The sequence below is a fragment of the Felis catus genome, chromosome A3 (genome assembly GCF_018350175.1).
Source record: "Felis catus isolate Fca126 chromosome A3, F.catus_Fca126_mat1.0, whole genome shotgun sequence".
Classification (NCBI taxonomy): domain Eukaryota; kingdom Metazoa; phylum Chordata; class Mammalia; order Carnivora; family Felidae; genus Felis; species Felis catus.
In genome coordinates, this window is record NC_058370.1 from 56644999 (window position 1) to 56717087 (window position 72089).

Below are 72089 nucleotides of genomic sequence, written 5' to 3' on the forward strand. Positions count from 1 at the left end.
ATGAGTGTGCCTAGCAGGGAGATGAGGAGATACTTCTGTCGGCTTTGTCTAGATTTGATCTACAAGGGGGGGAAAAATTGGAGGAAGACAGATGGGGAATTCTGTTTTATGGAGAATCTCCTGGTGTCACATAGTTTCAGTATGTTGAAATTCAGTATATTTGAAATTAACTATATTGGTGCTAGAAGGAGAAATGTGTATTAAGTTACCCTTTTAGCAAAGATTGGCCCAACCCACTCCACCGCATCAACTTACCCTCTAGTGCAGTGACCTTTTCTGTAACACTAATAGTACATCTCTCTCTCTCTTTTTTTTTTCCCCCATGGGACAATATCCTTTTGAGAACCTCAGATCTAACTAAATCTTCGTTGGAAAGAATAGAGAAGGATATGTCATTATGTAAAGTTTGAAAGTTTGGGCTAATGGTTTGGTATGTTTGAGTTATATAGCCTGGGATATAGCAGACATTGGCTAAACAACTCATGTCCATTGGCAAGCATTTTATGAATAGAAAGAGGACACACAAATCAAATGTAAGAGAGTTGAGGGAAAAAATGCTGCTTGATGTTGAAGTAAATGAACTTTGAGTAACGGAATCATTTCTTCGGTATGGAAAACCTCCAAAGACGGAAGAATGCCGGAAGCAACACCAAAGTTTACTTGCTCCAACAGGTTCACAGGTACATTCAACAGAAGTCTTTGGAGCGCCTGGGTGGCTCCGGGAGTTAAGCATCTGACTTCTGCTCAGGTCATGATCTCAGGGTTCGTGAGTTCAAGCCCCCACGCCGGGCTCTGTGCTCATAGCTCAGAGCCTGGAGCCTGCTTCGGATTCCGTGTCTCCCTCTCTCTCTTCCCCTCCCCTGCTCACGCTCTGCGTCTCCCTCAAAAATAAACAATAAAATACATTAAAAACCAAAACACAGACATCTTTGTGTGCTGGGCTCATGGTAAGCAATGAGATGATTCACTCCAGGTCCCAAACCCTCCGAACTATGACTGTAGTTCATTAACTGTCCACTATTGTGCCATGCGCTGCAGGGACGCCATACCCAACATCTAAGCCTCAGCATTGCTCTAGAGGCGGGTACAATTATGCGTAATTTATATGTGAGGGCAGTGAGGTTTAGAGAGCAGAAGTAACTTGCCCAGGCTCACAGTTAGTAAACTACTGCAGAACTGTGTCCAAGCTCATATTCCTTTCTATTACCACTCCTAGGGAAAGAGAGTAGTGGTGGTATTCCTTTCTAGGTCCTGCCGTCAGAAACCTGATGGGAGAAGAGGGACAAACCTGTCAAAGATAATGCAGACCCATGTGAAAATTGCTCTAGCCACAGAGAACCCGAGGACTTGAAGGCAAGAGCACAGTGCAGGAAGATATGAAGAGGAAGTTCAGACGGAGATCTGAATTTCCCAGAAACTTGGAGCAAGGGAGCGTTTTACACACCTAACAGCAAGTGTGGTGATGTTGATTTCTCTGAGATGCATACGTCGTTAGAAGCAAATGACTTACTTAAAAGTCAGACAATATCATGACTTTTGTTTATGTACTATCCCACCATTTAAAAAAATACTTCAGGACACCTGCGTGGCTTAGTCGGTTAAGCCTCTGACTCTTGATTTTGGCTCAGGTCATGATCTCACGCTTTGTGTGTTGGAGCCCCACATTGGGCTCTGTGCTGATGGTGCGGAACCTGCTTGGGATTCTCTTTCTCTCCTTCTCTCTGCATCTCGCCTCTTCTCTCAAAATAAATCAATTAATGACAAATTTAAAAATACTTCAAAATCACTATTGTTCATATAGGATAAACAGATATACATTTCAACATCCATTTCTTTTTCACTGTCCTATTGCTATCCCTCTTTCGGATATCCATAAAATTACAGATCGCTGAATTCTATTTTCCATATGGTTACATATAATTGCCCTTTTGTTAAGTTCGGAGAGCTCATTTCGTTAAATTCAAAATAGCTTATTTTTGTTGCTTTTATTTTATTAGAAATTTATTATTATTTCTCATTAATGGCAGCATAGTTTAAGGCAGTCTATCACTATTACAAGCTAAGGATTCACAGCTAATAAATTAAGTCTGTATAATCCGGGTTATATTAATGTAATTATTCATCTCACCCTATGAATAAACCAATTTCACTTCCAAAAATCAACATCTCTCAAGAAGTTCATGGTCACCATGCCTTTATCCCATTTCCATTCTTCTGGATGTATGTAATTGTGCTTTCATAGATGCAAACATCTGCACGTTCCATCTTCCTATACTACCCTTGACAGTGTTGAGTTCTTGATGTAAGCATAGGATTCTTTAATCATTAAGTTCAGCTCTCTGTTAAAGGATAACAAAGCGGAAGCAATTTCAGATTATGAGTGGGAAGCTCAGTGAATTTTCACAAAGTGGGAAGGCCATCCAGATAAAGAAAAAGACCACCACCTAAATTTGTTTTGTCATTTTTTTTAATTTTACGTGAAAGGAATCATGCAACGCATATTCTTTCATGTTTTCCTCAACCTTATAGCTTGCTTGCTTTGTTGTTTCTTATAAACATTTTATTATGAAAGCTTTCAAGCGTGTGCAAGAATAAATAAAAGAGTATAATGAACCCTCATGGTATCAGACCCAGCCATGAATATCGACAATTAGAATTCATTGTCAATCCAGTTTCTTCCATACCTCTTCTCATTTTCTCCTTTCTATATGATTTCAAAAAACTTCCAGACAATATTTTTTCCTTGCAAGCATATTTCTGCATAATGTTTTAAGGAAAGGGACTCTTTTAGAGCCTGACCACAATATGGTAATTAAACATGAAAGAATAATCATTATTTATTAATATTATATTTACTCAGGTATAAAATTTATAACTATTTTATAATAATTTTTTAAATAAATGTTTTATTTACATTTTATTTAGAGTGCAAGTGGGAGAGGGACAGAGACAGAGGGGGACAGAAGGTCTGAAGCGGGCTCTGTGCTGACAGCAGCGAGCCCTATGTGGGGCTTGAACTCACAAACCTCGTGATCATGACCTAAGCCCAAGTCAGACACTCAACTGACTCAGCGGCCCAGGTGCCCTTAAATGCCTTTTTTTTTTTTTAACAGACTGTATGTTTGCAACAAATTCTGTAAACCTTTCAATATCATGATTGGTATGAAGACATCAAGTCCTTTAATTTCATTCAGTTTCCATCTTTTCTCCTCCCCGGCAATTTAATTTTTGTAAAACTATATCATTTGCTCCTAGTGATTTCCACCATTTGGATTTTTGCCTATGGCTTCTCCATGATGTCATTATAGTTTCCATATTTCCCATAAATTGACTGTTGTGTCTAGAGGTTTAATCAGGACTCTTCCTTCTCTTTCCTTCTTTGCCCCTCTGCTCCCCTTCCTTTCCCATTTTAGGGATTATTTAATGGAAAGTGCTACGTGTCTCTATCGAGAGGCACATTATGTTGAATTCTCCCTGTTTGTGAAGCGAGCAACCATCATGATGAATGTGAAATTCCATTATTTTGTCAGGGATTGAAAACATTTATGTTCTAATTGTCATTTCTTATTTGGAACAATTCAGTGAATTGTATATACATTTAGTTTATGTATGTATGTATGTATGTATGTATGTATGTATGTATAATTTGATTTTATAATTTTTGTGGCTTTGGTATCATTATGAATTTTAATGACTTAAATATATTCAATATGTTTCAATTTATTGCAGTTATCTTTATTGATGTCCAAATTATCCCATTATTAGTAAGTGGGGACCTCTTCTATTTGACACACCCTTTCAGCATGACCCTTTGTCGTCTTTGTTAGTTCCCTTATTATCTGGTTTGATAAGCTGTTCAGACTTATTCTGTGTATTGCCACTATCTCTTCAAGGAACCCTGGAGATAGTATTAGAAGACCATGATTTGGGTGCTGGGGTGCTCATGGGCACTGAACTGATTTCTAGACATTTTTGGTGGACAAAGGAAAGATAGAAAGAAACATATAACAAGTTTATAATGGCACTTGCAAATGAAATTCAGGATTATAAACTCGGTTTTATTTAGCCTCCTCCATATTACAACTTTATCTTGTCCCTCCTCCCTGGTGGGCTCCCATTCTCAATGACCTTGGGAATAATAAAATCAGCATACCTTATGTTATGTATTTACTACATCATCTGTCATACACATAACAGTCTTATAATACCAATACGGACACTACCACTAACAATGTAAGTACAGAAAACAGCTTAAGATTTCTTTTTCATATTCTCCGTGCATATTACACTGGAGATATAAAGTTAATTATTATGTTTTAAAGTTTTTGTGAACGTAATTCCTGTCTGATAGTTATGACACCAGTCAAACGCACATTTATATTCATGGCTTCTTAATTTGTAAGGATTGCTTTTAGAATATACTTTTCTTTTACAATTGTATATTTAAAAGATTTCAAAGTCAAATCTTGTAAAATATGGTATATCAAAGAAATCCTCTAAGGACATTCCTATAAGAAGCTACTTTAGGGGCGCCTGGGTGGCTCAGTTGGTTAAGCGTCCGACTTTGGCTCAGGTCATGATCTCACGGTCCGTGAGTTCAAGCCCCGCGTCGGACTCTGTGCTGACAGCTCCGAGCCTGGAGTCTGTTTCAGATTCTGTGTCTCCCTCTCTCTCTGACCCTCCCCCATTCATGCTCTGTCTCTCTCTGTCTCAAAAATAAATAAACGTTAAAAAATTTTTGAAAAAGAAGCTACTTTAAAAATGTTTTTATTATGTGTTCTATTATTTTTTGAGAATATAATTGTACACCTATATCTCCTTATCATTTATCTATTTGTCTATCTATCTATGTATCTATCTATCATCTACCTACCCACCTACACACCTAGTTATTTCATTTCATAAATAATAACATTCTATATAAACTTTACCTTTATTTATACTGACTAAATAGCCTGGAGATTGCTCATTAATATATATAGTAATATTCATCATTGATTTTTACAACTTCCTAAAATCCATTGTGTGGATTCAATTGGTCCAGTTGGATTGGTGGACATTTGAGTTGTTTCCAGTCTTTTGCTCTGTTTCCTGCAATAAACGGCTTTATGCAATAGTCCTCTCGGATTTTTGCCAGGCTAATCTTTGGGTGGCATCCTAAAATTGGGATTTCAAAGTCAAAGGGAGATGCACTTTTTCTAGATATTTCCAAGCTCCTCTTCATGAGATTTGTTACATGCTTATACCTACTAGCAATGTATGAGAGCCTCATCAACAGAGGTTTTATCGATTTTTCTTTTCATTTCACCAACTGATAGGTGAGAAATGATTTCTAGGTATAGGTACTTCAGACTTGCAATATTTCTATCATCAGTGAGGTTAACCATCATTTCATAAAGTTAAGAGCAATTAGAATTTTTCTGTTGATGTTTTCATCTTTATTTTTGGAAATGTAATTAGAAACAAACCATTTTCACTAATACAAATATCTACATACACACACACATATATATAATATATATATTATATATATATAATATATGTGTGTGTGTATATATATATGTATCATATATACATGTATATATACATATATACACACATATACCTGTATGCACTGAGGAAATATATGTGAACATATACATATATATGTACATGCATGTGAATATGTATTTATTCACATATATTTTTCCAGTGTGTGTTCTTTTGTTTATGAGTTGTTTTATTTTTGTCATTCAAAAGTTCTTTTTTCTTTTTTTTTTACATATAATTTTTCTATCATTCTTTTTGGATTCTTTAGTCATGAATATAAAGATTCTTTTCTGTCAAATTATGGAAGAATTCAGCTACACTTTTCCTAGTAATCATAATCTTTAATTTTTGCATTTAATTCTCTGATTCATTTGGAATTTATTCTAGTTTAAGTAGAATAAAAAGTAGAATTGCTTCAATATAATCTTATATGCTTGCACATGTATATCCAGTTATTTCAAACCATATTAAAGGGTCGATGTTTTCACAACTGATTTAAAATGCTACCCTTAATATATACTAAACGTGTATGTATAGTTGGTACTCTTTCCTGATTTCCTCTCCGATTCCACTGGCCTGTCTTTCTAAACTTGTGTCCAAATTGTGCCATTTTAATTATAGGAAACTTAAGGTGTAGTTTAATATCTTATGGGGTTATCTCTCCCCTTTAATATAACATTTATTATTACTTTGCTAGCTGCAGAAAAAAAAACCATAGTAATTTTATTAAGATTATATTTAACGTGTATGCTAACTGCTAACTTAAGGGAAAGTAACATACCAATATCTTGGGTCTTCCTGTACAAGACTGTGATATGTTTTTCCATTTGTTCAGGTTATAATTTCTCCTTTTTCAGTAGCTCTCTTCCCTCAGCAAAATCATAGGTTTCTTTACGTAGGTATTAAATATCACTTCTTGAAATTACACATCAATACTTTCTTGTTTGATATAAAAATGAGACACCCTCCTTCCTTATATGTTTTATTTGGTTTCTGTTCATATTACTACTGATTATGTAATAACCATCAAACATATTTTTAAAAAACAGTTGGATTTTCCAGGTATGTAATCAAAACATCTTCAAATACGGATCACTTTACCACTTCTTTTCCAACATAAATGAACCTCAAAAATGTAACACTGAGCGTAACAACGCAGACACAAAAGAGGGCTTACTATGTGATTCCATTTTATAGAGTTTGAGACAGATGAAGCTAACCTTTGGTGTGAAAGTCACAAAGTTGGTTACCTTTGTTGTCTGTGGTGACTTAAGAGGGCCAAGGGAGGCCCCTGGGTGACTGGCAATGCTATGTTTCTTAATCTAGTTACCTCAGGCAAGGGTGTGCTGTATTTGTGAATAACTGAACTGTAAACGTACTGTTTTTGTGCCCTTCTGTGTATATGATAAGCTCTTCCATAAATTTTAAAAACAAATGTAATAAAATAGGATTTTAATCTGTCCTTAAAGAATAGATTCTAATTCTAATAGAATCTAATAGATTCTATTCTAACTCTTTAGGAAGAACCTACCACATCTCAGAAAAGCCAGCATGTTGCCTAAATGGGAAATGTCAGAATCTCTCCCATGAAGTCAAGAATAAGACAAGGTCGTCCATAATTTGCACTGTTTAATATTGCGGTGAAGTAAACTAGTAGATGTGCCCTTCTCATCATATTATATCAGGGACACATGGTACCGATATGATTTATCATGAGTGGCGTCAACCTTGATCACCAGTTAAGGAAGTATCTGCCTACTTTCTCCACTGCAACATTACTAGTTTTCTCAGATTATTAGTTTTCCACTCTGTTGTCATTCAAAGTGAGTCACTCAGTCCAGGCCTTGCTCAAGGAGACAGACATTAAATTCCATCTTTTGGTGGGAGCAGCTTCAATGAATTGTGGCTGTATATTAAAAAGACTAACCAAATGGTAAATGTAGGGGAGATACTTTAATACTCTGCAAGTATCCTATTTCCTTTAAAGTTTCCCCAACTGATTTCAGCATCGCCTGCTGTGGGTGTTCTAGAAGAAATTTTCCACTCAATGACATTTTATTTCTTTTTATGGTTATAATCCAGTATTATATTTAATATATTCTTCACATTTCCAGCCTTGATCATAGAGACATCTTTCAGGTTGGCTTCTGTGTCCTCTTGGCATGCCTTGATTTTTTTCTTTTTCTTAGCATTTCTTTATTTTCTGACACTACAAAACACTCCAGGATCATCTTGTGTCTTGTTTTTTTTTTTTTTTTTTTTTTTTTTTTTTCTATGTCCTGGCACCAGATTTAGCCCTTTCTCCAAAGAGCCCAGGTTTCTTTTACTGGAGATTATATAAAAAAAAACAAGATCTGGATATTGGGTGTATGCAATGCTACTGGGGGTATCGCTGTTTCTATGGCCTCTTAGGGATACAATTAGGAAGTATATGCATTTATACTCACTAGTATATACACACCTGTTTATAATTATTTCCACACATGCTCATTTCTACTCACTTATTAAAGGGCACATGAATTCATACTGAAATCTCTGAATCTAATTCAGAACCATGCATGCTCTATTCTAGCCTTCTTTTCTCATGGCTTGTAATTTCTTCCTCTGTTAGAGAGAAACCTGGATTTCCATCATTTACACATTATTGGCATATATCTTTTTACCCTTACTGTACCTGCGAAATAGTTTCTGAATTGCTAACCTACACCAAGGAGAAACAAATTTAGCAACTAGGTAGCAACGCTTGTGTGCAGTCCTTTTTGTTTTTAACTTATTATAACCATGAGTCAAAGCACTGTTTTCCAAAGTTGCTTAGTTCAACGTCTTTTTCCTCCACTCTCTGCCTTAGCATTGTCACACATTTGTAATACAGTTAGAACCATTTGTCACACTGCATTCAATCCTGGGATCCTCCAATATCCTGGGTACTATGCTTTTATCCGAACACAGTTAAATTTAGTCTTTGTTGTGTACATTCTGTGGGTTTTGATAAACCCATAATGTTAGGTCTCCGCCACAGGAACCGGTTCCTTCACCCTACATTTTTGGTTTAGTGGTTCCTTTATCATCATCTTAACTACATCTTCCAAACCCTGACAGACATTAATCTGTTTTGGGGGGTATTTTTTAATATTTTTTAAGTTTATTTATTTATTTATTTATTTATTTATCTATTTATATATTTAGAAAGAGCACAAGCAGGGGAGGGGCAGAGAGAGGGTTCCGCAATGTCAGCACAGAGCCCAATGAGGAGCTGAAACTCACAAACGGTGAGATCATGACCTGAGCTGAGATCAAGAGTCGGATGCTTAACCGACTGAGTCACCCAGAACCCTTGGCATTAATATTTTTTTTTCTATTCCTGCAGTGTTGTCTGTTTACAGAATGCCATAGTATGCGAGATGGACCATTGGGATTTATCTACTTTCACTTAGAAAAATGTGTTTAAATTACATCAAAGCTATTGTGTGATTCAGTCACTCCTTACTGTTGCTGAGGTGTGTTTGTGAACATTGTCGTATGATTGTGGATCATATATAAGTGTATGCTTATCTTTATGAGTGGCTGACAAATTGTTTTCACGGTGGCTGTGCAATTTTGCATTCACACTAGTAATAAATGAGCATTCCTGGTGCTCAGCATCTGTTATGGGTTGAACCTTGTTCCCTTCACAATTTGTATGTTGAAATTCTAACCCTCAGTCCCTAAGGATGCGATCTTACTTGGATATAGGGTCTTTTCAGAACCTTGAAAACAAGGTCACCAGGGTGGCCCCTGATTCAGTATGACTGGCATCTTAAAAAGAGGGGGAAATTCAGACACAGAAACACGGTGGGAAGATATTGTAGAGAGACACAGGGAGGAAATGACCATCTACAAGCTAAGGCAAGAGGCCTGAAACAGATTGTTTCCTCCCATCCCTCAACCTTACCAGCCAACCCCTTGATTCTTAACTTTTAGCCTCCAGCAGACAATACATTACTGTTGTTTAAGTGCCCCTCACTCGAGAAACTTTGTTACAGCAGTGCTAACAAACTAATACAGATTCCCTGCCAGCAGTGGATTGGCTCAGATTCATTTTTTTTTAACCATTGTTAAATGTGTAATAGTACCTCACTGAACTTTCAAATTGCATTTCCCTCGTGAATAATATTGAGCATCTTTTCGTATGTTTGCCTTATGCTTCTATATCTTCTTTGGTGAAGTAGCTGCTCTGATTCCCCCCCCCCCTTTTTAATGGGATCTTCCCCTTATTGTTGAGTTTAAATCTTCCTTGTGCATTGCAGTAGTAAGTCCTTTATCAGATACATGATTTGCAAGTATTTCTCCTAATTTCAGTCTATACAGTTTCTACTTAGCTATATTTCCAGATCAAAAGTCCTCTCTTCAGCTATATCTAATCTGCTCTTAAACACAACTGTTGAATCCTTAATTTCAGTTACTTTATGTTGAAGTCATACAGCCACCAGGAAAAGAATTTGGCTAACACACACAGACTGAGTTTACACACAGACTATTTTCCAGTTGTGCTTCCAGATGAAAACACAGCCCATCTGATGGTGTTTACAACCTGTGAGACCCTGAACAGGGGGTTCAGCTGAACTGTGTTTGGACTCCTGACCAATGGAAACTGAAAACAAAACAAAACAAAAGTGTGCTATTTTAAGCCATTGTGTGTGTGTGTGGTAGTTCGCTATTCCACAACAAAAATGCATAGAAACTCACTGGTTATTCTATTGATATTGTCATCTATGTTCTTGAATACTTAAATCAATTATTCTGAAGACTGTGTATAATGATCCTAATAGCTTGATTGCCTATTGGTATAGTTCATTGTCATGTATCTTAGAAAGCCCACAGACTTTTTAATGAATAACAGAAATCATGTATTAAAACCATGTATAAACTCTGGGTGAAATTTTATCCTCCAACAGACAATTAGAAAAGGAGAAAATCATCTTAATCCAATCAAGAGCTAAGCTATTTCAGGACTGGGTTTCCATTTTTGTAAGGACTCATTTATTTCCTCTTCACTCTTAGGTCTCATATTTCAGATATCTCCGTTGAAGATCTACAGTTTTTCAGAATCCCTCAAAGAGCTCTGTGCTTAATTTGTTTCTCCTCAGCCCTTTGAGACAACCAAAAGCTGTATTTAACTCCTCTATTTAACGGCTTCTGTTTTTATTCTTGGTCTCTCGTGGTTAGTGGCCATAGGGAGAGTACCTTGAATGATACAGCAGGTCAGAGTTTGAGGCTCATTTCTCTTTGACCCACTTCTCTAAGGTAATTCAATACCTCCCTCCTTCCCCTCCTCATACCCAAGTTCTGGCTGCCTTAATAGACCCAAATTGCAGATTTTCCCCCCTAAACCAGTGTGATTCCCAAAATACCAGGAAAAATTACATGCTTCTTAGAATTGCTTAGTGCTTGGCTTCTCAACTCTTCTCCTGTAGTGTTTTAAAAGTATCAAGTGATTTGAGTAAATAGATCTGTCGAATGTTAGCCTCACTTAAATAAGTTTCCTTTCTTCCTGGAATCTTGGCCCCTACATGTCTAACTGCCTTAGTAGTTTCCTGATTCCTTCCAACAGATTATTATTTTTTTGTATGTATCAGACTTTTCTAACTTTTCCTATATTTCAGCTGACTACAAGCTAGTCTGCCATTACCACAGATGGAAGTATTCCTCTATCTTTGCTGCTAAGAAGGATCCAGTTTGTAGTGTCTCACAGGAGCTGAATGTGGCTATCTTTGCCCTGCTTTCTTGTGCAATGACATCCTGTTGGTAACTTGAAGTCATCCTTAGCGAGAGCAACAGAGACATGGATGTTGGAAGACACTGTAAATGTAGGCGTTTTATTTTTCTAGCTGTTTCAAAAGCTGGTTTACCTACATCCCACATATGTGGTGTGCCGTTTCCAGTTTAAGAAAGCTTAGCAAATTGAATGTCCAATTATCTATAAATGGCTCACGAAATTTTGTGTGGAGAAGAATTTAGTATGAACATTAAAGATCTAATTTCCTGAGGTCACGTCTGGACATTATAATCTCGGAACTCTGGGACATGGCCCAGGAATCTCATTTTTGTGATTACTATCTTAGTGAATCTGTGCCATATGACTAACTATGAGAAGCACTGACCTAGGTCCCTTCAGTAGTCATGGAGAAAAAACCTTGCCACTTTCTAACTTTCTTTTTTCTTCTCCTCCTTTCTCCCCCTCTTCCTCCTCCTCCTCCTCCTCGTTCTTCTTCTTCTTCTTCTTCTTCTTCTTCTTCTTCTTCTTCTTCTTCTCTTTCTTTTTCTGGTTTGTTTCTAACTATCTTGATCATTGGTCTGTATACATGATTTTCTCAATCTACTTAACAAGGTAAATATTGCCTGGTGGTTTTCCCCTGCTTCAATTCCCTCTTTCTCCCTTTCTAATGGATCTGGCATTTCCAAAATGATTTGAGGAAGTAGTTTCCAAATGTGTACTTCTAAAGTATCCTAAGATCTTTCAAAGATATTTAAGGAACCAGTTCCCAGATTCTCAGCTGCAATATGTACTTTCCTAAAACTGATCTGCCTGAGAAGTTCCTTGGGCCACTCTGCTTCTCAATTTCTCCCCCACTTCCTCAGAATTCCTATCATTTATGTCTCCAGCGTGGAAAAGTATTTGAGATATCAGACAGAGGGACAATTTGAAATAGTCACATATGTATTATAATAATGAAAATCCTCAAAGTCCAAGGAACAAATGCTTTTGTAACTCAGGTTATTTCCAGTTCTTTGTTTTCAGTCAAACTCAAGAAATACTTCATCCAGCAAGATGATAGACTTCTGAAAGTAATTTTTGATGACAGATCACTGCGAGATTTTTGGCAAAGAGCATGGGGGAAGGTAAAGGAGTGCCATTGTCATGACAAAAATAATCACATTTTTATCTTTTAATTCACGGCAAGTTTTTGCAAAGCTTACAATAACAGAAATAGAAAGAATAAATAAATCAGGAATAGAATAGAGTTAAATTCTTTCTTGTTCATTCCAGCAAAAAGTAATATTTATCTTGGATTCAGTAAATTTCCAGGATATAAAATCAATGTGCAGAAATCTGTTGCATTTTTATACACTAAAACTGAGGCAGCAGAAAGAGAAATAGATTAAAAAATGTCATTTACAATTGCACAAAAAATAATAAGATACCTGGGAATAAACCTAACCAAAGAGGTGAAAGGCCTGTACTCTTAAAACTAAAAAACACTGATGAAACACATTGAAGATGACACAGAGATATGGAAAGACATCCCATGCTCAGGGATTGGAAGAATAGAGATATTGTTAAAATGTTTGTACTACCCAAAGCAATTTGCACATTTAGTGTAACATCTGTCAAAATGCCAACATTTTTCACAGACCTAGAACAAAAATCTTAAAATTTATATGGAAACACAAAAGACCATGAGTAGCCAAAGCAAGCTTGAGAAAGAAAAACAAAATGGTGGTATCGCAATTCCAGATGTCAAGTTATACTGCAAAGCTGTAGTAATCACAACAGTATGGTACTGACTCAAAATAGACACAATAGAAAACTCAGAAAGAAACCCACAATTATATTGTCCATTAATCTCTTTGACAAAGCAGGAAAGAATATCCAATGGGAGAAAGACAGTCTCTTCAACAAATGGTGTTGGGAAACCGGCACAGCGACATGGCAAAAGAATGAAACTGGACCACTTTCTTACACCGGACACAAAAAATAAACTGAAAGTGGATGGAGGACCTAAACATGAGACTTGAAACCACAGAAGTCCTAGAAGAGAGCATTTACAGTAATTTCTCTGATGTTGGTCATAGCAACATTTTTCGAGATATGTCTTCTGCCCAAGAAAAGGGAAATAAAAGCAAAAATAAGTTATTGGGACTATGCTTCTGCATTGCTAGGGAAACAACCAACAAAACTAAATCACAGCCTACTGAATGAGAGAAGATATTTGCAAATGATGTATCCGATAGAGGGTTAGTATCCAAATATATGAAGATCTAATACAACTCAATACCAAGAAAACAAATAATACAATTAAACATGGGCTGAAGTCATAAAAAGACATTTCTCCAAAGACGACATACAGATGGCCAGCCAACACACACACGAAAAGATGCTCATCATCACAGATCATCAGGAAATGAAACCAAAACTACAACAAGCTATTTATTGCCTCACACCTACCAGGATAGTAAAATCAACAACACAACAAAAGTTGGTGAGGATGCAGAGAAAGGGGAACCCTTTTTGCAGTATTGGTGGGAATGCAAACTGGTGCAGGTACTGTGGAAAATAGTATGGAGTTTCCTCAAAAGTTAAAGCTAGAACTAACCTATGATCCAATAGTTGCACTACTGGGTCTTTAGCCAAAATATACAAAAACACTAATTCAAAGGGATACGTGCATACTTATGTTTTTAGCAACATTATTTATGATAGCTAAATTGTCGAAGAAGCCCAAGTACTCATTGATAGATGAACAGATAAAGAAGACATGGTGTACATACAAAGAATGGAATATTATTCATCCATAAAAAATAATGAAATCTTGCCATTTGCAAAGACATGGATGGAGCTAGACAGTATCATGCTAAGCAAAATAAGACAGCCAGAGAAAGGTAAATATTATGTGATTTCCTGCCTATGTGGAATTTAAGAAACAGAGAAACAAACAAACCTGAGCAAAAGAAAGAGAGAAAGAGAGAGAGAGAAAGACACAGACTTTTAACCATAAGAACAAACTGATGGTTACCAGAGAGTAGGTAGGTGGGGGGCAAGGGTAATGTAAGTCTTGGGGATTAAGGAATACATGAGCATGGGGTAATGTATGAACTGCTGAATCACTATATTGTACACCTGAAACTAATATACACTGTATATGAATTATAATGGGATTAAAATACAATTCAAAAAGTAATATGTATCCATATCCCCATGAAATAATCTTTTAAAACTCCACCCATCTCATGAAAATATGCGTATGTTAAAATTTTATTTTTATAATCATTGATTTAAGATTAATATATTTTGATGTTAATGATATTCAATATAAATATAAGTCGATAATAGTATTTTAAAATATTTATTTATTTATTTATTTATTTATTTATTTATTTATTTATTTTGAGAGAGAGAGCGAGAGAGCAAGAGAGGGACATAGAGAGAGGGAGAGAAAGAATTCCAACCAGTCTTTGCACTGTCACCACAGACCTCGATGTGGGGCTCGAACTCACAAACTTCCAGACGATGACATGAGCCAAAACCAAAGGTTGGATGACTAAGCCATCCAGGGGTCCCTAAAATAATGTTTTTAGTACTTGGAGCCTATGGTCATCGGAAATTATATAAATTAATATTAAACTTTTGTTCATTTTTTTCTAGCAGAAAATGATGACAGAATGAAAAAATATTCCTTAGAATAAAATTTCTTAGAATATTTCTGAGAATAAATTCTTTTCTTACAATAAAATATTAGGATATAGGAGAGCAAACAAGAAAATGAAATTGCGAACTTAGAAGAAAAAGAAATAATTTAAAATTGCTGACTTTAAAAAATGTCGATCCTTTGTTTTTAAGTGATTTTATGATGTGAACGTTAAAGACTTTGGAAATACAAAAGATTACTGTAAATATTTTGTTTTTAAATATTAACATTTCATAATACTAAGAATTCTATTTTTTTAATTAGTTGTAGGTTTTCTTTTTTTTTTAATGGGAGAATTAAAGGATTAACGAATTTTCTCTCGCCTGAGTATTGGATTGCTCATTCATCTGTGATTCATGACCCAGCCTCCTGAATTCGCTACTCAGCTCACAGTCAAAATCTGTGATTCTCCTTGTCTTCCCTAAATCCTACCCCCTCCTCTCCGCATCCGAGGAGGTGGGGGGGGGGTATTCTGAACCTCATATTTCTCATTTTCTTAATTTTTTAAAACGTCGTTTTCTCTTCTTTTTTTTTAATGTTTGTGTATTTTGGGGAGAGAGAGAGAGAGAGTGAGCACGGGAGGGCCAGAGCACGGGAGGGTTCGAGGGGTGAAGGATCCAAAGCAGGCTCTGTGCTGACAGCAGAGAGCCCGACATGGGGCTCAAACTCACCACCCAGGAGATCATGAGCTGAGCTGGAGGAGGATGCTTAACCGACTGAGCCACCCCGGCGCCCCTAGTCTTATTGTCTACGTATATTTTTAGTTTGAAACAGCAATAATGTTCCTGTACCTACTTGGGATCCGCGGAGCACTCCAATCTCCGTGTTAGACTGTGGAAGGCAAGGTTGAGAGAAGAAAAAGAATAGTGTAGTTAGTGACCACTAGAGCACCAGAAAAGATGGCTTGAGTCCACCTCACCGTGTGTTGTTTTTGGTACTCGGGTCAATACGTTAAATGACCACCATTTTCCGTCCTGCAGCTTCAGTTGATTTTGTAGATAAAGTGTACTCACTTCTAAACCCGCTCTGCCCCCACCCACCAGTCTAGTCCATTGGCTGCTTTTGAACTCTGCTCACTCCCACTTCTGCTTCTCTCCCAAAGGCTCCCATTGTGTCTCCGGCACATGATATTATTATCCCTGATAGCACTGTGCCTAATTCTGTACCAAAGAGTCAATATCAACCACTTGCCCTTTAGCTATGGATAGAGAAAGATGCTTTCCTGAAAGACTGTGACTGCCTATAACAATGGTTCCAAAAGTCACAGTGGAGAGGTTTTGTGTCTCCAGCGTTCTGGAAAGACGTCCGGGGATGCTAAGAGCAGGTACCCAGAATCTCTGCTAAACCCTGGCCTTTCTGCCCCCATCATAGCACTTAGCACGTCCGTGTGTATGGGGACCAGACAATTAATCTTCCAAAACAGAACACTTTTGACAGTAAAAGGGAGGGAAACTGTTGATAATCTCTCCACCAGTAGAAAATGGTGAGAACCTGGGTGGTGGTCACCCTACCCGTGAGGCTTCCTGAGAAGATGGAGGAGACTAGGAACCTACCATCAGTCCCTCTAACCACATTCTAGCACTATTTTTCCCTTAAAAGGCAGAGAAAATCATTTAACTTCCTGCATCTCTCACTTCTAATAAATTGCCTCTCCACACAAGAGGGTTAATTTTATTTCTGTTATTTCTAAATGAGCAAATTGAAATTCTAAATGGGAAAACACAAATAACTATTTATATCACATAAATTCAAGTGGGGCATCAGGGTGGGGGTGTGGAGACTGGAGCAAGAAATGTTCTGCTGGCTAATTAGACGTCTTGGCCTCACAACACACACACAGAAGCTAGGTGTTAAGTAAGTAGGTGAGTCCGTTGATTCATTGCAGGGCAAAGTGCAAAATAAATATTGGGACCCCCTTGTTCAAACACAGGAAAAAAATATTAAAGACACTGAAAAACCAAGTTTTACTTTGTCTTTGGTCTCTTTCTCAACTTGTCACAGTGTTCTGTATTTATATTCTTCGCATCTGAGGGAGAATTCATTTCAGGTGCCACTCACCGTTCAAGAATGAACAAAAATGTTAGTTCCTAACTTGTTTTTCAGAAAAAAAAATTACATTTTCTTTTGACATTTATTGATTTAAAAAATGCATTAATGACGCATATCATTTGATGCATAGTTTCCACTGTTTTCTTTCTTTCTCCATCCCCTCCCCCCCATTTAGTAAAGTAACAGACAAGGACACTGATAAAATAGGTCTTTGATTATCATTTTGATTTGTTCTTCAGAAATTAATATGCAAAATAAAAGTTTGCATTATAAATCTGCCTATCAGAATTACAGAGGGTGGAGTTCACTAAGGGGCAGGAGTTTGCATCCATATCATGGTTATAAATAACCTCAGCAGAGAACGCCGTTATTTTAGTTCTGTGCATCTGACGGTATAAGATGAGGCCGGGACGACTGGGTGGCTCAGTTGGTTAAGCATTCAACTCTTGGTTTGTTTCACGGCTGGTGAGTTCGAGCCCCTGCATGGGGCTCTGTGCTGACAGGGCAGAGCTTGCTTAGAATTCTTTCTCGCTTCTCCCTGCCCTTCTCTCTCTCTCTCTCTCTCTCTCTCCAAATAAATAAATAAACTTAAAAAAAATGAGGTCAAGGGAAAGGAGGTAAGTAAACTGATCTTTGAAAACCAAAACCAGAAACAGATCATCCTGAGTTCTCTCTCTGTATCTCTGCTCTTGACTAGAAGTAAGTACATCTTTATGCTATAATTTCTATTTCCCAGAGCTGTAAAATCATGATAGCAGAAGTAGAAATATACAAAATTTATAATGTGGTGGTAATCTAGATGCATTCGTGGTCATACCTATATGAAAATACATATTTTGTGTGCGTCTCTGATTTTTATCCCTTTCCGTACCCCAATTCCCAATATGCCCATTGGACACAGTATGAGAACTGTTGCCTCATCTGAATTCTAGAAGGACAGCCAAGGTAGACAAAAGACTGTGAAATTTAAACTTTACACTGGAGAGACTCTTGAAATCATTTCCGGTTCGATACAGTAGAAAACAATGGACACATAGATAAACTTCAGAGCATGTTCCTGAGACGTTTGTGGAGAAAGTTTACTTAGGTTTACTTCGGCATCAAACAACTGACTGACTAGGTATATAAATCCATTTCAGAACGAAACAAAACTCATTCCTGAGTAACACACACTCTATCAGTAATCTTCCGACTTTAAGTATATGATCCACCCGAGAATCTTGTTCAAATGCAGGTTCTAATTCAGCTGGTCCTGGGCAGGGCCTGAGAATCTTCTTTTCTGATGAGGTCCCCATACTTGGTAACGCTGCTTGCTCTGGAACCATACGTGGGGCGGCAAGACCCTCAAAGGCACAACTGTAAGCATAATGTAAGGACAAGTATAGTCAGGTAGCTTCTTCAGAAATTCCAATCTAAGAAACACCTGGTATCTACTTTGCACAATATTTTGCTCCAAACTCGTTCTCAGCCACAGTGAGAAGGAAGCTCTTCTGTTTCTCATCAGCAGTTTTTCTGCAAAACCAAGCTTTTCCTTAAGGGAATGTTTTCTTTGGATATTGGTACAAGCAATATTAAATAATATAATAAAGATGACTTTGAAAGAAAATATAGAAGAGATGGAAAAAAGAAAACCCCACCTCCTATTAACTGTTTATTATTACCTTATTGCTCTACATTTAAAAATAAAAACTTGGGGCGCCTGGGTGGCGCAGTCGGTTAAGCGTCCGACTTCAGCCAGGTCATGATCTCGTGGTCCGTGGGTTAGAGCCCCGCGTCAGGCTCTGGGCTGATGGCTCAGAGCCTGGAGCCTGTTTCCGATTCTGTGTCTCCCCCTCTCTCTGCCCCTCCCCCGTTCATGCTCTGTCTCTCTCTGTCCCAAAAATAAATAAACGTTAAAAAAAATAAAAAATAAAAACTTGTATCCTTCTTTCTATGCCCCTCATTTTTGTTTGTTTGTTTGTCCATGTGCTTGTTTTTACAGATTTGCTTTCCCCATCTGCCTGGGTCTGGAAGAACTGAAACCCCCACCTGACAATCCCACCTGAAGTGTCCTTCAACAAACACAGAGAAAATCCTGGTCTTTTCCTGATCCCTCCAATGGATCTAAGATAAAAATCACTGACATTCCTTCAGATAATGTGATCCACTGATACACTCAATCCAAAGGGTGGAATGTGTGAAGGAACAGAAAAATTCCTTAGATCCACCCTGAATCACTACACCTGCTCAGAAAACTATATTCTCTCTCTCTCTTTTAATTTTTATTTATTTTTGAGAGAGAGAGAGAGAGAGAGAGAGAGAGAGAAAGCAGGGGAGAGACAGAGACAGAGGGAGACACAGAATGTGAAGCAGGCTCCAGGCTCTGAGCTGTCAGCACAGAGCCTGACGCAGGGCTCAAACTCACCAACCATGAAATCATGACCTGAGCCAAAGTCGGACTCTTAACCAACTGAGCCACTCAGGCGCCCCAGAAATCTATATTCTCCCCCCTTACCTCATTCAATAAAAAAGAAGACAAAAAGAAATGTCTTTGCAGCCCAGCAGCAAAACAAAAGAAGCTCCTTATTTCAGGATGAACATTAAAGAAGGAAGCAAACAAGTTTCACAAAGCGCTGTCACGCTAACCCATTCACATGGAAACACAGTGAACATGGAACCACAGTGAAGGAGCCAGGTCCGCCCAATGAAGCACTCTTCAGATCTCAACTTACAATCTTCTTTTTCAGAGATTTTCCTAACCCCCCCCAGCTCATATCATTTACACACTGTCATAGCTTCCTATAATTTTATTGGTATATTGGTGTCTACTCATGATTTGCTCCTTATTTAAATAATCAATGTTGGGTTTCCATTCTTTAAAAATGGTGACAGAGATCTTCACTGTTGAGGATCCCCCTTTAGAAGCTTCTCATTCTCCATGGAGGGTCTGTGAGAGGTGATATCAATAAGGAAAGCTTCCAGGCTCTATTTACAATACTTCTGTGACTCATCTGATACCCTGGCGGCCTCCTTTCCAATTCCACTTACAGATATGGTGAATAATTCTGGGAGGGCTTCCAATGGTTTTGTGCCATCAATGCTACACTGCACACATATCTCTTTCTGCCTTCTCCAGCTTGCTTTGACAGTTCCCTCTTGGTATTTCCACGTGTGCAATGAACTGCAAAGGAGTTCATGCCTGCGGGACAGTCTCAGCCAAGATGGGGCAGAGGTGGGAATCAACGGGCAAGTGCTGTCCCCTTACCTCCCACTGGACAATTCGGAGAAGATCCTATCATCAAACTTTTGTCTCAGCTATGCTCTCAGGGGACCATTGCTGAGCAATATTCTTTTCATGCTATTGAAAGCTGCTTCTTCAGCGTAGACTTAAGCCTGACTCTGGCCATAGCCTAGTACTATTTGTTTCCTTAAGAGTTTGGAAACCTGGGTGACCACTATTTTTATTTATTTATTTAATTATTTATTTATTTATTATTTAAAATTGTAGATTCATTTAAAACATAGTACAGAAAATTGAAATCCCTTGCATTGCATTTCTGGTTAAATATTTGACTTGTGAAGAGATTATTTTGGAACCTTGACAACTTATCCAGTAAAGAAAGGACGTTTAGTCCTTTTGTGTCTATTTATCAGGGAAATAATAATATGCTGCCGTGGTCATCTGATTATAGTGTTCTCTTCAGCCTTTTACAAATCTATTAGGATGTTGACATTTGGGTTGATTTTTCAGGTGGGAAGGACAACTTATTGATTTAATTAAAAGAGAAACTCTAATTCAACACAAGTTAAAAAATATATATATATAGCGTTTTGACCATGATAACCTACAGTTAATGCATTTCAAAGTACTTGTCATAGATGTATTTCAGACTGTGGGTGAATTGATTATTACTCTTACATATGACCAAATATTGTTTCACATATTTTTATTATTAATTGATGTGAGTGTGACAGTCTCAATCTTTTCTTTCAGAAATTTGATCAAATTGCTATACCACTCCCCTGAGCATTTGATGTAGCTCAGTTTTATTCTTTTTCCACTTCATGGAGGGATAATCATCCTCTTTATTGACACTTCAAAGAAATTTAAAAAAAAAAAAGAAATTTCAAAAATAATCTGTCAAAAAAAAAGTTAAAAAACCTAATAACATGCAAATGCCTAGGAATTCTGTACTGCATATAAATTGTCCCACTGATGCCCTTTGCTGTGACTACATATGATAATATGCATGTGATGTATGGACCCTTTATCATAAGCCTTCAGCATATGGTAAGTATGTGGGCAGGGAAAGTGAGTTCATTCTGATTCTCAACAGCTACCAAAGAACATACTAAAATAGAGACATTAGCTAATAATTCTAGGAAGAATAAATTATCTTTTCTAATACTTTAGTGCTTGTATCTAGCAAAATGCATTAAACACATTTGAATTAAACATCTTTCTAGTTTATTTAGTCCTAGTCTAAGTAACTCTAAAAGTGATCAACATTTCTTTTTTTTTTTAATTTTTTTTAATGTTTATTTATTTTTGAGAGAGACATAGACAGAGTATGAGCCGGGAAGGGGCAGAGAGAAAGGGAGACAGAATCTGGAGCAGGCTTCAGGCTCTGAGCTGTCAGCACGGAGCCTGATGCAGGGCTCGAACTCACCAACCGTGGTGAGATCATGACCTGAGCCGAAGTTGGACACTTAACCAACTGAGCCACCCAGGCGCCCCATGATCAACATTTCTAAATCTCATTGAAATCATCCCCACATCACAATATGGAAGGAAAGGAATTATGCAGATATCATCCAATTGCCCAAATAAATGAGCATCAGTAGGTGTAATTCAGATGTTTGGATGCTGTGAAAAGTAAAAAGAATGAAAACCAACCTCTTTTCCTTATGAAATTTACAGGTCATCCTGGGTGGTGTCAAAATGTAAACCAATGTACAGAGGGATTGGTTGGACTTGATTGGGAGTAGCTGGGCCTGTGGCACACTGGAGAGTATAATCCTCTCCCAAGAACAACAGAACTCTATTTTTTAACCCATCAAATTCAGCTAGCTTGCCACCATGAGACTGACCTTCCTCTGCATTGTCACTAGGACTCTATGAGAGCTGCGTTTGTTCAAGCTTCTGGAAATTCTATCCCACCCCATGGATCTACCACTACAAGGACAACAACAAAGCTATGTCTCCAGTTTTTACAGGGCTTTGGCAGCTAAAATCTTTTACATGACAAAAGATAAGTTACATTAAGCATTTGAATCAAATCCTCATATAACTGCTCCGGGTGAACAACACAGGACTATATTCTAAGCTGTGCTGTGTCTCTCAATCCATTCTTTATTTGGTAGTCTTGACAAGTTTTCTTTGGTGGATTTCATATTTCCAAATCTTTGCTTGGTTTGGTGAGGACACCTCTGTCTCCAGTTTCTAGTATGCCTGCCCAGATGAGCCGAAGAATGCACACTCCTTATCAGAGGCACCTTCTTGGTGTCATGCCAAGCTGTATCCACCATCTCCCAGAAGAGCACTTTGGAGTGTGGAAAGCACTCAATACCATCTGCTGAATATTTATTCAGCATTCAATGGTGCAACTACTTTTAGGCAGGGGCGGAGGGGATCCTTCACAATTTCTTCATTAAAGTTTTCAGTATTCAGATTTCAAAGAGCGTTGTATGACATCCCAGGGTATCCAAGATGAGTAAGCCAAATGGAATAACTTTCCTGTCATCATTATGGCCAGCATGGTTCTCATAGGGTTGTTGAGCTCAAGGCAGGACACCTTAGAAGTGGTCTACAACAAATCTTCCTACTGCTGATGCTTGAATTGTGTCTTTAATCTCCCATCAAGCAGTTGTCCAATATACGTCCATTCCTGTGGCAGAGGAATCATTTTGCCCAGAGTTATGTCATTTCAGACAATCTTTTCTTATGTTAAGGTGAAATATATTTCCCACAAGATCCATTTTGTTGACCTTTTGATGGCTCCTGGAATCATAAAAAGTGTGACTGACTTCTTTGCAGTGCAATAGTCCTTCAAATATTTGAACACAAGAAAATTATTATGAGCTATCCTAACTTACGTTTTTGTATTTCTTGAATTATACATTTCATATTATCTTTTGACTTTCTGTGGGTGGGAACAAATCCTTGGCTTCCTTTATATTCCTAGTAATCATAATTTCTGCTAAAGTCAATTGTTGATGGTTACATTTCTATGACAATATTAATGATCCTCACACATGGACCAAGGTTTCTGTTATGAATGCAGTCTTTGCCTCATTTTATTCATTTTTTTCTGGAGTGGATAACACTTTTTATTTTTATTTTTATTTATTTATTTTTTTGAGGGGTGGGGAGAAGGGACAGAGAGAAAGAGAGATAGAGAACCCCAAGCAGGCTCCATGCCCAGCGTAGAGCCCAACACAGGGCTGGATCTCACAACCATGAGATCATGACCTGAGCCAGAATCAAGAGCCCTCTGCTTAACCAACTGAGCCCCTCAGGTGACCTGGTAGCACTTTATAATGTTATATTACATACCTCTTATGTTTTTATTGCACAATTTTTCCCCTAGCTTACCTATCATCACATAATCTGCCAGGACTCTACCCCTCACCGGAGCCTTCTTCTTTTGGCTCTATCTCTAAGCCAGGGTGTGGGGCTCCTATGCAGCTGCTATGTCAAAGCTACTCTTTGCTGTGTTCCTGTTGGCCATATTCTGTTGTGTTTTTTTTTTTCTCCTTTCTGCGTTATACTGAACTCACGAGTAGCATCCTAAGAAAGGGCACCCGTGAGCTATGTCATCCTTGCGTGTTTTCAACATCTTATTCTACTTTTATATGTTATTGATAATTTTAAGAGATATAGAACTCTAAGTGAATGTCTTTTTCCTTTGAGGATTTAAAGGCATGTGCATCTGGCTACTGAATAGCCCAATGTCATCCCTGCTTAGTTACTTGGTATATGGATTTAGTTTTCCTCTTTACAGTAATCTCATAGGCTCTTTGTTTAATCTCTCGTGTTCTAATATTTCAGAACGATGTCCTCTGATGTGGGCAATTTACTTTTTATTTGTGCTTCCTGGTGGACCTCTTCAACAATATGCATTATCTCAGTTAATCCTCAACGTGAAAGTGGCCATTATTACCCTCATCCTTCAAATGAGGAAAGGGAATTTTGAGTAAATTGTGGGATATTCCCAGGACCACATAGCAGAAATAGCAGAATGAATTCTGAAACCTGAAGTTCACATCTACCCACTCTTCCTTCATACCTAAGTTTTATCTCCTAAGCTCTGACCTCCAATTGTGGGATTTTCTTTATTTGTTTGTAATATTTGTGAAATATTAACCGTAACCATTTTTTAACACTGAGGTAGTAAAAAATAAAATCCTTCTATGTCTAATTTTGCCAAATATTTTTGGATGCTGTGTCATTAGCTGCATTAATGATTGCTCTCAGCTTGACGTCTTCTCCAAATCTGCTAAATAAGGCATGCTTTCCCTTTGGTAAGAATTTTCCCTCCAACGATCATAAACCTGTCACTTTGGGATACTCTTGGTAAAGTAACATTAGAATAGCCTGTTGTTTAAAAACATGGGTCTTGGATTCAGACAGCCCTGAGTTTAGAAACGTAACATGAAATGATTTCTTAACCTTTCAGACCCTCCTGATATCAAAAAATTAATGTGAAAATAAACTGATATAAGAAATGTAACATGACTATTCAAGAAGTGGCTTTTGGGGAGCCAGGGTGGCTTAGTCAGTTAAGTGCCTGATTTTGGCTCGGGTCATGATCTCACGGTTTGAGAGGTCAAGTCCCACATGGGGCTCTGCACTGACAGTGTGGAGCCTGCTTGGGATTCTCTCTCCCCCCTTTGTCCCTCCCCCACATGCTCTCTCTTTCACTTTCTCAAAATAAATTATACATAAACTTTAAAAAAGAAAAATAAAAGGAATGGACAGACTTTCCATTCCTTCTAAAAAGAAAAAAAAAAGAAGTGACTGTTTCGAGTTTTGAAGGCAATTTCCGAGGTAGTTGGTTAAGTATTCATAAGGGACATAAACTAGAAATATGGTATATTTTACATAGCGTGTAGTAGAAAACAGTCTTCCCCTCAAAATACTTAAGAGTGCAGAATGTAAAGTATATTTACACATCATTATATTCGTTATAAGAATCCTCTTATAAAGAGGCTAGATTTAATTTTCTTTTAAGTTAAAGAATAACAGCGGCAATTTATCAAACAGATGTTAATAACTCTTTCATTAGAGAAAACGTATGGGAAGGAATTGTCCAACTACATAAGATTATAATATTTAAACCCTTTGCCGACTATTAGGACTCAGTATTTGTGTCAAGGAAACTCATTTGTGTGTGTGCATGAGGGGGGATGGTAAATTCTATTCTGGGTATGGTTGTATGTTTAATCTTATCTCACATTGGTGACATTGTGGCTCTAGGTAATTCTTGCATATTATCTCAGTGATGGAGTCTCATAATCTAAAATACATATGCGAAGTAGTTATTTAGAACATTATTGATTTTGTGTGTGTGTTTGGAGAAACAGAGAGTGACATTGATTTTTTTTTTCCCTGAAATATCTAGTTGCTACCTTCCTGAGGAAGAACTTCATGTGTTTATTTTTTTTATTTTGTTTTGTTTTGTTTTGTTTTGTTTTTCATTTTGATGTTAAATCCATGTGTTTGGGTAATGTCTTGGGAGATAGGTAACAAACAAACAACTATGAAAATGTTGGTTTAATATCTATCTTCAAGGTCGATATTAACGGGCTCTTGTTTGCTTAGAAGAGACTGTATAATTTTAAGTGGAGTCAAAGGCAGATTTATCACTGAGATTGCTATGGCTGTTTATTGAAGAAACCAAGGCTAAGAGTACAAATGTCTCCATTGCCATTTGCTGACTGTTTTAACAATCACACTTATATGAATGTGCATATTCCGCTAACTAATTTTGCACCCGAGAAGTAATGGTGACATTTTATTGTGGGGGGAGAGACTTTTTCCCTCTCTTATCCGTTCATCTTGACTAGATCTGTATTAAGTGTAGACCCTTTATTTTTTAATTTTTTTTTAATTTTTTTTAACGTTTATTTATTTTTGAGACAGAGAGAGACAGAGCATGAACGGGGGAAGGGCAGAGAAAGAGGGAGACACAGAATCGGAAGCAGGCTCCAGGCTCTGAGCCATCAGCCCAGAGCCCGACACCGGGCTCGAACTCGCGGACCGCTAGATCGTGACCTGAGCCGAAGTTGGACGCTTAACCAACTGAGCCACCCAGGCGCCCCAAGTGTAGACACTTTAAACACCACAGGCAGAAGTGATTCAGTGCACCTATTAGATATAACTTTCTGAATTAATAAAACTAACCTGTTCTATTTGGAAATGGCAGTTAGCTAATAAATTTGGTTTCCGAAAATTTTAAGAGAGTTTGTTTTGGTAGAATGATAGTTGCCATCCCTTTTCTTATTTAAAAAAAAAAAAAAACATTTATTTATTTATTTTGAGAGAGAAAGCACACACGTGATTGGGGGAGGGGAAAAGAGAGGAGAGAGAGAGAGAATCCAAAGCAGGCTCCGTGCTGTCAGGGCACAACCTGATGCAGGGCTCAAACCCATGCGTGAACCGTGAGACCATGACCTGATATAAGATCAAGAGTCAGATGCTTAACTGACTGAGTCACCCAGGAGCCCCCTTTTTTCATGCTTAATAACTATTTTTATTGTTGCCCAGCTGCAGTCATGTCTTGAGAGTGACTCAAGTAGGCATTAGTGTTGAGTGAGTCTGAAGATCCATGTATTCATGAATCTGGAATGAAGGAGAGCAGTCTTCTGGCAAAATGGCCCCTTGTTTCTGTAAACGTCAAAATAAGCTGAGGCTGAATTAATGGTTTTCTGCTTGTACGTTTGTAGGATGGTTTCTCACAATGCGATCTCAAAGATTTTCACATACTCAAATAAAGCAATTCATAGAAAGATGAAGGGAAACGTTTGTTTAAAGGGGCACAAAACAAACATCAAAATAAGTTTTCATTCCAGGTTGAACCTTCAGCAGCTCCTAATAACTCAGACGTATCAGAAAGCATCACATGGCAAGGAGACCACTTTCACAGTGTGTGTTCTTAAAATTTTTGTTTAGCATTTATTCATTTTTCAGAGACAGAGAGAGACAGAGCATGAGCAGGGAAGGGACAGAGAGAGGGAGACACAGAATCTGAAGCAGGCTCCAGGCTCTGAGCTGTCAGCACAGAGCCCAATGTGGGGCTCGAACTCACAGACCGCGAGCTCATGACCTGAGCCTAAGTCCGACTCTCAACCAACTGAGCCACTCAGGCGCCCCACAGTGTGTGTTCTGATGTGAAACAACTAAAGCTTACACACTGAAAGGAAAATAAATGTATTTTTTCTTTCTTTCTACCTCTGTGTGTGTGTGTGTGTGTGTGTGTGTGTAAATATACACATCTCACATATACAAATATATCCCTCTCTCTCCCTCTCTGTCTCTGTCTCTGTTTCTCTCTCTCTGTCTCTGTTTCTCTCTTTCTCTCTCTCTATATATATATGTATATTTTAATCTCAATGTGCACATATATTTGGAAAATCGCAATCACTGTAAGGTTTATAAACAGTAATTCCATAAAGTGAGAAATAAAATCTGTTCCATCTTTCTCCTACACGGCTTTCAAGCTCTCAGTTCGCAGGAAGTAACCTAGAAGCATTTAGATCAGGCAGTCTTTTATGCTTAGAAAGGCAAGCTCTGTGATGATATTGATTGATTTCAAGGGCATATTAGAGATGAAGCCAAGTCTCTGGAGAGAGGTTGCCATCACCTTGGCCTTGGGTCAGCATTAGACCACTGACCTTTGAACCTAAAGACCTATACACCAGATTCTGATATCTTCCATGCCATCCGAGCAAGTCAGCAGGGGACACACGTCGATGTGGCTCTTGCCAAATCAGAATTGACTGGCCAGTAGGAAGCCTGCAAGCCGCGGGAAATGTGGGTTAAAGTATGTCAATAATGTTTCAGAAGAACGATTTCTCCCAAGAATTGTAGCTGTTGGAATGTTTTGACATTTATTCGGTGGAGAAATGTAGCATGTTTTGTGAGGCACTTCAAGAGGGCTGCTGCTAACTGCTGTGGTATATTGATCTTTCTGTTAAATTGCACGGGCGCACTTGGGAGATCATTGAGATTCAGGCAACAGGACAGAAAGGACCGGCTGCACCCGATGGTCACTAATGGTAATTGGTTTCGATCCTCACACTTGAAGGAGCCATGATTTACTTGGTTCACTGATGAATTGTAGACACTAAATATTTTGAAAAGAAAAAAAATACAATTTTTTTTTTTTGGCATTTGCAAGGCAGCACCTCCATTCTCGAATGTCTCATATATAGCATATTTGGCAACATACAAAATATACCAAATCATATTGTTGAAAGTTCTGATTTTCTTGCTGCTGTTGCTACTCTATAATTACACTGTTCGTTCATTCATTGGTTTCTCAACTTGCTCAATGAGGAATTTAAGGTAGTCCGCTCCTTTTATGCGTTTTCCTTGAAACCTGGTTTTATAATTATAAATGATATATATGCTCATGATGGGGGAAAAGAGTACAAAAGAGCATAAAGTAGAAACCAAATGACCTGTCCTTCATCCAGTCATGTACTTTCCCCCAAATTTTATTGTACTAGAAAATTTTTTAACTTACTATAACACACATGCCTTTATATTAATACATATACAACCATTCATTATTTGAGTGACTACATGGTAAATAATAGCATAGTGCTCACTTATAATCAGTAGTTAGACTACTGCTGCATATTTCAATTATTTTGCTAGTTCAACCAATCCTGCAAGCACACATACATATACATCAGAATGTGTGTATGCTGTATATATAATATCAGAATTTATATAAATATATATAATGGCATGTGTGTGTACTTATATATACATATATAAATAAATATAAATAATATAAATGTAAATATAAATGTAAGTATATATAAAACTATATATATTATATATATACATTATATACAGTTATATATATATATAATATATATAGTTAGCAATAGCAAAAGGAATTTTAAAATATAGCCACATATTCTGATATTTAATATTCTGGTGCTAGTTTATCTAAAGTATATTCCCAAGTTATTTTAATCTTAATATTGCCACATTTAACTTTAAATAATTGCACCATTTTATATTCTTAGGCCATTCCTTAATTTTTCATATCCATGTTTAAGATCCTACGATAATATTAACTAATACTTGAATTACTTCATTAACTCTAATATAATTTGGGGACTCAAAGATTAAATAAATATTAAAATTAATCGAGGAATAGAATTAATGAAATTATAACCTTTATAAATCAATGAAAGATCTTAAATTTCATTCACATTACATTATCAAGTTGACTTGCACCGTCTCTTGCATTCATATTCTGGGCTTCATAATAACTCAATATAGAAAAAAGCCCCCTATTATCTAAAGTAGGTGTAAACTTTGATTCAGGGTCTATTTCTTTAACCCACAGTTGGATTAGAGAAAGGGCTTCCTGATTCGAAGTATAGAAAAGGAGGGAGAACTATTGGCTGTTAAGATTGAGGTCATTCTGCAATCTTGTATTACACAGGAAACTCCTCACCTATTTCACTGAACCACATCCATGAGGAATTCATGGTCCTTAGTGGTCTCCATTGTGTTAAAATGCAAAATGTGCAGTAGAGCCCCTTGGGAGACTTTTGACCGTGAAGGTAAATAACATTATCATTTCTTTGGAATCTCATTTCCCATTTCTGGGTAAAGATAATGTTCCTAACAGCCATCAACAGGACACACAGGAAGCAGACCTCTGTAACTGCTGCCAGGGGGGTAGTGGCAGTGAACTTGCCTTACAGATTCCGGACCACGTATTTCAATCTTCTTTTCGCAAGGGTCAGCGTCCGTGGAGATAAGGGGATTTTCCTTTCTGTCCATCCCATTCACAGGATCTCATCCAACCTTGACAATAAATGTGCTAATTAATGCTAATTGCTCCAATGGGCAGGAGTCTAGGACCAGGACCCAACAGATACCACCAATTCATTCTGATAGGAAACTATTTTGTTGCACACTGGGAATGCATAGATTTCAGCTGCTTATTTCAAAGTAACAGAAAAATACACTTGCACTTCCCATAATTTCTAATGCTTGTTTCTTTGTATTTTGAAAAAAAAATTGCTTAAAAGAAAACATGTTCCGCTTGATTTTCTAATTTCACCGATGAGGAAACCTAATTTCCTCCCACAGCAATGGGCCCATAAGAAAGCAGCATGAGAACAACTATGGTGCTTGATGAGATACCAAGTTTCCTCTGTTCCTAATATTTCACATTCAGTTCTTTCCACGAGTTTTCATGTTCCCTGATATTTCCTACAGAATTACATGCATGTATTCCTCCTTCAGCTAGAGGTTTCCCAACCCACACCCACAGGTCAGATTTCTGAATCTTAGAGGTACGTGAATAGATGGAGATGGACATACGCATAGACATAGACATAGATATAGATATGGAGATAGATGATATAGATATAGAGAGAGATAGAGATAGAGATATACGGTTGACCCTTGAACAACACAGGTTTGAACTGTGCAGGTCCATTTAATATGGAGATTTTTTTTCGATAAATACAGTGGGGAACTATAAATGTATTTTCTCTTCCTTATGATGCTCTTAATCACTCTTTTCCTTTTAGCTTACTTTACTGTAAGAATACAGTATACCAAACATAAATCATACAAAATACGTGTTACTCAACTCTTTACGTTATCGGTAAGGCTTCCAACGAACAATAGGTTTCCATAGTTAAATTTGGGGGGGGAGTCAGATGTTATACACAGATTCTTGACCGTGCAGGGGTTCAACGCAACTAATTCCCACATTGTTCAAGAGACTGTGATCTTGCAGCCCGGGTAAGCGGTTGCCCTAAACCCGTGAAAAAGAATCATGACTAGGTTCTCAGGTGCACAGTTTCCCACCACAGCTAAACCTCCATGTTCTACAAAAAGTTTGCAGGATTCCCAAAGCCTAAGGATATTACCTATAAATCCTTCTTATTTCTGTCATCATCATAATTCTGAGTCTTTGCCTTTCCATATAAACTCTGGAATCAGTTTTTGATTTCTATACAGTGACTTGCTGAGATTTTGATTGTGATTCTGTTGAATCTATAAATCAAGTTGGGAAGAACTGACATTGACTTAACAATATTGAATCTGCATATACATGAACATGGAATATTTTTCCATTTATTTAGATCTTTGATTTTTTTCAACATCATCATATTCTACACTTGGCTCAGAAATGCTTTCTTGTGTGTGTAGAGAGTCCTTGAAAAAGCAGAAGTAACCAGATTAACCAATGAAATAGTTCTCAAATAAAATAGAAGCTATTTGTAGGAAAGAAAACGTTCTGTTTTTGTTCTCGATGCTATAAACTCATATTTTGACCTGGTCAAAATCATACCGACATTCTCAGCCCAGTATTGTAGAACTATTTCTGTCATATAATGGAATAAGTCCACTACCTGGAACGTGAAGTGTTTTTTAAAATTACATATATATTTTATATTATATATATAATATATATATTATATATATTATTATTATATTGTATATTATTTTATATATTTTAAATTTTATATATATTTATATTTTATATTATATATGTATTTAAGTTTACTTATTTAATTTTGAGAGAAAGAGAGTGAGGAGGACCAGAAAGAGAGAGGGAGAGAGAGAATCCCAAGCAAGCTCCACACTGTCAGTGCAGAGCCCAACACAGGGCTCGATCTCCAGAACCGTGAGACTATGACCTAAACTGAAGTCAAGGGTCAGACGCTTAACCAACTGAGCCACCAGGTGCCCCCCCAAAAATTATTGAAACGATGAATATTTTCTCGCACTTCAAAGAGTCATTCCTTCTCTAAGATGAATTGCAAACTATATTTGGTGCTTTTCCAATTTAGAACATTTGGCATTAAGAGGTGAGAGTGGTCAGACAGAGCCAAGAAATCAAAATGCTCTCGCACAACACTTATGTCAAGGTGATCTCTTGGACAATTTGGTGAGTCACGGTGATGCCAAATTAAGCAAAGTGAATAAGTTCTTCCAATTGTCTTTTTTTTTTAATCTTCAAATTTTTTTCCACTAAGATCAGAGCTACCATTTTATGATGTTGAAACATTGGACCAAAACATGGGACAATATAAGAAAAAACTTGAGGAGAAATGAAAATGGATTGATTGTAATTTTAATGATGATGCATCCTCTCCAAGGCTATTGATGTGATCTGAAGCTCCATAGCATTTACAATTGATTATACGCAGCTCAAACTTTTGAAATATTTACAAACGTTAGATAACAACAACCCCAGGAGATAATGTGGAAAGCAGAACTCACACAGCGGATAGCCCAAGGCAATCGCTGATTAGGTCAGATCTATGTGGTCTGTAGGCTTTGCTGGAAATCCTTCGCTAAAATGTCTTCACACATGGTCTCGGGCTTTGGGATGAAGCAACTGTTCACTAAAGGAAGGTAAGGATTATTTACCGCCATCAGTAACAGGAAATCCGATATTAAATGATACAAAGGTTATTATCTATCACACATGGAATTTGCCAAAGCTGCTTGGCTGTTCTCATAGCAACAGATCCCATCTTTAGCTGCTCCCAGGGATGTTTCAGATAAAAGTTCATGTGATCGCTGTAAAAGACAGTGTACTGCTAATCAAGAAATTTTGCTCCAGGCACCTTGTTTGTCTTTCACTTCAGGCTATTCAGCACAATCCAGAAAAGGCAGAATCCCAGGGGTCTACGGCAGGGCATGCCTCCATGGGCTCAGTGTGTTTGTCAGGAAGTGGCAGCGCGTGTGTTTGGGAGTCAAAGTGGGTCTAGCTGCTTATTAGTTAGTGTATCGTGAGTTAGGAAAACCAATGCATAGGGAACGATTTTACCCAGGTACAAAACTAGATATTTGACTGTGGTCTCTGATGCCATTTTTATGCACATATTCTGTCCTCAAGCTCTCTAGGTCGGTTTCTCTGTTTTTGATCTTTGATGAGAACAGTTTATCCAAGGCAAAGCTGAGAAAACAAAACAAAAACAAACAACCTCCGATGCTCAAATAGTGATAGACTTATAAATAACCGGGAATTCTGCTGAAGTAATTAGGTTCAACAAGCTCTCAAGGTTACTATTATGAAAATTTCTTATCAATTTCCAACAATAACCAAACATTATTTTTGAGCATCTCTATTTGCCTGATAGTGTGTGAAATTCTTTATATTCATGAGCCTGTTGTCGAGGAAGGCACTATTTGCATTTTATTTTGGACTGAACTGACAATGTCTAGATAATTAGTGAAACTCTGGATTCAAATGGAGGCTGCACAGAATCCTTATACCATGTTGAGATATGTTTTCTTTATGCATCAACAAATATATACTGAGTGTGAACTATATGCGTGGGCCTGGGGATACAGTAGTATCTTTACCTAAACCGAGCTTATATTCTAGAAGGGTGACAATAATTGTCAGCCCCTCTGTAGAGGCACCTGTTGAGACAATCAGATCCTTTGAAGCAGCCCCATAGACACTCAGCTCAATGTCACAGAATCCACTCTGCCACCATGAGACTCTTTCAGGCCACCAGCTCCCTCTGTCACCCACCTCCACCATTCTCAGGGTACATGACGATGAAGCAACTCTTTTTTTTTTTTCACAATCTTGAATGCGTGGGATCTCTGAAGCTCTCCTCAGGCCCAGACACCCATTTGCCATATCTGCTTTAAGCCCCACATAAGGAAGATCATGTTTTCTACACAGGGTTTATTAACTCCCAGAACATCAAACGAGAAACAGGCACAGCATTCCAGCTTCTGCATTGGGATTCCATAATCCAGTATCATGGTCTCAACGTCAGAGAGAGGATGGTGTATAATGTTCCTTTTTTGAGATCCCATAACACCTTTTTTTTTTCTTTCTGCTACTTCCTCTCCCAGCCCAGTCAATCTAATCTCATTGCTGAGATGGAAGAATTGTGGATGATTTTGACTGGAGTTTCTTTTGTCTGCTTTCTCTATGCAGCTAAGATTCAGGAATTGATTTTGAAAACTAAACTCCAGGGATTAGGTTATTCACTAATCTCATCTGGGTTTTCTGGTTTGTTTGTTTTTCTGAACAAAGAGGCTAAAAAATTGAAACATAGAAAGTGTGGTAGTGGGCATAAAACATATTCTGTGTAAATAACAAATCTCTTTCTGGCAGGTGTGCATATCTGTATACATCCAGTGTGTGTGTGTGTGTGTGTGTGTGTGTGTATTTTTTTACCTGCAAAGATACTCAAATATGTATGTGTGTATATATATATATATATATATATATAACATATATATAAATATATATATATAACCTGCAAAATATATATATAAATATATAATATATATAATATATATTATATATATTTATATATATTATATTATATTATAATATTTATATAAATATATATAATATAATATATAAATATATATTAATATATATTTATATAAATATATATATATTTATATAAATATATATATTTTATATATATATTTTTTACCTGCAAAATCTTTGAGGAAAAGTATTAGCAGAATTATTTTAAAGAACAGAAATACCTCTTAGAATTCTAATAACCCTACATGATGTAGGGCAGGGCTACATTACCTACTAATATTATCATCAAGCTTTTCAAATGTAGGAGGTTGGTTCCACTATATCTTATCAAAATGTCACAAAATTTCAGTGTTCAAAATTCTTCTTCATAGTCCACAAGATTTGAGTTGTGCTGTTCTCATTTAAATCTGGGTATCTCTTTTATCCATTAGTCAAAAACAAGATGATGATTGAGACTGAAATCATATTTCTTACTATTAATCTTAAGGCCAGAGAATATTCTCAAATATACATACAGATTCTGTTAAATGTAGTCAGTTTACTTAAACTTCTGTTCACTTATTAAAGCGATGCAATGCATCCAAGATCAAATATTAATTTAGTTCAATGACGTCTTGGGAGGTTCTCATATGAAACTTCAGGCATTTTTCTTTGTTTTCAGTTGTTTTTTGTTGTTGTTTGTTTTGTCTGTTTTTAAATAAAAGTATATGTTGTTTGGGACTGCAGTCTAAAACTAACAACTCAGTTAAGTTTAGGTTCTTCAGTGTTCTCATCTGAAAAATTAGATTAGATGCCTTCAAAGACCGAAGTTGTAATGGTCAGAATAGTAATACATCACTGTTGTCTCCAGCCACTATATTTGGGGTAGTTACATAGCAATAGATAAAGTGCAGAGCCTGCTAATTTAACCTGAGAATGTGGGGGAGTTAATGACTTAACCAAAGTATGACAGGAAAATGGAGACATCCTTCAGATAAATTCCTGACTTTGTCTACATACTGGACTAATTTACCTCTGTGGATGCTCATAGGTACTTATATTGATTTGACTTTTCTCCAAAGGAAAAAAAAATACTCTTTTAAAATTATTTTTAATATTCCAGGATACTTGATAAGCATCATCTTTAAAAACCTAAACAGATTAAAATGGTTACTGGTATGTACTTTACTACCAGGGAGAAAATAAATATGGGTGGGGAAGTGGTGCTTTTAACATGCTACAATAAGATGGTCCCTTTTAAACATCCTTAGGTTATTATGAACCTTGTTTGTTTTTAAGGTAACAGGCATAGCAGATTAAGCATGATTTTTCCTTCAATTAAAATATTTTCAAGAGTGCGGGGTATTTAAAAATGACATTATCCTTTCATTGCATGCCAGAGATTTGATAAGGTGGAAGTAGCAGTTTTCATTAATTTCCAGTAATTCAGTGTAAATGTTAAGAAGTATACAATGTTTTCCTAGAGCTCAAAATTAGAAGAAGAAAATCAGCTCCTTCTTTGAGTAATACTATCTACTTGTACGGGAAAAAAAAGAATACATTTATTAATTTATATTTTACATAATAAATATTAAGTTTAAAATATTGAGGTTTAAATAAGGGGAATGGTGTAATTGACTTTTCAGCGGATCCATAAGTGTGTATTCGCTTAAGTCTAATATTTGGATAATTTTGCTTAATCTTTTCCAATTAAATAAGACTTAGAATTTTTGATGACTCAGTGTAGAAAATGTATCCTCAGACAGGCTTAATAAGAACTCCTTTCTGAACACGTGACAAGTCCAAAGAGCATAAACTATATCATTTTAATCTTTGCATGTTCTGCCCAACATCACAGCTGACATCCAATAGGAATTTAATAAATGTCCACTGAAAACATGGCTTGTAATGCCAATCATCTGAAAGCACTTAACCACGTTTGGTGCAAGAATACCTAGACCAAATATTAGTTCTTTTAGTTGTTATGATAATTTTTAAGCAATATAAAACAACAAAAACTACAACTTTAAAATTATAGAATGGCAACACGATCTCGCGGTCCATGAGTTCGAGCCCCGCGTCGGGCTCTGGGCTGATGGCTCAGAGCCTGGAGCCTGTTTCTGATTCTGTGTCTCCCTCTCTCTCTGCCCCTCCCCCGTTCATGCTCTGTCTCTCTCTGTCCCAAAAATAAATAAACGTTGAAAAAAAATTTAAAAAAAAATAAATAAAATAAAATAAAATTATAGAATGGCAAGTCAAATCTAATCATCATTCAAATATGAGGGGCCAAAGTAAGTAAAATGGTTTGTAATCAACAAGACCTATGCATGTTTCATTCACTTGATACTGAATTACAGTGAAAATGTATTTAAATGTTTCAAGGCTATTAAAAATAATTTTAAAAATCATTTTCTTAGAGTTGAGCAAAAAGAATGTTTTCATTTTCTAGAAAAGTAATTTTCATATAAATGTGGTGTTTTTGAATTGCTGTGCACTGTTCAGTAATTTATGCAGTAAAGTAAAATAAATTATGAAAAATCCTCAACAGAAACACCAGTAAGTAAAAGTAGCCATTATTTCAGGAGGTGTTCATATTAAAATAACCCAATTAGCAGTGGTAAGAAACCATTATTAGAAAATGACATCAGTATTCCAGATTAAGGAAAACTTTTCTTCCTTTACAAGATATTAACTCAAATTTTAGATAAGTAATAGCACATCTGTCTTTAGACTTCTGATAAAATTGTTTTAAACAATGTGTTATTTATACTTTATAATTGTAATAAGTGATTATTGGAGACAATTTGGAAAATGCCTAAAGACTAATGCTGTCTGTGTTCTTATTATCTACTTAGGATTAGGTCTGGGTGTAAATGATGACCTCTCTTAGAGCTCAACACAATAGACATTTATTTCACTGTCATGTAGAGTGTCACTCCATAATGTCAGGGAGCTAGGCTTCCTCTGTCTTTTGCTGAGCCACAAAAACCCTTGACCTCATGGCATATTCCAACATGGTAGCATCCACATTCCACATGGCAGAATATGAAAGCCAGCAAGTGATGGGCTGTTTCTTAAAGAAAGTTCTCAGAAATTGTTACGTAGTCATTATATTATCACACCTAGTTGGAAACATCATTGAGACAGGCAGCCTTATATTCTGAATGGACACTGACTTTCATTTTGATAATAATGTGTGAAGGCCATAAAGATTGTTAAGAAAGGGGTGCCTGGGTGGCTCTGTTGGTGAAGTATCTGACTCTTGATCTCAGCTCAGGTCATGATCTCCCGGGTTCATGAGTTCAAGCCCCATATCGGGCTATCCACTGTCAGTGTGGAACCTGCTTGGGATTCTCTCTCTCTCTCTCTCTCTCTCTCTCTCTCTCTCTCTCTCTCTCCTTCTCTGTCTCTCAGCTGTTTGCACTCTCTTTCTCAGAATAAATAATTAAGCTTAAAAAAAAAAGATTGTTAAGGGAAAACTAGCAATCTATGCCACACCAATGATGGCCTCAGTTAAAATATTAATGTCTCTATTTTTTTATAAGATTTTCTTTTTCTAAATTTTAATTCCAATGTAGTTAACATAGAGTGTTATATTAGTTTCGGGTGTACTATCTAGTGACTCAACAATTCCATATATTACTCAGAGTTCATCAGAAGAAGCACACTTTTAATCCACTGCACCGATTTCACCCCTCCTCCACCCACCTCCCTGCTAGTAACCATCAGTTTGTTCCCTACAGTTGAGTCTGCTCTTTGGTTTGTGTCTTTTCCCCCCCTTTGTCTTATTTCTTAAATTCCACATATAAGTGAAATCATATGGTATTTGTCTTTCTCTGACTGGCTTATTTTGATTAGCATTATAATCTCTACCTCCATGCATGTTGCTACAAATGTCAAGATTTCATTCCTTTTTATGACTTAATAATATTCCATTGTGTGTGTATCATTCCTTTTAAGGGCTGAATAAGAGTCCATTGCATCATTCCCTTATAGTTAATTATAGTTTAATTTTTTAAGGGACCTCTTTAGCATGAAAAGGAATACTTGCATTAAACATATGTATCTTTTTAAATCAATTGTCAGGTCACTGAACTTATACCTTAAAAGTTGGGGTTGTCAAGCTTTTAAGCTCAATTTATAGATCATGCTATGTAAACCAATTAAAACTTTAAAACGTAGTACTATTTGTAAATATAAAATCAACCATTTTTGTTGCATTTTTATTAACTTTTTATTTACTTATACATGTAAAAAGTAAACTTCTCCTAGTTTTAATGAGAATGACCCATTTCATTAACTAAATTCTTTTAGACATTGCAAACTAAAATTTTAAATTTAATATACTTGATTTTTTAAAATTTATAACAAAATTACAAATGTAACATAATGACTCTTCATAAGTACTTAAACAACCTCCTTTAAAAATAATGAATAAATGTCTTAAGCATTTCATAAATCTTTTCAAAAATTAAATAATGATTATAACCTTGTTATTATCATACTACTTACTAAAAACACACTCCTTTTTTTTGCGTACCTTCATGGGATTGTACATCTACCCCTACCACCAAGAAAAACTAAAATTACCATTTAATCTGAAATGTAGATATTCAAATTATCAAAGCTCACTATATATTGTTACAACAGAACAAACAAAGCAAAACAAAAACCTAAGACTTCACTCATCCTGAGATATGTGTAAAATGATACTACACCATCCAATGGATTTACATTTTAGACCTGACATCCACAGTAAAATGTGACACATAAAGACAAGAATTAATAGATATGGTGACTTCTTGCCCTTTGGTATGTGAATGTATTCATTAGCAGAATGAGATTTCTCATTCTGCTGGCTTTGACATTGCTGGCTTTGAAAACATCGTCAGGAGATCACTAACCAAGGAATGCAGGTGGCTTCTAGAAATCAGAAAAGGCAAAGACACAAATTTTTCTCTAGAGCCTCCAGAAAGAAATGCTGCCCTACCAATACTTAACATTTAGCCTAGGGAGGTAGGGGTCAGGTTTCTGACCCATACAAATGTAAGATAATAAGCTTGTGTTGCTTTAAGCCAGAGTTTGTAATAGTTGTTACAGTAGCAATTGGAAACTAACACGGTGACCTCTATAGTACCAAACTCAATGGTTTAATCTAGGCAAAATTCTTATGCTCCCTCATATCATCACACAATGCCTTTATTTGAATACCAATCGTATCATAATCTCCCATTTGTCTATTTCTCCTTCAATAAACTCCCAATGAACAGAGACTGTATCTTGTTTAAAGTAGTCTTCAGCACCGTGGACAGTACTCAAAGGTTGAATTGATCTATTTTCCAAGTTTTCATTTCCATCGTCTTCTGCACCATTTGACCCAGTTAAACACTTGTTAATTAATTTAACTCCCACAAATATTTGAAAGACTATTATACACAAATTTTAGTTGTTTAGGGAATGCAAATTGGCATGAAACAACCTCTGCCTCCAAGGCATTTATAAATCTAGTAGATAGATTGGGAGCTCAATAGCTAATTAAGTAAATTGATAGAGTAGACCAGAAAATGTCTAATCAAGAATAACCATACCAAAGAGGAGAAAAGGTATTGGTGAAGGGAGACAAGGTTGTAATAATGGAATTCAGAGAATTGAACATAATCTAATCACTGAGTTAATCTTGCTAGTTATCTCATATATAATTTCATACAGTAGTGCTTCCCACTGTATTTCTACAATGTTAGTTTGAGTCTCATTCCTTCTTCAATGTACTTTCCTACCAAAGTATGCAATTGATCCAAAATTCTTTCCCTCTTCTCATGTCTTCTTATGTGTCTAGCTTTCAGAAGTACTTATTAGTATTGTTCTCTAGTCTGAAATTATGTTTGAGTAAATTTTGTTTGGCTGGTTCCTATTCTGCTCCCACTCCACATCCTTCTGTTCAAGTTATGAGCTTCTGCCCAAATCTTTTTTTTTTTTTTTCCTTGACTTAATTTTGACTATTAGCTAGTTCCTTCATGGGACTGGGATTCTCTGCCTTTCTTTAATCATCCCTGATGAGCTGGTACTAAAAGAAATGGCTGGTTCCAATTACTCATGTAAAACATTCCAGATGCAGACCACATGTACAGATACAATTCCACCTGTGTCTCAGGCCTATGCTATGCATTTTAGTAATATTAAGATGCACTACTCAACTCTTAGCCTGAAATTAATTGGAATGACTCTATTTTGTTTTCTCTCACCTCCAAAAAAAGAAAAAAAAAAGATTCTCAGTATATGCTACTGGACAATTTCCACAAACCTGTTGCTTCTCTGAGCAGTTTTTAGTCCCAGGTTCTAGCTGTTTCCTCTCTTTCTTCCCTGCTGGCAATAATAACACAAAGACTAACCAGACCCTGCTGTCACCACGAGTAGATAAATGACGCTACATAACTGAGATCACTTTACTACTAATTCATTCATGGATTGTGATGAAAAACAAGTGAAACCATTGAATTTAACCTTAATAATTATGACTTTTATGATATATTCCCAACCTACCTTCCAAATCTCTCCTGTGTCATCCATATACATAACCTGCATTCCCCCCAAAGCCTACTCCCTACTCTCTTCCAAGGGATCCCCTTCCAAGGGATCCCCAGAGACAGTCCCCAGTCTCAATCATTTCCACCATTCTTTCTTTATGTCTTGTAATAACACTTAACTTTGATGGCCTCGCCTTGAAGCTAGTTACCAATAATCCTTATTTTATATTCCTATACTTATTTCTGGGAAATATGTTACAGTGTATGATGTGGGGGTGTTTTGTGTCTATTAATGGAGTTTTCTCATCCCAAATTTCCCAAATTATATTGTAATTTTTTTTTGACTCTCAGACGAATAGAATAGAATAGAATAGAATAGAATAGAATAGAATAGAAGAATAGAATAGGATAGAATAGGTTTGGATTAAGTTTGGTTGTGGCACAAAAACAAAAATAACTGTGGCTTAAATGAAATAGCAATGCACTTGTCTTTCTTATGCAAGTTCACAACTCAGTGGCATTGAGTAAGTAATGCTCCACAAGGGTTGAGACCCCCTACCCTTCCATAATTGACTTTTATGTGCAAGGTGACCTCATGATGTACTGCAGCCATTCTAATTCCAGCTAGGAAGACTGTCTTTGATCTGACAGGAAATTAAAAAGAGACAATGACTTTTAAGGGCGTGTATGCTTTTAAAGATAATTCTTAGAAGTTGAAAACATTATTTACACATGGCCCATTGATCAGAACTGAGTCACATGACTACCATAACAGAGTCCGATTTCATTTTCTTTTTACCACTCACAATTTTTAACCCTTACTCCTCCTTCTTGCCTTTCAGGATTTTAGGCTTTAATGAGAAAGCCTTTGGCTCTGGTGGGAGGTTCAAACCAAAAAAGCCTCTGCCCGTGCATGCAGCCCCTCACTCCAGCCCCACTGCCCAACCACCACAGAAATTTCAAGACAGTATCTCTTTACCACCATTTCACTCAAACTATTGTTCGGATCTGCCCTGGAGTCACCCGCCTCCCTCCTCTGCCCAGAAAGCCTCACTATGTGACTACTACATCTTTTCACACACTCTTGGTGCATGTGGACAACAGCATCAGTTTGGGCCATCTGAAGCAAATTTGGGGTGGCGTGTCATCATGTTTCTGCAACCACTCAGCAAGGAACACTGAAAAATGTACCCTTCTGTTGTGGGGCATTCTGTGCCCAACAAAAATCTGGTGGTTCTGTTACAAAAGAAGATGGAGGGAAGCTGAGAGCAGCATCTAGCAGGTTTTTTTTGGCACATCTTTATGTTGCATGCAATAATGATACTCTGCATTGAGTAAATTTTCAGTACATAACCATTAAAATTACTGTACTTTTTAAATGTATTTTAATTATAGTTTCAGTGTGTATATAATGCAGTGGCTTGTATTAGATTCTTCTACAGTGGAGCAAAGAAATGTTACCAAGTTAAAATATTTTTACCCACACATAAAAACATACACAGTGATGCTCAATATACTTTTCTTACCCTTTAAGATAAAGCCGGCATAGAACACACCAGCATGATTCACATTAGGAGTCAAAGAGGCCCATTTCAGGAGGACAAGAAGACTCTAGGACTTACTACATCAGTCCGTTGCCGGGAGACATCACTGATACACCCATTCACATTTTATAACTAAAAGTAAGTTTTAATAAATGTTTTCACTAGAAGAAAAAATATATATATATAGCACTTGGTTGTGCTATATGTATCAATTTTAAAAATATTCTTAATTTATTATTCGCCAAGTTTTTGAACGTGTTAATATCAATGAATTTAAATATTAATACTTATTTCTTCTATCCTATTTGTAATCCAGATGCCTTCTCTAGTAGGCTAACTGCTAAACTTCTACCTTCTTCTTTAGTAGGAGCTAACTTATTTCTTTGATTTCATTGATTCTGTTATTTCATTAAATAATAACATTTCCTTGATTCCAAACTCACTTAAAAAACAATCTGACATCTCTTAACCTAAGTTGTGTTCTAAAAGCAGTAGTATATAATCACTTAATTTTTAGTGATTTTTCTCTCTACTGACACATAAAATCATTCATGTGGTAATAGTAGATAGGTTATTTTGATTGCTTGAGATAATGCTATTCTTGGACAATCATCAACAGTCCAAAGATATTGAAACTTTAAAAACAAGATGCTCTAGGCCAAGGGAATGTCTCATTACGCAAAAAAGAAAAAAAAAATCTCAGATCAAAATTTCCCCATCACTGCTAAGCATCTCATTTCAATTGGTCGTTTAATGGTTCACGACCCAAGCAGAAATATATATGAGGTAGTTGTTGCAGTAGACAATTTACAATAACTGCTTTCCAATTTATTCTCAAACAACAAAACTATGTTGGAATACCTATGCTCAAGAAATGTCATCTGTACCTCTGAAATCAGTGAGTCAAGATACATTTCCAACTTTACTAAGCAGAAGTACAATCAAGTTCTTTGATCCTGAAGAAATCATTTAAGACCTACCATTGCAAAGGCTTTAGTTTGGCTTAACATAGCAGGTCATTTTTTGTGCCCCCCGAAACATTGCTGGAGATGCATAAAAAGCTCTAAAAAATATATGCACTGTTAAACAATAGATACATTTTTGCCTGGGCTTGTTTTCAGCTACATGAAATAGCAAATCCAGCTCTAGCAGCTTAAAATAGCAAGGGTTGATTTTTGGGTCTCATTTCGTGTCTCTGCCATCTTCGGTTCCCATGTTCCACATTTCCTTCTGCTCCCCATACTTACCTATGGTTCTGATGTCATCTTTAGACTTGTTATTTCCTCATTGCAAGATGGTGTGTAATTCCACCAGACTACATTGTGACCGGGGCTGAGTGTATGTTCCCTGCCCTCTTATCATAGTATCTAAATAATTCAGTTAAAAAACCTAATCTGATGAAATAATAAGAGGATATCTTCTGTGAGTCATTGATTTGACACTGACAGGGATGTTTCATGTAGGAAGCATGGAGCATGCAGGCAGGCGGTTCTATTTCAAGAAGAAAGCAGCTATATAAACTAAGATATAAAATATCTATCTTCATGTTGCTATGATTGTTGAAATTTAAGTTGAAATATGTTAGAAGACTTGTGTTATTTAGACAAATATTAATAAAATCTATTTTATTTTATTTTTATTTTTTAATGGGAGAGTGTGTGCATGCACGCATATAAACAGGGGAGGGGCAGAAGGAGAGGGAAGGAGGGAACCTTAAGCAGCCTCTAAGCTCAGCACCAAGCCCAGCATGGGGCTTGATCTCTGGACTATGAGAACATGACTTGAGCCAAAATCAAGCTTTGGATGCTGAACCAACTGAGCCACCCAGGGGCCCTATAAGATCAATTTTGTAATCTGCTTTAGAAAAATAGACTCTTCCAAAAGGAAGGAAAGAATGCAACTAGAAGAAGAAAGTAACAGAGGAAAAAGTGAAGGAAAGAACAGAGAGAAGAAAAATAGTTAGAGAAGGAGGGGAAAATAGAAACCCAAGCAGGTTAATAAATTCCGTCATCATGAAATAACATTAAGGGTTTCCCCCAAATTGAGAAGAATTAACAATAAGGATGAGGCTAACAACTAGAAAATGTATCCCATGAAAAGAATAGTTTGCAAGTGTTTTTGATGAAAATTTATGAAATGCAAATGCCCAATCAGATGAACCATGGCTAGAATCATAATGTTTAAAAAAATCTGTGTTCCTATAAATGTACTGACTCTGTCTGAGGAAACTGCATGTTTAAGGAAAAGTGATTGTCTACATGGAGTCTAGGGAAAAAAAGATGATCTAAAGAACAAACAATTGGCCATCTGTCTCCAGCCTTCTTCCTGGTATAGAATTCTCTAAGAGGCTGAAAAAAAAGTCTCCAGTCAGCTTAAAAGTTCTATCTCTTATTGAAAATTAATAAAGTGGAATATGATGTGTGTATACAAAACAAAACAACACAACACAAAACAACAACGGCCTGCATGTATTCTACCTACCTGTATTCATCAAATTAAGGTGTCGAGTTTGTATGATTATTGGTTAGCCGTAAAGCATTTTCCAAAAAAAGAATACTAGATGTCAGAAGATGTTACAGCATTGTGAAATCTCATTTTTAGTCCCATAAAAGAAACTCTGCTTTGTATCTTTTAAGCTTTTGGGAATGCGTACACATACGTATGGCTGTGTTCGGCTGAATAAGTGCTTTTCTTTTATTTCAATACTGATACCTTCTAAGTACATTGAAGCTGGTGCCATATTGATATTGTCAGGAATTATTTGAGGTAAAATACTATAGAATGATTGACTGTTATAGAAGCTAGAATTTAGAAATGCTCTTTGAAAAACCGCTGCTATTGCGGTATAATGCAGACATATGTGTAAACTAATATCTTGGAGTTTCGTAAAGGCAGTTGTGAAATAAATATCAAGGAATATCAATATGCCATAGGATTGCCCTTGTTGGCAGATTTATAACGGCAGAAAAATCAGAATTATCTAATGGATTGGTTTCCAACGTCAATACTACAGAAGAAATGGACTTTACGGTGAGATATTTAAAGCCATCATCAAAGATACTCTACAATTAATGGAGACTACCCTCCCACCTTCTTTTTTCTAAAGTAGCGAATGTCGACAAAAATTGAAGTATTTTATGTTTCATTCTAGAATGTAACATTTTTTTAAAAGCCTATTTCTTCCCTACCCTCTTCCCTCTGATAATAGACACGCAGCAGCAGCATTTGAAAACTCTCCTATTGACTGGCTTAATTCCTTCTCTAGACCTCATTTTCTTATCTATATAAAGTAGATATTAACACTCAACTCATAGGCTTGTGTGAGAATTCAATTATAAGTGTTAATGTAATTTAAAAGATTAGCAGAATGTCTGGGACATCAGAATGTGCTTGAGAAATGCTGGCTATTACAATATGTGTTTATGATTATTTCCATTTTGTTATTTGAGCTACAAATCTCTTTCCAAGTCCAGAAAAATTCCCCCGGAAATAGTATTTTTTTTTTCCCAGCTAGCATCTTTAATGTCTCAAGTATTCACCAATGAAAAAAAAAATGGTAGATATTTCATTAGTGTATTCATCTTCCATGGCTGCTGGAGCAAGCAGAAGTCTGAAACCAAGGTATCAGCAGGGTTGCATTGCTGTTGAGGCTCTATTTCCTTTTCTTGTCGGTTGTCAAGGGCCACCTGCCTTTCTGATTCTGGACCCCTTGCTCACATCCTTCCAACTTGTGCCTTCCGTCATCCCATCTCCGCCTACTGACCCTGATCCTCCGGCTTCCCTCCATAAAGACTCTTGTGATTATATCAGTCCCACCCAGATAATGCAGCATAATCTCCTCATTTCAAGATCCTTAATTTAATCACTGCTGTGAAGCCATTTATCACGTAAAGTACATATTCACAGGTTCTGGGGATTAGGACATGGACACCCTAATACCCACATGGGGCATCTTTGGGGAGTCATCATTTAACCTACCACAAGCTATATTGTTTGTAGTCTAATTCTACAAAAGATCTACAGTAGTTCCTGCGGAATGTATTTGCTATCATTCATTCCTTCCACATGCTCCTCCTTGTCATAGGCTGGCCAACGCAATCCTTATCCCCCATTATCCCAACTTGCTCCAATTTTAAGAAAAAAATGGATGAAGAAAATAGGATGAAAGACTAGGAGAAACTAATGTTAACTATCACTCGTTACACTCTTGTTTTGAAAATTTAACTCTCTGATACTTTGTTCCTAAAATAAATAATTAGAACCACAGAAAAGGGATTTTTTAAGTTAAAAAAAAGAAGGAAAAATATCTCTTATTCATAGATGGTATGAAATCTCCTTTAGGATATGTCACTTCGCTGGACAAATCAGCATTTCTTTGTAAATTTGCAATTCCCTTTGTTCACTGAATTTCCCACCTGCCTCCCTATTCCAACCACAGCCTGGCGTTTTACACAGTGAAGGAAAGACCTAATAGATTATCAAGGGAAATGTGCTCACCAGCCACCATAAGTGGTTTTTAATATTTATACAGCTTTTACAAATTCAAACAGATAGTTATTCCTAATGCTGTGATACCAGCCTTTCTGGATTCTTTTTGTAATCGTGTTTCTATTTTTTACATGGACACTCCTATTTGATTTTGTAGCCCATGCGTCCGTCTCAGCATCATGTTACTACATATTCTTTGCATGGTTTTCACCAGGAAGCCCAAATGATAATATGAAGCAGTAGAAGAGGGAGGGGGGATTTTATAAAATAAGTGAATCCCAAGAACAGAGAATTCACCAAACATCTGAAGGGTTAGGGAGTGTATTTGCCTACCCATCCTACCCCGTCGCTTTCCAAGTGATGGATCTGTTAGCAAAAAGGTAAGGATTAGACACAATTGTCTGTCTCCTACCAACACTCATTCTTCAGCGATTTTTTTAATGTTTAGAAGTAGATACATTTAGAACTACGTTGATGGATGAAAATCCATATTTTCCACAGTTGTCTCTAGCTGATCAGAATGGATTGTTTGTCATAGTGCAGTGGGGAGAAACCAGAATACAACATCATTTGGCCCTTTATCTAAGCACTTGCAGTATTTACTGTTTATGCTTATGGTGCAATTCTTTTGCTTAACGTCCTGAAAACAGCATATTAGTGATTTAAAGTTTAGAAGTTGATTCTATATTTGGTAACCGCCCAATTATTTTATATGGGCAAGATAGTTTGGGGGAAATACATACATCTGTTATCTTGTTGATTTATATTGTGATAGAGGTTTTAGAAAGTGACACAAATTATCTTTGACTTGCTAGTGCATAAATGGACATTGAGAGAATGAAGTCTAAAAAGTCCCTGTGTAGTTCAGTGGGCTTTGTTTCTCATATAAAATCATCCTCGTGTATAAAAATAACACAAACTTATGGTATTTGAAATATCATCATCCTTATGTTCCACGTAAGAAAACCAAGTCTCAGAAAGGTTGTGAAACTTGCCCAAGATCCCATATTTGGGATGTGGCAGAGATAAGCCTGGTTCCACGGGTTCCAGATACAGACTTTTTTTTAGCACGACACTACGTCCCTTCTCTTATACTCTTCCCACCCCTTCTTTCTCATTTGTAAATTATTTTAATATTTATTTATTTATTTTGAGAGAGACACAGAGAGAGACAGAGCGTGAGTAGGGGAGGGGCAGAGAGAGAGGGAGGCACAGAATCTGAATCAGGCTCCAGGCTCTGAGCTGTGATGACAGCACAGAGCCGGAACTGGGGTTTGAACTCATGAACCGCGAGATCGTGACCTGAGCCAAAGTCAGACGCTTAACCAACTGAGCCACCCAGGTGCCCCTGTAAATTATTTTATATCCCTCCTAATTGTTGATGCTAAGAATTTCTAAGACATGCTATTTACAAATTAACGATCCTAGGCTTTAATTCATTAAATCTTGTCCACAGATTATCAAGGACGCATACATACTTGTACACAATACCCTGTCGGGGAGAGTTCATGGTTCGTGGCTGGTTTTTCTCCAAGGCAATGATTTCTCTTGTGCTCTTCCCTAAGATTTCCCACGTGCTTCCCCATTCAACATGAGTATGCAATTTCCCACCCCATACCGGAGACTCTGTGTAGTGGAAACGTAAAAATTAGAGACCATAGGAGAACATTAGGAGGACAAAAACTATCCTTCTTGATGTCAAACTTTGGAGGAAAGCTTGTCGACTACCCATGTAGTCTCTTACAGAGACATGTGCTGGAAGATTAAATCCAGAAGATGGAGAGGAGAGTAGTAAAACATGAGGGCAAGGAAATAGTTGCCAAAAGTGGGAACTGGACAAAGGAGCTAAGACACTGTTGAAATCATTAGAAGCAAAACAAAAGAACAGCTACATAGAAAACAAATTAGCATCATTAGCCCATCAGGGTTGTGAAACAGACGGGCTCCCAGCTTCCGTTGAATTCCCATGCACCTAAAAGGTAGTCATTGAGAAGGTAACTAAGTGTGAGATTCCGAAAAATATGACCTTGTGTGTGTGTGTGTTTATTTTTTAAAATATTTATTCATTTTTGAGAGACGGAGAAAGACAGAGCACAGGCTGGGGTGGGGCAGAGACACAGGGAGACACAGAATCCAAAGCAGACTCCAGGCTCTGAGGTGTCAGCACAGAGCCCAAGGCAGGGTTCAAACTCATGAACCACGAGATCATGACCTGAGCCAAAAAGTCTGACTCTTAACCGAGGCACCCCACCTTTGTGTGTGTTTTTTAAGAAAAGTCGTGATTAACAAATTTATCTAGAATGGTCAGTACTTTAAGAATTTGGAGGAGTTATAGAGTAACTTTATTTTATGTAAAGCAAAAAATGAAGTAATGTGTGTAAAAGCATTTTGTAAGTTTTAAAATGCTTTCCACAAACACACAATGGATTATGAAATAATCTCTATGAATAAAAAACTTTAATTATTATTCAGGCCTTATTTTCAGTGTCTAATCTATCACTGAGCGTAGTTACTGTCAGTCTTCAGATCCATGGTTGGTTCATGAGCAAGTCTTTCCGTGAAAGTATTGCATAAGAATATGCGATTTATTGAAACTTAATGCTTGTGTAGGTCACCCACTGTTGGGAAATTTTGATATACAGTAAAACCTTGGATTGAGAATAACTTGTTCTGTGGGTGTTCTGCCAGACGAGCAAACCTTTCTAATAAATTTTAACTTGATAAACAAGCGATGTCTTCAATGTGAGTAGTTCACGATGCCAAATGTCACATGATCACAACTGAACCAATGGCTATTCTCTCTCTATCTTGCTGCGGGATTGTGGGTGATCATCTCCCATGCTCGGATGCACTGGTGCTTGGCAGAAATCAGCGATTTTTCAGATCGTGGGAAGGTGCCCACAACTGTCACGAGTGCATTTTTTGTCCCTTCAAAGCCCCTATGGACAGTCCTTTGCTTTTCCATACAAAAGTGAGTTTAGGAATGCTTTGCTTCATTCTAGGTCAGATGGCCTGCAGATATAGACCCTTTCCTTTGCTGCCTTATTGCCAGTTACATTAATTACAGTACATGACAAGAGTTTATTAATACTGTACTGTAGTCAATATCCATGCAGGCATATGCAATGGCCCCCGTGCAGAAAAGAGTTGAAAAGAAAGGCGGTAAGAAGAAGGAGACGATTACGGTGGAAGTTAAGAAGGAAATCATCGAGAAGTACGAACGAGGTTTGCGAGTGGCCGAAATTGCAAGATTTTATAAGAAGTCTACGTCTGCATCTCATCCGCAGAGGAAGAGGAGAGAAAGGCAGAGGAATCCCTCACCTCAAATGAGATTAGGGAGATGTGTAAAATGTGAGAAACAGTGCAAGATCTTGTAGAAAAACACCACCCGAGTAAGGCTGCAGCATGCGAGTGATGAATCTGTTTAACGACAACACAATGTCACATTTCCGTGAAACTCTCAAAAGGAGGCAAAAGCAAGTGTGATTGGATAGGTTCCTTGTTAAAGTTGCACGAAAAGAAAAAGATTCCACTGAGCCAATAGATAGCAGTGATTCCATTAATGATAGCAAAAGTCATCCTACACAATAACCCTCCTCTGTCCTGTCTTTCTCACACCAGCCACCAAGGTTTCAAAGGTTAATTTGTTTATTTTTCTTTATATTTTGCATTTTTAAAAATTATTTTTGGTATATTGTGGTATTGTAATCATTTTTAGATGAATATTTTTCGGTTTTGGAATGGAACAAATCATCTGAGTTTCCATGATTTCTTATGGGGAAATTTGCCTTGATATATGAGTGCTTTGAATTACAAGCATGTTTCCAGAATGAATTATGCTCACAAATCAAGGTTTTACTGTATTTTCTTTAAGTGCAAGGACAAATTACTCTGGAAATATACTTCAAATTTTGGTATTTTTCAGTGAAGGAAAAAAATATGATCATACCTGAATTTTTGAATACTCTGACCATTTTCTCCAAAACACCAATATTTACCTATCTCATCTATAGTCACTGCATAATTCGGGGCTTATGAAAAGCTAACTAGATCATAGTTAAATGAGGTAACTAATTCATTTATAAGTAGAATAAATGTTTCTGTTTCCATCCACATTTATCATTTATTTCACCATTAAAAGTTTGCTAAAGGTACATTTTATGGTATGATAATTTAGAAAATAAAATTAAATGCCTATTTATTGTGAGGGGCAGAATTTTAAAGATGTTTTCCCTACCCCATCCCCAGTGCTTTCCCCCAAGAGTCTCATCCCCTGTTTTTCCAATGAAACACAGATTTCTGTGAAGGAATTTGGCAAATATAATGAAAGTCTCCAATCCGTCGATCTTAAGATACAGGGATTACTCCGGGGGTCCTGAGCCAATCAGGTGAGCTCTTTAAAAGAATAACACATTTTCTGACTGATGAAAGAAGTCAGAAACCCGAAGCGTAAAGGAATTCAAAGTGCAGTGGGCAGCTTTAAGGAGGGAGAATATCACAGGTCAAGGAACGTGGGTAGCCTTTAGGAGCTGTGAATTGCCCTCAGCTACCAGTCAGCATGGAGATGGGAGCCTCAATCCATATAGGTGGAAGGAACCGAATAGTGTTTGGCCAACAACCTAAATGAACTTGTCAGTTCTTTCAATTTCAACCTACGTTAACTGTAAGCGAATAATCGAGTATGGTTTTATACTGTTAAAGTTCTGGTGACTTGTTATGCAGCATGGGAAAACTACTAACTTTATGAAATGTGTTAATACACATGACAATGTGTCCTATTATCTTCAGAGTTTTAGCCTGCTTAGTAAAGGAGGAAGTATTTTTGTCCGAATAAACAATAAGCCACAGAAGGAAGTATCTTGTTTAAGGATTTGGGAGCAGAGACAAGACTACAGTTGAAATTCCTAACTTTTATTTGAGACCTTTTTGCACATTTTACTCCTCGCTACATAAAGTATATGCTTGATATTTTATGACTTTTGCTTCTCATTCCTTGGTGCCTTATTGAATCTGTCGTGTCACGTAACGATAGCTAGAGCAAATGCCACATTCTTTACTTTCCTGTAGCTTTGGTAATTAAAACTAGCATCTAGGGGCGCCTGGGTGGCGCAGTCGGTTGAGCGTCCGACTTCAGCCAGGTCACGATCTCATGGTCCGTGAGTTCGAGCCCCGCGTCGGGCTCTGGGCTGATGGCTCAGAGCCTGGAGCCTGTTTCCGATTCTGTGTCTCCCTCTCTCTCTGCCCCTCCCCCGTTCATGCTCTGTCTTTCTCTGTCCCAAAAATAAATAAATGTTGAAAAAAAAATATTTAAAAAAAAATTTCTTAAAAAAAAAACAAAAAAACAAAAAAACAACTAGCACCTAAATGGTATATCCAGTTCAGAGCTGCTCCCCTCACCCAACCCAGGCTGTACTTCCGGCCTGAGGAACACAGAGCTAAAAGAGAGTGTGGAACTAGCGTTCCTTCTCTCTTGCCTCTGCTGATTTTGTATCCTTTGCTGGTAAGGACTGTTTGAAGAGGTGGGTAGGAAAACAAGCCCCTTTCTGAACTACTGTGATCCTTTTTGTGTTGATTTCGGATGAATCTCTCGCTAATGACAACTTCGCCTGACTACCCTTGAGGACAAAGTGTCCAAAACTAGAGTGGTATAGAGTGATATCTCTGAAGAGCTCTGCCAGACCCCCCCCCCATTGCAGAGTCCCCTGACTCGCCCCTTTAAAGCCTTTCCCTATGACACTCATCAGGACTTCTCTTCATAAAGTTTTGCTCCTGGAGGCCCTTGGTTGGAGTCTATTCTCTGGGCTGTAGTATTGGCATGGCTTCCCAAGGTAGGAATCTTCTGCAGGGTCCACAGAAAACTAACACAGTCTTGCCATAACCCTGAAGTGCGTCTGCTGACAGCTGTCATTGTTACTTCATGCTTGCCCCCTGCCACCTGTTTCTAATTCCTTTCTCTCTGATGAGTAGGCACAGGGGATGATGAGCAAGTCTGTTGCTTAAGGTGACATCCCAAAGGGGAATGCAAGGCTAGCCACTGCTCTTGAAGTCCATCCATCCATAGGTGAGGCTCTGATTGTTCTCTCATTACTCCTCAACATAAACACCAGTGCCCACGCAGCCTAGGACACTGATGACTTTCAGGGGTCCTTGCCCCTCTATCTTCTTTTCTAAGTTTATTTACTTATGTTGAGAGGGAGAGAGAGAGGGAGCGAGTGGAGGAGGGACAGAGAGAGAAGGAGAGAGAGAATCCCAAGCAAGCTCCGCACAGTCAGCCTGGAGTCCGATGAAGGGCTTGAACTCATGAACTGTGAGATCATGACCTGAGCTGAAATCAAGAGTTAAACGTTTAACCCACTGAGCCACTCAGGCGCCCCAATCTTCTTTACTTTTTAAATATAGATTGGGAGAGGTGGCTAATGATGGCGGTCTGCCTCCTGTTTGGCAAGGCAGTCTGGCACTGGTTATTGGTTGCTTGCCTCAGAATATGGATCACTTAGTTTTACTCGATTTCAGCTAAGTGCTTCCAACCCCCAAGTCTGGGACAAAAAGGCAAAGTCCCACTAGGTACCTATTACGTCACACTGGGACATTCTGTTCTAGCTTAACCTGCAGCAGAGGGAAAGGGGAGAAGTGACTCATCTAAGTGTCACATCAGAATTTAGGCTTAAACAGTTACTCTTGGTTTATAATTCCATCTGTTCCAGGTCTGATGATAATAAGGCAGTCTTCAAGAAATATGAATGTGATTACAATAGGATCTACATTTCAGTTGTTACCTGTGAGGGCTATAGTATCTGAGACCTTCGGAAGTTTAAGTTCATTGAAGTATTGGAATAAGCATTAAAATTTGGAGATCAGAGTAAAGCAGCCTTTAAGAGATGAAAAGAGGTGACTGTGCTTAGTGTGGCTAGTTTTGAAGTTATTCTGGCATGTTGAAAAAACATGAACTGATGGTGGCATTAGACACTTGGATGTTTTGGGGGAAAACACGTGAAACGATTCACTACAGGACACCAATTCCTCAATTATGTATAAACCCATAGGTAGTGGCACTCAGGCACTTACCGTATCTCTATTCAAGTGACACGTCTGTAGGGAGCTGGCAAAGGAGGGAGATGGGAGAGAAATCCATGGCTTGTGACAGGGCCACCCTAGGTCGATTGCGAGACAAGAAGCCTGACAAAAAATAAGAGAGCCTCCTGGAATTGACAGTCAAGCTCAAGTAAAGTTGAAGTCTCTAGGGCTGTCAGAGTGGAAGGGGAAAGGTCAAGAGCACTGATAAAATCTGAGATGTCCTGAAGGAGTTATTAGTCCAAGATGGCACATAAATTTTAGCCTCTTCCTGGCGGGGAGATACTGAAAGTGCATGCGAAATATATCATTATTATATTTTATTTTTTGAGTGCGGTGCTGGCATGGGATTCTGGATCACGTTAAGCAGGATGGATAAAACGCTATTGTAATCCAGTACCCAAATGGATTGAGTTACACAGACTCAATCTGGGTACAAATTGTGTACTCAATCTGGGGAACAAAAAGCTGCGAGGACCAACAGTAAGTGGGATGATGCTTTCTTTCCCCCCATTTTTACACTATTCATTTTCTCAAAATAAATCTTGTTCATGCATTAATTCAATAAACATTGGTTGATTTTTTATTATGCACCTGTATGAGGCACTGGAAAAACAGATATCATAAGATTTGTCCTTACAGAAATAATCGTTTAGAGAAGAAAAAAGATGTGAAAAAATAGGCATTAAAGCATTACACAGGGGTGCCTGGGTGTCTCAGTTGGTTAAATTCCAACTTTGGTTCAGGTCAGGATTTCACGGTTTGCAAGTTCGAGCCCCGCATCAGGCTCTCTGCTGTCAGCACAGAGCCCACTTCAGATCATCTGTCCCCCTCACTCTCTGCCCCATCCCCACTCACACTCTCTCTCTCGGAGAAATAAATACACATTTAAAAAATAAAAATAAAACACTACACAGTAACTGTCAGCAGTGGACATCATTGCTCTGTTGTCCATCATATTTTCTTATAAGAACAGTCTTTTATCCTGATGAAGGAACATTGCCCCTGATCATCTTGTAACCATGGTTTCTGTGTCTCAATTACATTACCTGGCCCAGAACCCAAGTCTGACCTCTTAGAGTCAAAACTTTTCTCATTGAGATCAAGGAAGAGGCTCAGCTACTCCAGGTGGTGAAACTAAAGGTTAGAAACGAAATGTTCCGTGAGTGGAAGAATCCAGGCTGCTGTAGGGGATTGTGAAGCCAGTTGTTTGAAAGATGGTGAAAGTTTCAAGGTTCCATTCTCTAGATGGTCATCCCTGAGATTCCGACATGCTCCTTTGGTTTGGTGCTTTTTAAGACTATGTTAAAAAATATGTTAAAATAATATATAATATTATATATACATATACATATACATATACATATACATATACATATACATATACATAATTAAGCTAATTGCAGTTCAGTTTTTTAAATCAACTTAAACATTGATTGAATTTCTTTGAAGTTATTACTTGAGCAAGCATTATAAAAATTGTCATATGTGGCATATGGGTAATAGAATCATATGAAAGGAAATGGGACCATGGTTTACAGTTAAGCACGAGGATTCTTCTAATGACCCCACCAGCAGTTCGCTTTGCCCCAGGTATGGAACAACAACAGTTGGTAATATTCCATTCATCCTGTGAAGGTGCTATCAGGATTCGGGAATTTGATATAGCAGAAAAACAAGAGTCTTTCCGGCACAATGAAAAGTCCAGTGAGAACTAAGAGGGCAAGAGAAATCACCACCCCGTGCCCCTCAGATGAATAAAAGAAAGAAAAACAAAGAAAGGCTGGGAAAAGGAAATGACTGGATGGCTCTAGATGGTGAAATTCAGATTTTATTTTTATTTTATTTTTTTTTATCTTTGCATTTGTATAAATTTTTTTTTCAACGTTTATTTATTTTTGGGGGGACAGAGAGAGACAGAGCATGAACGGGGGAGGGGCCGAGAGAGAGGGAGACACAGAATCGGAAGCAGGCTCCAGGCTCCGAGCCATCAGCCCAGAGCCCGACGTGGGGCTCGAACTCACGGACCGTGAGATCGTGACCTGGCTGAAGTCGGACGCTCAACCGACTGCGCCACCCAGGCGCCCCGAAATTCAGATTTTAAATACGTACGAAGCAATAGGAAGTAAGAGATTGAGAATAAGTCCTAAAGGCGAGGTCAGGGCAAAAGTGAGATGAAAAGTGTCATCTTATTAAAGGGCAGATCCTACCATTTGGGCCAAATATGAGCAGGGGCAGGAGTAAAAAACATGAACAACTTCTTAAGATGAGAAATTCAGCCTTTAACATGTACTTTAAAGTGAAATGATGGAAGAAATTTGATAGGTATTTTGGAGATTACAGAAGCTTTAGTTCACAGAAGCTGGGGAACTATTTTCCTCGAAGATTTCAGTTGCAAGCTTTGAGATTCAGCATATTTAGAATGTTCTTCATTTCTAGATTTCTACTTCTTAGTTTTAAACTTATTCTTGAAGTCAGCAGTTGTAGTTTTGTGTAAAATGCAGAATTTGAAACCAGAAAAGAACACTTTATAAATACACTGCCCTTTGAAATATCACCTTGTCCTAGACACTAACACTTAATACTTTATTTCAATAAGAAGAGACATCGGCCTATTGCTGTCAAGCCCATGCTATAAAAGCTGCAAAAAATAAAAAAGTTAAAAAAAAAGTTGACAACAAATGGCATGTTGCTTGTAAATTCCAGCAAAATAATTCTCTTTAGGAAAACCAGAACGAAGCAAGGTCTTTGAATCATTTGTAAAACATTATTAAACTGTGTTTACCCACAAATGATGGAAAATGATAACAGTTTTAAAAGTATGATTATAAAAGCCATTGTTGATGGCAATAGGAAATCTGATTTCGTATTAATTTCTTCGTGCCTTAATTCAAATATTTAGGCAACCATTTTATGCTATTAGATAGGCACTAAAGCTAAGGAGAAAAGACGTTCTTAACTCATCATCATGAAAAATTTCTATTTTGATCAAGGTTTTACAAGGATTTTACAAGTAAACTTTTTGTTTAAAAGACAGAATAATAAATAATATGTTGGTCATATGGTCTCTCCCACAACTACTCAGCTCTGCCATTTCAGTGCAAAAGCAACCATGGACAGTACATAAACAAAGGAGCATGGCTGTGTACCAATAAAATTTTATTTACAGAGAAACAGGGGGTGGGCTGTTTTTGATCCATAGGCTATAGCTTCCTGACCTCTGCTTTATAAGAAGCAAAAAGAAACGGCCTCTCGCATTAAACTTTTCCCTCTTTCTTCCAACGGATGGTACTTAATAGCAATACTGGATAAATGCCACAATGAGGTGATAACTGCACAAAAAAGTTGCCTTGCCTGGTGTCCTGAGCAATAAGGAAGAATGAGGGATACATTTTGAATCACAGTCAGTAAGCGCTGACCCGTTTCTGAATAGAGGTGTGCCTGACATCCATGCAATCGTCAATCCATTATTAAGTGAGCAGATCAGCCTTGAGAATCCAAATCAAGACGTGGCAACCGCATATGCTGCTCCTTGTTTCTGTATCTCCATTAAGAATTTCCCTTCCTTCTAGTGCATGCTGAAGTCTGCAAACAAAACAATTTATCATCCCTCTTCTGGCTGTTTGTATTTGGGGTTTAGGCCTTCTGCACGTTAGAGGATACCGAATGTATGAATTTAAGTCGTACTCTGTTGGCTTATAGGTTGTATGGAAATGGAGTGAGTTTAAAATTAAACAGAAAGAAGAAAACGGTCAACAAAGGACTTGGCGAACTACTCGACTTGACTGTATTTTTAAGACCTTGCAAGAAATTCTTTCTGTTTACAACTGAGACTTGACTCTGTCCTACTCGCCAATTTAAGGATTAGCTCCAATGAAAAGGAAAAGGACAAAGTGACTGTATTTTTTTTTCAAAAATGCGAATTAAAGTAATTGGTACCTTTTTAATCAGAGCAGCTGGACTCTGTGCATTTATTCTTTCGGCAGAAACATGGGTAATCCACTGAAAAATTATTTATTGCATATTTAAACATGAAAACTACGACAGTAAGAACCACCAAAAAAATGCAGAATTAGAATCAGCTTCTTTAAAATATTTTCTAAGAAGAAATCAGATATGTACAAGGATTGACTACAATATAACTAGCAATATAATTAGTTTAAGGGCGTTTGCCTTAGAGAAGTCAGCACAGAGATGAGTCCAAACAAGATACTGCAAGAGAACTATCAAGACCAGCTCTGGTTAAAGTAGTATAGTGGGTAAAAGCTGTGGGTGATCCTAATCCACCTTTGATGCCTTTTCATGTAACTATGGCATCTCTTCAGTATGTCCATTCACTAATTTATTCATTCACCCTATAAACATTCATTAAGTTATGTCTCAGCGACAGTCATCATGGCCACCATGACTTGGAGACTATCAACCAAATGGCAATACCAATGGACTAGAAGGTATTCATGGAAAGCACACCAGGAATCTCAGTGGGAAGGTCAGTAGTGCTCATCCTAGTGCACCAACAAATCTGGGCCTGAATGGAAGAGGCTTTGTGTGTTGGATCACATGGGAAGGAATTCATCATATGAGAATTGTGACACCTTAAGAGAAACCTAAGAACAGGGCCTGGAAGCAAAGGAGAGACAGACTGTATCCCCAGAGCCTTTGTTCTCTGTTAAAGCAAATTGTGCCACCTATCTCCATAGCTGGAGACCCAAGTGAAGGTAAGGAAAAATATGTTTAAAAACTTTATGGAAAACACTAATGAGTGATATTGAAGAAGAGCTAAAGAAAAGAAGAGGTATTCTATGTTCATGGACTGTGAAGATGTCAATTCTTCCTAACATGATCTATAGATTCAACAAAATCTCAATACAAATCCCAGCAAACTATTTCTAAATATCAACAAACTGGTTTTAAAATTTATTTGGAAGGGACAGAGACATAATTGAGCTAGCAAAATACAGAAGAAGGAGGAGGAGGAAGAGGAGGAGGAGGAGACAGAAAGGAGGAAGACGGGCAACAGGAAGATGGGGAGAGGGATGTGGAGGAGGAGGAAGAAGAAGAACATAATTGGGGGACTAATACTGCTCAACATCAAGACTTACTTATAAAGTTGCAGTAATAACAAGACCATAATATTGATGAAACATAGAAAAACATGCAACAAGATAGGAGCCCAGAAATAAATCCACACAAGTTAATTTGACAAAGTAATAATGGCAATTAAATGAAATAAAATGGCATTTTCCCCATATGCTGCTGAAACCACTGGATGTTTATATGCGCCGCCCTCCCCCCCCTCCCCTGCCTGGGCAAATTTTTATTTAAGTGAGCATTAGACAGAAACCTTCTCTCTTATACAAAACAGATAAATATACAATGCAAAACTTAGAATTTCTAGAAGGAAATATATGTGATTCTGGTTTTGATGACAAGTTTTTAGACACAACATTAAAATCAAAATATATGAAAGAAAAATCTGGTTAAGTTGGACTTCATTGAAATTTAAAAATTTTGCTCCTTGAAAGATACATGAAAGAGTGAAAACACAAGTCAATGACTGAGAGAAAATATGTGCAAAATGCATATCTGTTAAAGGACTTACATCTAAATTATACAAAGAATTTTTAAAGTCAAAATAAGAAAACAAACAGCCCAATTAAAAAATAAGCAAAAGATCTGATCTAAAAAGATCTGAAAAATAAGCAAAGAAGATATAAAGATGGCAAACAAACATACGGAAAGATGCTTGACATTATTCGTCATTACAGAACTGAAAATAGCAATGAGATACTACTACACATCTATTAGAATATCTAAAACCCAAAAAAGCTTACAACACCAAATGCTTCCCAGGATGTAGAGCAATAGAAACTCTCATTCATCGCCGGTGGGAATACAAAATGATACAGTGACTTTGGAAGAGAGTTTGGCAATTTCAAAAAGTGAACAGTCTTACTATGCAATCTAGCAATTGCACTCCTAGTTATTTACCCAACTAAGACGTACGGTATTTGAAAATGTATGTTCATTCAAAAACCTGCATGAGAGATTTTACAGCAATTCATTCATAATCTCCAAAAACCTTGGAGCAACCAGGATCTCTGGAGCAACCAGGAGCAACCAGAATAAACAAACTGTGGTGCATCCGGGCAGTGGAATAATACTCAGTAACAAAAAGAAATGAGCTATCAAATCATGCAAAGATATGGATGAATGTTAAATGAATATCACTAAATGCAAGAAGCCAGTTTGAAAAAGTCATATAACAGGAGATTCTTATATGACGTTCTGGAAAACATAAAACCAGAGACAGTAGAAAGATCAGTGGCTGCCAGTGGTTTTGAAAATAGGGAACATAGGGTCTTTCTTATATTTCATTTCTTTTCTTTTTTCTCTTTTCTTTTCTTTTCTTTTCTTTTCTTTCCTTTTCCTTTCTTTTCCTTTCTTTTCTTTTCTTGTCTCTTTTCTTCTTTTCTTTTTTTTCTTTTAAAAAAAGGGTCTATAACACTGTAATGTGATGGATACAAGACACTTTGCATTTGATTAGCCCATATAGTCTGACAGCGCAAAGAATGCTGTAATGATAATAATAAATAATTTAAATATAAATTTAATAACAAATAATTTAAATATAAATAATAAAATAATTTAAATATAAATATAAACAAATAATTTAAATAATAAATAATTTAAATATAATAAATAATTTAAATGTGACAATAAAGAAGATCTAATTATTTTTAAAGTGTATGAAACATCAGTAAAAAACATAAGGGAAAAATACTTAGTGTTAACATTTTACTGAAATGAATAGTTTGTAAGAGTAAAGGCAAAAGAAATTGTACCTAAGAACTATATTCTAGCTGATAAAGTTGGTTCTCATCAGACATGTGGATTAACAATTTTGAAACCTCTATACATGCTTACTGAAATTGAACAGTTATGTAAATTATGATGAAAAATTGGAGCCAGTTTTCTCACTGTTGTGTGGACGTTTAAAGATAAGAAAGACTAGAAGGTTAGAATGACCCATATGGTAAAGGATTGATGTTGGACAGATCTGTATGAACTCGTGTTTAGCTTAATATTGATACAGATGGTTGCATATAGAAATATTTATAGTGTCTATACATGGGCTAGTATACACACAGATTTCCTTGCTCTGTCAGCTGAGAGATCTGTATGAAATCAGGTTTAGCTTAATATTGATACAGATGGTTGCATATAGAAATATTTATAGTGTCTATACATGAGCTAGTACACACACATAGGTTTCCTTGCTGTGTCACCTAGAGCCAAAGATACCAAAGTGGCAATGAATATATCTAGTGCCCAGATCTTGATTTCTCCAATGCAAAGAACTCAGTTTCTTTGCAAAAATGGCTAATTGGCTGATTATAGGACTGAAGCAGGAAATATACAAGATGATCTTGGGATATCTTACAGTGGTAGAAACAACAACAAAATGAAACAAAAAAAAAAACATAATCCATATGATCCATGATGATGGATCAATATCAAAGGGAAACATGAGCCAACTGAAAGCGCCGCTGATTGTACAAATCTCCCTCGTGGAAAAATTTATTTCATTTTTTCACTTTGAAGGAAGTGAAGCATAACTCCCTACCTCATAAGCATGATTTTTGCATAGTGTCTTCCTTCCAAAGAGTAAAGTATGGAAGGGGGGTAGAGGTAAAAGAATGACTTTATGATGGAGAGATCTGATAAATACAACCTCAGCCAGGTAGGTGATCAAAATTAACATGAACAGCAATATCATATTAATATTATGTACACTCGATAAGATGTAATGAGAATGGCACTTTACTTTTGTGGTTTTCCACCTAAAATTTCATAGCCCTGTCCTACCCATAAGGAAAATAACACACAAAACCCAATGGAAGGGCACTCTACAAAATACCTGACTAGTACTCCTCAAAACTCTTGAAGTCTTTAAAAATGAGAAAAGTCCGGAAAACTGCCACAGCCATGAAGAGTCTAAAGGGACGTGGTAATGGCTGTACCTGGCTGGTTCAGTCAGTAGAGCATGTGAATCCTGATTTCAGGGTCGTGAGTTCAAGCCCCACTCTAGGCATGGAACCTACTTAAAAAATAAAGACGCATGGTGACTAAATGTCATGTGCTATCCTGGATGGGATTCTGAATTAACCTAATATATTAGGTTATATTTAACCTAATTAACCTAATATATTAGGTTATATTTAACCTAATATATTAGGTTAAAAAAACTGAGAAAATCTGAATAGATCACGAACATTGGTTAATAATAAGTAACAATATTCGCTCATCATTTGTGTTAACTATATCATATTATTGTAGGGTGTCATAAATAGGGGAAGCCAGTATGGGATGAGACCCACACAAACTACCATGTTTACAATATTTCTCTAAATTTAAGCTAAGTGACTATTAAAAACATATAGTATAGTGCATATGATATAGTGCATTTTATTCTAGGTCTAAAATAATTTGACCTAAGGGCTGACTATACAGTTATACCTCAGGGCACATAAAATTTCTCTTACTGTTAAAACTGAACACAACTTGACTGTCAATAGATATTAACTTTTTGCCCAGAAGCCACATAATAACCAAATTAATAAGTAATCTTCCAGTTCTGAACTTATTGAGAGGCTAGTCAAAAGATTAAGACAGATGGAGATGGCGTATAAATCATTACTAATAAGGGCTACTTTGGAGAACATGGCTTAGGTCAATGAAAAACAGTGAGCTTCCTGATAACCCCAGGAAAAGACGCCCTTCAGGCCCTCAGTCACAGATAGCGCAGGGCAATGGGGTCCCATAGGGGGCAGAACTTTTATCTATAACACGTATGGCTCAGATGGCAGACCAGAGTATGCTCCCTACAATCAGGTAGGTCATAAAGAGAAAAGAGGCTGCGCCGTATATGCCCACCTCATTTCTCAAAGTCATCAAATGGGTCATTCCACTGCAATAAGAGTTGTTTATGCCGGTGGTCACATTCTAGACCCACAAAGGCATGGAACTACTCAGTCCCAGAAATTTGAATTCCTCTCTCTCAGGTCACTAATTCCCATCCTTTCAGATGCCTCCCTGTAGACATGCCAGTCACTTTGTCCCTCCATTGTCCCTGGGTCACCACGGCCCATTGATCTCACTCACTTCCCAACCGACTCTGCCCCACATGACTAATCACCCAGAACACAGGCTTCTCAAACCTGCATATCCTTTGTCACTTTAGGGGATAAACTGGGAAAGGTCACTGCGGTCAGATCACGAAAGGCCAAAAATGGCACAAGGAGTGAGCTTTATGGTGTGGGCATTGGGGAAACGCTTGCAGGGTGTGGTGTCGGTGAGTGATGGGCTCTCACGCATGCCGTTGATCTTGTAGAGTACAAAATAGAGACTGAAAAGGTGGGCCGTTGGAAGCTGTAGAAGTGGATGGGAGGCAAAAACATACATTTAAATGGAGATGAAATTGGCCTGAGGAGAAGAGATGGCCAGGGCGGTGTTGAACAGAACACAGGCATGAGACACTGCAGGACCGATGAAACCCGGACCTGGAATGAACTGAAGAGCAGGAGGCGTCAAAGGTGGTCCTGGAAAGTACCCAGCGTGTGAGCGATAACAGGAGTATGTGTTGAATGTCATGTAGTATTTGCAATCAATATTTTAATAAGATTAATTCATATTAAATAACTCTCTGAAGGTTATAGAGACCTCTTCGTACACTCCCAGAATTGTATGTAGGCTATGTTGTAATAAAATGAAATTCATCTTACGTATCTCTCCCTCTTCCTTCCCACTTTGGTGTTTTCCTCATTGCCTTAATATAAAGGGTTACTTCATTCTGATGCATCACATATATTTAAATCATTTCTATTAAATGGGCAATAATTCAATGACATTACCTCCTAAGAAGCTGCTCTGGATTGTGTACAATTATAAAATTACTAATACATACCGACGACTTACGACGTACCCGACACTTTGCTAGACATTATCCTATTTAATTGTCAGAAGAACTCTCTGAGATATCTATTTTTATATCCTATTATGGATACACATTATGGATGTGTAAACTGAGAGCACAAGGGGTAATTATATTTGCTCAAATCCACACAGCTGGTGGGCAGGGGGCAGGATTCCAATTCAGGTTTTTCTGAGTGCACCACCTGTAGGCCTATCAATACTAGACTCTCCCCACCATGTGGGACACTGTAAAATGAAGTATGAAATTTGTCTCACTCCCTTTTACTATTGTTTTTGTTGCTAATACGTGGATGCCGTTGAGTAATTATTGCTTTAGAGAATTATTCCTGTTTTATGCAAAAAACCACAACAAAAACATAAGTAATAGTATTGTATAAAACATGCAGCTATGCCTCAGACTATAATTTAAATCTGCTAAAACCCAACTATATGTGAATTTTTTTTTAATGAGTATAGTAGTTGCAAAGATGCAAAGCTGAATCTTCTACTCTGCCTCACTTAACAGAAATAAGGAGAGGAACTGATATAGTCTGTACTTCTTAGTAATAATCCCAAGGTCATTGCTCTGTTTTCTTTACTTACCAATCTTCTCTCCTTTTAAATTCATATCTAGTAGTTATTCTGGTCTCTCTTATTAATGATTTCCAGATATAGCTCATAAAATTCCTCATCGCCAATGTCCACCAAAATATATACAAGTAAATCTGAATTTTCAATCTGATCACCATGCAACAATAAAACATTCTCAGAATAGGAGCTCAAAATTTCTCTTTTGGGTCGCAATAGATAGTCTTTAACTCTTTCATTTCTTATTCACATTGAATACAGTATTGCTCTTGTCTTAGGTGTCCTGATTTTTTCCAGGAGAACTTCCTTTTATTTATTCATTTTTTTGTAACTAAGATTGTTTTATTTTATTTTTTAAGATGAGATTTCCTGTCAAATTGGTTTCCATAGAACACCCAGTGCTCATCCCAACAGGTGCCCTCTTCCATGCCCATCACCCATTTTCCCCTCCCTCCCACCTCCCATCAACCCTCAGTTTATTCTCAGTTTTTAAGAGTCTCTTATGTTGCCTCTCTCCCTCTCTAACCTTTTTTTCCCCCTTCCCCTCCCCCATGGTCTTCTGTTATGTTTCTCAGGATCCACCTAAAAGTGAAAACATATGGTATCTTCCTTTTAAAAGCAGAACTCCTTTGTCATTGATTTCAGCAACAACCATGACTACCCGGGGTCCACTATCTTTGTTTTGTCAGTTCTTTAACACCTGCCATTAATATATGTTACTTCTTTTCCCATACTGCTGAATTGACTTGGAAAATATTCTAGAACCGCAGTGATTAAATTTTCAAGAAACAAATGGATGATCCTCATAGTATAGACATGTAGAAATGTATGTAAAAATTATAGATAAAATTTTGGGGCGCCTGGGTGGCTCAGTTGGTTAAGCGCCCGACTTCGGCTCAGGTCACGATATCGTGGTCCGTGAGGTCGAGCCCCGCGTCAGGCTCTGGGCTGATGGCTCGGAGCCTGGAGCCTGTTTCCGTTTCTGTGTCTCCCTCTCTCTCTGCCCCTTGCCCGTTCATGCTCTGTCTCTCTCTGTCCCAAAAAAAATAAATAAATGTTGAAAAAAAAGAAAAAAATAAAAGTCAAAAAAATAAAAAAGAAAATTCAAAGGGTACAAAACAAATGAAGGCACTGACTTATAAGGTTTTGGATTCTAATAAGAGCTGAGGGCTTAGGGTTAAAGTGCTGGGATTGCCAAAAATGTGCACTTGTAAAGGACTGGATGCTCAAGAGGGTTCACTTCCACGGCCAGCAGTTGAGAGTTGTCAGCTATGGCTTTAACCAGGGTACCTGTATCTGATCCCTGGATTCCAGGAGGGAGCATTCCAAGAGCAAATGTTCCAAAAGGAAACAGAAGGGCCTATCACCCCAATTAGTGGTGAGATGCTGAATTGGCAAGCCACCTCTTCCAATAGAATTTATCAATTAACTCAGTCCCCAAGCCCAGCCCAGATTCAAGAGGGCAGAGCTGCCCTCATCATAGCTGCAAAAAGTAGCCGTTGTTAATATGTCAATGGCATATTCCAGATTCCAAGCCAGGCTGTATCTGCTACAACTTATGTGATGTATTCTCTTGAACCCTTTTCCTAATCTGCTTACCAGAGTTGTCCTAACAATAAGAGGTAATATTTGCAAAGTGCTGCTCATATAGTAGACATTCAAGAAATGATAACTCCTAAACATCGACAAGTCCTTTAACTATGAGAATTTATTGTATGGATTTTGTGGGGCGCAGAAACATCTGAGTGTGGTAAACTCTACATTAGCATTTGAATGCAAGCATGAATAAGTTAAATCCCCAGTGCAGTAATCTTGTCTTACTTGTCTTTGCAGCATCCCAACAAAAATCTTCCTTCTATTATAGATTCTGTAAATATTTCCTTAATTGGATTGTTGAATTGAGAACTGGTTTTCTTTGTGCATTTAGCTCTTATGTTGACCAAAATACATGGCATTAGATGAACTAAATGTGAAAGATTTACATATTTAGACAACTTCTCGACTAGGTAACTTCTATGCATTAGTGCTGAAGTAGAAAAATTTGATTGAAGGAAAGAGAGAATGATGGCTTATTGATAATATGCTTTACAGCTGGGCCCACTTATAAACCAGTAGATCAAGATGTGTCTGCAGTTATCAAACAAAGGAATGATAGAGTCTACTCAGAAATAAGAAAACCTTTTGTTGGAGCTCTTTTCACACACACTACACTAACAGGTTCTAAACTTTGTAGGGGTTGCCTCTGAGGTCAGGCTGAGAATAATGGCAATATAAGGAAAATGCAATAAATAGTTGGGAGAGTTTGATTTTTAGACATCATCTTGATTCCGCAATAAAGTTCACTGTAAAGCTGGTTCTCCATTTCATAGCAAATAAAAGTGGGTTTTATACATTTCAATTACTATTTGGTAATTTGTAAAATTTTGTTTCCTTGGTAACATTGTTAGTGTATAATATGTCAGAGGTTTTAATGACTTTTTTTTGAAGATAGCATTATAAAAAAAAAAAAAAAAAAAACCCTACGTAAAAGAAGCTTCCCTTTTTTGCCACACCAGAATTATAGAATATTTTATACTGCCTTACGGTGTGATCAATTTCTTTCAGTTATTCACGGGGCAAGTAAAAACACATTGACAAATCTATTAATTGCCTTTTTATTGTCACTTCTGTTGCCAAAATAATAAATAATAAGTTCTAGCTCAGGAAAATTTCCAAGACAGCATATAATGAAATCTGGCGGCTTTTCACAAAGATCTGCTCCTCAGTGAGTAAAGGCTACCTGCATGCATAAAGGTTAATTAAACCAAATCTTTCTATTTTATAACAATTGGGAAAAAGGCCTCCAATTATAAAAATAAAATATGTGTAATTACAAAACGTTTCTATTTATTTACTCACTTGTCTTTCTGTGAAATTATTCAAATATTAGATATTGTAGATCATCAAAAAAGATTCACCATAATATCATACTAGTCTTCATGGTAGAGCTTAGCATAAAAAAATCATCCGTTGAGTTATATTCATACGCGATGAGCGTCAAGACAGACACATCCCAAGAAATTTACTCTTGAAATCAGGTCAACCATGCATGTTTAGGCAAAGAGACAGTTCTGCAAGCATATCCAATAAATTATTGCCATTGGTTTCATTGGTCAGATGTGAAATGCACGAGAGGGGAGAGGGGAGAAGGAAGGAAGGTTGCTTTTATACTTATTGAGAGTATATTTTTTAACCTATCGAAATTCTTTGTCAGATATCACTTTTACAATTTGAAGGACTAAATGATATGTATCCAGCACAGTCTTCTAGCAATTAAAAATGTACAACTGCGTAATACCTCCCTAGTGCCCACTGGTTAGAACTGAGAGATTCTAGCATGTTCAGTGAAATAGGCGTGATTTGTTTGAATTTGGGCAAGAACGCTGTAGCCATACCTTTTCAACTTAAGCAATTTCTATCCGTAGGTGATACGAGTGAGTATTAATAACACAAAATAGAGAGGGGGGACAGCTAGAACTGTGGACTGCAAAAAGCTTACATTACATAGCACGTCACAGAGCCCTTAAGATCTCACGTTTATCACACGACAGCATTCATTTTGTAGCAGGTGGTAAGACAACAAGTCAGCAATTTGGTGGGCTGATGCTGCAGCAAGACATAATTTTAATTAGTTCACATAGAGGACACATTGAGGAAAAAGTGACATTTCATTGAGGAATATACTATTAAATACAACCCTCCTTGACCTGCCATTTATCAGGGTAAGAGCTGAAAACCATACGACTTAGTTAAGACTGTCTCATGGTCCTTTAACCCGGGGGCATACGGTTCGTTCGCAGAAACATTTATTTTGGAAGTTTTTCAGTTCTTTGACATCTAAGGACCAAGAGTCTTCATATCGCGATTTTAGAGAAAAAAAACACTGATATTAAATGAAATTAAAGGTACATCATACCTCTTTTAAAGAAAAAGTTGGTAGCCATTGGAAAGAAATGTAGATCCCACTTCATTCGCAATAGGTCCTACAAAATAATTTTTCGTTTCTGTCTTCAGTTGTTGCTTTGGGCAAAGAATTAGTTTGACTTCCCTTTATTTAATTTCCTCTGTCTGAAACTTAATAATACGTTCTTATTTTGAACTTGCTCAAAGACTCTCTTGCAACTTATTTGGAGTTTCTGTTCCCATTGAGCTTTAAGAGATTGACTCAGTGAGAAGCCAGAAACGCTTCTGAGTACCTTCTCCCCTCAGCCGCCACACTGAGTCCCTCAAAACTTCCTCTTTCTACCGAGCCCACCGCTACTTGCTTCCTTCAGATATAAGTCATTTGGGGTTTTTTTGGTTTTTTGTTTTGTTTTGTTTTTTTTAACGTTTTATTTATTTTTGAGACAGGGAGAGACAGAGCATGAACAGGGGAGGGTCAGAGAGAGGGAGACACAGAATCTGAAACAGGCTCCAGGCTCTGAGCTGTCAGCACAGAGTCCGACACAGGGCTCGAACTCATGGACCGCAAGATCATGACTTGAGCCGAAATTGGCTGCTTAACCAACTGAGCCACCCAGGCACCCCATAAGTCATTTTGTTGACATGGATGCCTATAATGGCCTCAGGACTCATTACTCCAGTTTCACTCTTCCATTCTTTAAGCCTTCCCCTCCCTCCCCCCTGCCCCCCATGGTTCCAGGAGTTGAACTCTTTAAAGGCAGACAGGAAGAGAAATATGCATTTGCTTAGAAATATTGAATGACTCTCCAGTTTTTAGGAGTTGAATTTGAAGGACAAAGGTTTTTAAGGACAACATTTCTTTTCAAATTTATTTTCGATCACTGGGCAATAAATTGCCCCAAAGTAGTGGCTTAAAGCAACACCAAAAATTTCTGGAGACCAGAAGTGTGGCATATCGGGGTGGGCTCGTCTACTCAGGTTATCACAAAGGTGAAATCAAGATGTCAGGCTGATAGTTATCATTTGGGAGCTCTAAAGGAAAAAAAGAAATATGCCTCCCAACTCACTTTTGTTTTTAGCCAAAAAACCAATCCCTTGCAGCCATAGGACTGAGGTTCCAAGTTCCTGGCTGTCAGCGTGGAGCCATACTCTTCTCCTAGGGGCTACCTGCATCCTTTGAAACAGGAACTTCTAGGGGCATGTCAAATCCTCCCCCTGTTTTGAATTTCTGGCTTATTCCATTTCTTATATTTAGACCTAACCTAGTGTTCCAGTAACTAGTCCAGGCCTACTTGGATAGGCAGTTGAAACTCAACTGTTTGGGACCTTAAGTACATCTGTTAAATCCCTTCAAAGCAGCAGGGCTTGGGATAACGTTTGTTTGAATAACAGGAAAAAGATGCTTGCATGCCAGGAGTCAGAAATTTTGGGAGCCACTTTAGAATTGTGCTTGTCACTTCATCCTTCCGTAAACTGGCCCCAACCTACATTTGGAAATTCACCATTGGTTATTCACATCCCTATGTCAGTAGTTCTCAAAGTACGTTCCCCGGACCCGCAGCATTGGCATAATCAAGAACTTGCTAGAAGTGCAATCCTGAAGCCCACGTCAGACCTGCTGCATCAGACACTCTGGAATGAAGACCAAAGCTGGACGTTTTTAATAAGCCCCACGGGTGATTTTGATATGCCTTAATTTTAAGAACCACCTTCCTATATCAGACTTGTCAGCTTTTAACATGCATAAGAATTATTAAACACAGATTCCTCTGCCCCTCCACTAGAGACTGACCCAGCAGGACTGGGATTGGCATGAGAATTTGCACTTCTGACAAGTTCTCCGATGCTGTGCACCTGCTCGATGCACCACACTCTGTGCAGACTGTACTAGAAACTCAGAGAACTCTTCTCAGAAAGAGCATGTACTTCCTGATGACTTTGACCTTATCCGTGCCATTTTTTTTTCCAGTGTTGAACGCCCTTTCACATCTTGTCACCCAGGATCCTACTTTGTCTTTTAACACTTGTTTCAAAAACCATCTCTCTTTTGGGAGACTCCCCCAGGAAAATATACGGGCGCCTCCCACCCCTCTATTTCCCCAGGATTGTGTGCACACATCAGTGATAACACTCATGGCATTGTAATTATTTAAATCTCTCTCTTCTTCTATGCATTTTCTCTCTTTGCTCTCATAAGCTTGAACGCACTTGGCCTTCAAAATATTTGTTGAATTAATATATGTATGAATTAGTGCATGCCAGGCAAAAGAAAATTAATCTTATATGTATTCATGAAAAACATTTTTCTTGTATGTTGTTTATATTATCACAATATTTGAGAAATTAAATGTATAACAATACGCTGGGGTTTGTGCAGCTTCATTAATAATAAACATAGCCAAATTTGTGGATGACTGAATGCTTGACTGGTTAGATAACCTAAAAACTGTCATTAGTAATCTTATGGAATGTGGCAACAAGGGCTCGAAATGCTATTGTAATTCCATTAAAATAAGAGACACTAATGTTTGAATAACTAAAGGAGAAGAGAGATTATGTTGAAGGGCAACTTCTTAAGAATCATTACAAGTTAATTTACAAAGAGAACTACTGGAAAACTCCTCAATATTTCCCCCTTCTAATTTCCAGAAAATAAACTGGTATTTGAGTAGAAGGTGGGTAGTGTCTGTAACTCACATCCATGCCAATTAGAGTTAATTCACGACTTAGTGTAACATGTCTTGCCAGTTCACAAGTGGTAACATCGCCTCAAATTTTATAGTTTCACTATGTGCGATGTCATTACAGTTTTCAAGTCAAGCATTAGAGGCAGCACAGGCATAATATAATATACCTAGGCTTTCAAGAATTCACAATGAAAATATCCCACAATTCTTTTCAGTTCATTTTTATGACAACACACGTTTACGATGAGATTGTGGATTCACACTTTGTGACAGCGGGTCAGTCATCCCTCACCTTTTAAGAAGACATCCGATATATATGGTGAAAGTTGCTAAAAGCGTACCAAAGAAAAGGAGTGGGTATTGGTAAAGGTGTGCTATTTTATTTATTCATCGGTTCATTACATAATTTTTCAGCAACTGCCTTCTGCTAGGTATGGACACATAAAGACAATTAACACATAGTTTGGGGGAGATCCCATTCTATGTGAAGGTTAGTCAGTTAGTCATGGTTGTATAACAAAGCATGGTACAACTTAGTGGCTTAAAACAGGCACATGAAAAGATGCTCAACGTCGCTCCTCATCAGGGAAATACAAATCAAAACCACACTCAGATATCACCTCACGCCAGTCAGAGTGGCCAAAATGAACAAATCAGGAGACTATAGATGCTGGAGAGGATGTGGAGAAACGGGAACCCTCTTGCACTGTTGGTGGGAATGCAAATTGGTGCAGCCACTCTGGAAAGCAGTGTGGAGGTTCCT